Raw genomic sequence first — 71,201 nt, forward strand, 5'->3', positions numbered from 1 at the left:
AGTAAGCACTTATAAAGTCTACCCCAAGAGTTCCCAACTTCGGCAACTTCAAGACCTGGGGAAATTTAGCTTGGCCACTGGTCCACATTTATGACCGCCGCAGAACAGGGGTGGGTTCCATCACGGTGGTAGAGCATTCAAAAGTCTTCTATGTATGCTTTTTTTTGGGGGGGGGGTCCGCTGGGGTTCACCTGGGCTTCGAAGAAGCAGGATAGAAGAGGATGGTGCTGTCCAACTTGGATCTTGGAGAAGACTCCTTAGAAGACCATGCATAGCCAACGAAACAAACCAGCGGATCAGTCAACAAATCTGCGCATTGGCTCAGCACATCACCCCAGAGATGTCCTTGCCATTGACTAGTTCTCTCTCCTGGGGGAACTGGGACACCCGAAAGGAAAGACAAACAGCCAAACTCTTGAGGAAGGCAATTCTTTGGGGAGGTTTGTTCAAAAACACAACGTTGACTGGGCTCTCCCTGGACTTCCCTCCTTACCTTGGATCACCAGAAGAGAACATGTGGAGCTCAGGGTTGAACTGTGGGGTCCTTGGTTCTCTGTGAGCTCAGTGCCTTTCCTGCAGATCTTCCATGACCCCATGACGATGTTTCCTGGTTGGGAAATGAAGCATCTGCAAGGAAGCCACCAAGCTCACGGAGAACCCAGGACCCCGCACCGCCTTGAAGCCGGGAGATATGGGGCTCAGCCATGAAAGTCAGGAAAGGGGAGATGGCCTTGGTCCTCAGCTTCAGTGGTGGCTCATTTCAGCAGGAACGTACTTCCTCCTCTTCTTCCTCTCCCCCTCCTCCTCTTCTTCCTCTCTATCTCCCTCCTCTCTATCTCCCTCTCCTCTTTCCTTCTCTTCTTCTTCCTCTTCCTCCTCTCTCCCTCTTTCCTCCCCTTCCCTCCCCTCTTTCCCCCTCTTCTTCTTTTCTATCTCCCTTGCCTCTTTCCTCCTCCCCTCTTCCTCTTCTCCCTCTCCCCCTCCACTCTTTCCTTCTCTTCTTCTTCCCCTTCCTCCTCTCCTTTTTCTTTTCCTCCTCCTCCCTCCCATCCCTCTTTCCTCCTCCTCTTATCCCTCTCTCCCTCCCCTCTTTCCCCCTCCTCTTCTTCTTATCTCCCTCTCCTCTTTCCTCCTCCCCTCTTCCTCTTCCTCTTCTCTCTCTCCCCCTCCACTCTTTCCTTCTCTTCTTCTTTCCCTTCCTCCTCTCCCTTTTCCTCCTCCTCCCTCCCATCCCTCTTTCCTCCTCCTCTTATCCCTCTCTCCCTCCCCTCTTTCCCCCTCCTCTTCTTCTTCTCTATCTCCCTCTCCTCTTTCCTCCTCCCCTCTTCCTCTTCCTCTTCTCCCTCTCCCCCTCCCCTCTTTCCTTCTCTTCTTCTTCCCCTTCCTCCTCTCCCTTTTCCTCCTCCTCCCTCCTGTTCCTCTTTCCTCCTCCTCTTCTCCCTCTCTCCCTCCGCTCTTTCCTCCACCACTTCCTCCTCTCTCCCTCTTTTCTCTTCCCTCCTCCTCTTCTTCCTCCTTCCCCCTTTCCTCCTCCCTCCCGCCCTCCCTCTCTTCTGTCATTCCTCCTCCCTCCCCTCTTCCTCCTCCTCCTCCTCCTCCCGCTCTCGGTGCGCGTGAAGGCGAGGGCTGGGCGGGGGCTGCGCCCGCCTTCCTCCCCCGCCCGCCGGCCGCCCGGTCCCGTCCCGTGGCTGCTCCGAGGAGGAGGAGGAGGCGGCGGCGGCGGCGGCGGAGGCGGCGGCCGCCCTTGCGCTTCCTGCCCAGCCGGGGCTGAAGGGCGGCGGGAGGGGGCTCCGCAGCCCCGCAGCCCCGCCGCTCGCCCGCCCGCCCGCCCGCCTCCGGCCCGGCGCCGGAGCAGCAGCGCCTGCATTGCAGAAGCCGCCCCGCGCCCGCCCGGTCCTGCCCTCCGCCCGCCAGCAGAGCGGCCGCAGCAGCCTCCGCCGCCGGCCGGGAGGAAGGAAGGGAGGGAGGAAGGAGCGAGGGATGCCGGCGCGGCGCTTCCCCGCGGCAGGTAAGGCGCGCCAGCCAGCCCGGCTCAAGCCCGCGGCGGCCCTGGGGGCTCCGGGAGGACGGAGGGACCGGGGCTGGGAGGGGGCCGAGAAGGGGGGAGGCCGGGGCTCCGTCTCGCCCCGCCGCCCCCGGGCCTGCGCGCTGCGGCTGGGCTGGAGGCGGCTCCCGGCGCCCGACGCCCCCCGACCCGCTGCCGGCCTCAGCATCTTCCGCCAGCCGGCCTGCCTTCCATTCCCCCCCCCGCGGGATGCAGCAGGAGGGGCCGCTTGCCCAGGGTTGGGGGGGGGAGAGCAGGCCGGCTGGCGGAAGATGCCAGGATGCCACCCTTGGCTGTCCCCGTTTCTATGGCGACCAGGTGAGGACCAGGCCTCCTCTGGATGCAGCTGAAGTTTGGCATCAGGTTTTGGGGGGAAAGCGGGCTCCCCTGGAAGGTCGGCTTCCTTGCAACCCCCCCCCCCCAATTTATTTTGAATATGGGTCCCCTTGCTCTGACCTGGTCCAGTGACGTCATAAAGCAAGAAACTCCTGCTCCATCATCATCAGCCTCCCTCCCCTCCCCCCCCCCAGTGCAGAGATGGAGCCACAGTGCAAATGGGCCAACCTGGGATTGAGTCTTTAGAGCCCTTAAAAGACCCTAAGTGACCAAGGGGCAATTTTAGATCAAGCGGGATGATGGGTTTACACAGGGATCCCTAGGAGAAACGCTGGATTTTAAGCCATGAAGGGAAGCTGGGATCCATGGTGAGGCATTAACAGAGGGGAGGGGGGGATCTTCATCTTCCTGCAGTTTTTATTTTTAATTTTTGATGGGGGTCATTCCTAGCTCACTTCACCCCCAGTCTAATGCTTAATTTCGGCCTTGGATGCAAAGAGTTTCTCTCCCCCCCTCTCTTTTGAGAAACGTTGTGGGTGACTTTGGACAAGAATCCCACTGACCCAAATTGAGAAGCTGAGCTTGCAGTGAGATTTCAGTTCAGTTTTGCATCCCTGGGTGTCAAAGCAGTTTCTCAGCCTTATTTTCCCAGCCTGTGAAGGAAAGGTGTTCTGAAGGTGATCTCAGAGAGATAAATCATAACCCTGGGGGGTGGGGGTGGGGGAATAGCAGCCAGGGATGGGAGGTGTGTGTGTGTTTGTGTGATTTTAATATTCCCTTGCGAGGCAAAATGACCTCTAAATTCATTTTTTACTGATAAAACAAAGGTTAGGCCAGAGAGGTGAGTTTTTAATCCTTTGTTGGGAAGGTGAGAATACCTGAACTTAAATAACATATTGCAGACTGTTTAAGGCCTTGTTGTCAGTAGGTAAAGCAAATAATGCACCTTAAGACGGTAATTGTCTTTCAACTTCATATCTTAAAATAGTCTATATCATTGGGGAGATGTTTTAAGACATTATTTCTCAACCTTGGTGACTTGAAGGTGGGTGGACCTCAACTCCCAGAATAATGCTGGCTGGGGGGTTCTGGGAGTTGAGATCTAACCACCTTCAAGTCTCCAAGGTTGAGAAACTTTGGTTGAAGACCTATAATAACCCCCCCACAAATTGCAATTTCTGAGAGCGCACGAGGGGTTGAAGTGGGTCTGTAGCTCAGACGCATTAAAAAAAAAAAGATTGTTTTTAGGGAATCTCCGAGGAGCACCATTTCAACTCTTCCTGATTTGTCAACCTAAGTTCATTTTCAAGTAACAAATGCATGCATCATTTTTTGGGGGAAGAGAAATCCTGGTGTCTTGTTAGTCCTGAGTCAAAACAGTCGATGTGAGGCCTTTATTTCCCCACCAAATGCTAAGACAACCATGTTGATGCTGATGTGTGTCTGTGCTATTAAACATGGCTTCTTGGCAATAAGGAGACAGGGCCAATCTTCTGAGAGGGCTTGATTTATGCTTGTCGTATTGATTAAGCCTTCCTTCCCCAAAATATAATTGCGGGGGTTGCTAATGGTATGGAAAACCCTGTAAGATTTTGCTTCCATTTTCCTTCTTCCCTCCCAGCTGTTTTCCATTCCCCTAACAGTCAGCATTTGCAGGCTGCTAAGTACAATTTGCCCTTCCAGAGCAAAGATTCCCATTTCCATTTGTTAAAGATAGCTAAAAATATCCCTTTTGCAAATCTCGGAGTCAACCTGCCGAAATTTCCAAGTTTTTGCATGGATGTTATCTTTCCGGCTGCAAGGATACAAGGCTGGTCATCAGAAACCGAAAAGGTGATGAATCCCAGAAATATTTGCTAATGTGCTTCTCTTTTCCACGATTTGTGATCACGCTGCAGTGTGAAAAAAAAACTAAGTTTGTGCCTTTTCAAATAATGCTTACCTTAAAACCTTTGTGTGTGCGAGCATCCATCACCCTCTGCCGCTGCACTTATATAATCGCTTTGCTGGTAAATTTCAGATTATCCAAGGGTTTTTTAAGGTGTCCCCCAGTCATACTGATAAATTAGGAATTATTAACGCTGCAACCTCATGTCTGCTTAGTTGGGGATGAAATCTCCTTGAATCCCGTGTCTTGCTTACTAATGTCTGGATAATCAGTTATTTTGGAAGTATATTAGACAAGCATGGTCATTCCTAAAGAGAAAAGAAATAGGAAAGTTTCATTTTCTTGTTATAATTATTACCCTGTAAAAAAAGGACTTCCTTGGGATAGTTTGGATGAGAGCTAAAGGCATTTTGGAGAACACGGTTGCGAAGTATTTTAAATTCTCTTTAGCCTACCAGGATTCCTAATGAAACGCGTCCCTGAAATGATTGCAGAAAACGGTAGTTCAACTTGGTGAGATCTGAAGGAAGCATCACGGCTATAAATGTTTAAAGTCTTGGCCACAGGATGTGTTTCATGTCAAAGGTTTCAGTAGCGCAATCGTTAAATCCGAAGCGTGCCAGAGAGAGTTAAGTTCCTTCTTTGTAGGTAAACAGGCCACGGGAAGATATTTCGCTTCTCGCATTGATTCATGGCCAGGTTGTAAATTGATGTCCCAAAAACGGTTGTATTTTTTTCCTGAGGAATTTTAACTTTTCCGTGCCGAGACCAAAAGAAATCCAAAATGCACAAGGAAAGGTAGGATAATTTTATTCTTTTAATCATGAATCTTTTGGGGGGGGGGGTCCCTGCATATACATATTTATGGCTGTTTTATATCATCTAGGTATGCAAATAAGAGGACTAGCTATTAACATTGCATAACTGAATCTGTCTCTCTATAAAATGTAATGAACTCTGATGATGGCAGCAGTTTTCATGTCCTCTCTTGCCATTCAAGATTCTGACAAAAAAGCCTCTCTATTTTATCCTTTCCGGGGATTTTCTCTCCCTCACGTTGATTTTGGAGGAGTCAACATTTAAACCCCTTAACCTGCGTTTGCTTTAGCAGACCCTAATGCAAATAAGCTTCCGATAGCAAATGTTTTTAAGACTGGGAAAGCCAAAAATAAATAATGCTTCAATGAAAGCGCCAATAACACCCCAGCGATGCTGTCAGATAAGTTGGAGATAGGGTTTTTTTTTAAAAAAAGAAAAGAAATGGACATTATTTCTTGGAGGTTATTTATTGGAACTATTCAGTGCCTTGTTTCATTTCTTTGCATGGAAGTGCTGTAGAACGATAAAAGAAAATGTCATCTGTGCATGCACACCGTGGTTTTTCAGTTTTGACAGTTTTGAGGGTTCAATTCCCAGAATTCCCCAGCCAGGGGATTCTGGGAGTTGAAGTCCACACATCTTAAGATTACAAAGGTTGAAAAGTTATATATCCCGATAACTTCCCACATTACTTCCCCTTAAGTATTAGGTATTAGATCTTGCTAGACAGATATAAACTAAGTAGCAATCTCTATCTATCTATCTATCTATCTATCTATCTATCTATCTATCTATCTATCTATCTATCTATCTATCCATCCATCCATCCATCCATCCATCCATCCATCCATCCATCCATCATTTGTACTGATAATAAAGGGAAACTAGTATAGATCTATTTCAAGCTATTTATCTCAGCTAGCCATACTACTGAGATTCAAACCTGGGCTGTTTTTACATGTTAGGCACTTGTATTAGCCTCTAAGCCTGTGTTTCTCAACCTTGGCAACTTGAAGATGCCTGGACTTCAACTCCCAGAATTCCCCAGCCAGCGAATGCTGGCTGGGGAATTCTGGGAGTTGAAGTGCAGACATCTTCAAGTTGCCAAGGTTGAGAAACACTGCTCTAAGCCATAAGCTCTCCTCCCTTATATGTAATTTATATATTGGGTAATGTGTCTATTCCCTGTCCAGTCTCAATTAAATAGCTATGATGTAGAACACCTGAGTTCACATCCCATTCCTACTATTAACGGGTCCAGATTTTTTCCAGGCTTAGGAGAGGACCTTCTGGACAGTACGATGGACCATTCTGGAAGACTAGTTTATGGCTGAGCAGCCCCAGAGCTTTAAAGATTTTCCAGGGTGATTTAAAGTTTGCTAAACTAGCAGTTTTGGTCTTGGGAGATTCCTGAGTCAACCTTCTTGAAATCCCGCATGGCAGAATTATAAACCGCTAGTTGATATGTGACAAAGTGGATTGCAAGTATATCTGATGCTGAAAAACATTAAAATCAGGACTCCATTTTCCCCAAGGCTCCATTTTAATCAGATTTAATCAGATGTTGATCTATATTTTAAATCCTATTGACTTTAAAAGCTCCAACACAGTGTTTTCTTACTGTGGCCATGTTTAAGATGGGTGGACTTCAACTTCCAGAATACCCCAGCCAGCTGTGTTGGCTGAGGTATTCTGGGAGTTGGCTGGGGTATTCTGGGTGTTGAAGTCCACCCATCTTAAACATGGCTTCAGTTGGAAAACACTCTGCTAGTTGAATAGCTTACCCAAGTATTTTCTTTATGAAGGAAAACGATGTGTGGTGATGTCCAAGTAGTAACACATGGAAGGAAGGAGGCAGTAACATAGATTAGGGTGCCTTTTCCACCCTCCGAGAAGGGGCATTTGGAGATCATTCTGAAGCAGACTTTTTTTAAAAAAAGACATTATGTAGTTGGAGTTTAGAGTTTATTCAATTTGTAGGCCGCCCTATTCCCCAAAGGGACTCAGGGCGGCTGAACAAAAGCCAAGGGAGGGGAAATTACAAAAAGTAAGACAGAAACAATCAGACAATACGAACAATTTAAAAGCACAACAGACACAGCAAATTCGGGTAGGGGGGGGGAACTCAACCCCAGGCTTGCTGGGACAGCCAGGTCTTCACGGCCGTCCGGAAGGCCTGAAGGGTGGAGAGGGTCCGAATCTCCACGGGGAGCTCGTTCCAAAGGGCCGGGGCAGCCACAGAGAAGGCCCTCCTCCGAGTAGTTGAACCTAGACAAACCTCTGTTGCTCTTGGTACCAAAGTTTCCAATTATATTTGGATTTTCTGAGTCTCCTCGGAGGGGGGGACATCAAACGCTGAGAGTTGTTTTCTTTTGCATGCATATTTGCTGCTGGATAACCTAGATTTTCGGAGGAGTTCATAATTTCTGAACATTATTTATGAGATGATTCCAGGTGTAAAAATTGATGACGGACATTTTAGGTCGGAGAAGCTCTGCAAGGGAAGTGAAATTAATTCTTTGAAGATAAGGAATTGCTTTATGGGTTCTTTTTTTCGTTCAGGTGTCTTTTCTTTGGGACACAGTTTATTCCGGGAGCAGTATAGTTTTGTAAAGCTTTGGGAGAGTTTTATTAGTGAGTTTGTTGATGGTGATTACCAGATTTCCAGTATTTCATAGTATGTCCATAGTTCAGTGTTTCTCAACCTTAGCAACTTGAAGATGTCCGGACTGCAACTCCTAGAATTCCCCAGCCAGCGAATGCCTGTGTTTAGGACAGTGTTTCTCAACCTTGGCAACTTGAAGATGTCTGGACTTCAACTTCCAGAATTCCCCAGCCAGCGAATGCCTGTGTTTAGGACAGTGTTTCTCAACCTTGGCAACTTGAAGATGTCTGGACTTCAACTTCCAGAATTCCCCAGCCAGCGAATGCCTGTGTTTAGGACAGTGTTTCTCAACCTTGGCAACTTGAAGATGTCTGGACTTCAACTTCCAGAATTCCCCAGCCAGCGAATGCCTGTGTTTAGGACAGTGTTTCTCAACCTTGGCAACTTGAAGATGTCCGGACTTCAACTCCTAGAATTCCCCAGCCAGCGAATGCTGGCTGGGGAATTCTGGGAGTTGAAGTCCGGACATCTTCCAAGTTGCCAAGGTTGAGAAACACTGCCATAGTTACTTCAAGAAGGAGCTGACTGTGAGGGAACATCTGAAGATAAATTGTGAGTGTCACCAGGTATTTTAGCGTTGCTAGTATGTTTGCCTTGGCTCATCTGAGTTGTGCATCCCTTGGGTGTGTTTCTCGAGATTTTTCAAAACTTTCTCAACAATCTCCCAAGAAAAATGTTCGAGATGCCAGAGTCATTCACTTCTTGATTAAAGCCGCCAAATGTAGGATGACATTTTGACTCGCTTCCCACGGGCTTCAGAAGGCTTTATGTTGAAATTCTTTGGTTTTTGAAAAACCAGACTAAAAAGCCACATGCTTAGCAGATGGAGGAAGGTTGACCGGGTGACAAATACCACCATCTCGGGTCACCTTCCTTCCATAGATGGTCCATCAGGATGCATATGCTGAAAGCTGAATTCTTGTCCAGAGTTCCATGAAAAATGTAAATATTTATGGCTTTCTGAAGAGGTTGATCTCAACGACTACCAAGTCAGATTCCTCCTTGGTTTCCAGAACTTCTACAACATCTCCCCTGCCTCCATTTCTACTTTCCTTTCACACAAACAGACACACCAGAAGAAGTTCTTGGAGGCTGGCGAGGAAGAAAATGTCTTAGCAGAATGAAAGAGTTGGAAGGGGCCTTGGAGGTCGTCTAACCCACTGCTCAAGCAGGAGACCCTATGCCATTCCAGGCAAGTCGCTGTACAGTCTGTTCTTGAAAACTCCAGTATTGGAGCAGCCACGATTTCTGGAGGCAAGTCGTTTCCCTGGTTGATTGTTCTCACTGTCAGGAAATTTCTTCTAAGTTCTAGATTGGGTCTCTCTTTGATCAATTTCCACCCATTGTTTTTAGTGGTGCCTTCCGGTGCTTTGGCGAATCAGTTGACCTCTTCTTCTTTAGGTGGATTGACTAGATTTGAATGTTTGTGGATGAACGTTGAAGAGTGAAAATCAGAAGGAAGGAATTATTTGCAATTATTTCTTTTCAAAGAGGTCGTTTCTTTCTTTTCTGTTGATTTCACATTTTTTTCCTCTTGCAACAAATCTTTTTCCCCTTGCAAAAGATCCCCTTTTGGGATCTTTGCCAACAATTTAGAAATGTTTCACAAAGGTTACAAACCTGAAGACCAGCAATTTGTATGTGTGTGTGTGTGTGTGTGTGTGTGTGTGTGTGGACAGCTTAATTTTCCTTTGGTTGTTTTGCTTAGATTCTGCACTGTGCAAAAAAAAAGAGAGAGGCTTATTTGAACTCTCAGTCAATCAATCAATAATATTTATTTGGTCAATGACCAGCAGAAATTTACAAGAACACAAAGTAGAGCAAATAAATGCAATAATGTACTAACAACTAGCAATATCAATCATAGAATACAGCAGCCGCTACTCTATTACTGTGTTAATAAAGTAGTTCCCTGGGTGATAAATCTAAAACATTAATGTGTACAAAATAAAAATAAACCCCACATATCCCCTACAATTTATATTTGAACTCTAGGGGGGAAAAAAGAGGGGTGATTAACATAAAACAAATTAGTTTTACCGAATGTGAACTTTTAAGACTTGTGGACTTCAACTCCAGCTGAGGAATTCTGGGAGTTGAAGTCCACAAGTCTTAAAAGTTTCACAAGGCTGGAGATCTCTGTTCTAGGGGAAAGCTAATGCAGGTTGAGAGTTAGGATGCTGATGCACAGGTGTTCCAGCTGCAGAGAGTCTTTGTAGTTGCAGGGAATCTTATTAGATAATCCTTCTAGCTGAAACAGCCTTTCAGCATGTAAGCAGATGGCGTTTCTTGGCTTGTAGTTTTTGCCCTTCATTTTCTTTTGGTTGAATAAAAGGGTGGCATTTTAGTACAAGGGGATAAGGAGCTAGTGCATGTGGCAAAGTTAATACGTGGATGGTTATCATACGTGATACTGATTCCTCCTCCTCCTCCTCCTCCTCCTCCTCCTGCCATATCTGTCATTGGATGTTGGCAATCATGTTAGTGACCCTATTTTTATCAACAGCTGCGCAGAAAAGTGCTGTCCAAACCACTTCTCTTGCAATAGCAATAGCAATAGCCGTTAGACTTATATACCGCTTAATAGGGCTTTCAGCCCTCTCTAAGCGGTTTACAGAGTCAGCATATTGCCCCCAACAACAATCCGGGTCCTCATTTTACCCACCTCGGAAGGATGGAAGGCTGAGTCAACCCTGAGCCGCTGAGATTTGAATAGCCGAACTGCAAACTAGCAGTCAGCTGAAATAGCAGTTAGACTTATATACCGCTTCATAGGGCTTTCAGCCCTCTCTAAGCGGTTTACAGAGTCAGCATATCGTCCCCAACAACAATCCGGGTCCTCATTTCACCCACCTCGGAAGGCTGAGTCAACCCTGAGCCGGTGAGATTAGAACCGCTGAACTGCAGAACTGCAGTCAGCTGAAGTAGCCTGCAGTGCTGCATTTAACCACTGCGCCACCTCGGCAAACCCTGCCCACCTCTGATAAAGCCTCATTCAAAGGCATTGGTCATTATTAGCCTCTTGTTTAGACCTTCTGGGATGCTCATCGTTATTTATAATGGGTGAAGGCCGATTTCGTGTTCCCTGTTGTTCCCAAGTCTTAAGATCCAGTTTGGGAACCCATCCAAAGAAAAGTGATTTAGGGGACAAAGGTTTGGACTGCTCAGGTGTAACAAACATTACACAGAATGTTCTTGGATGTCTTGACGATCATCAGAAGGGGAAAACAATTGACCTTGGAAATGTGGAGTGGTACGTGGGAAAAGCCTTGGGAGACTGGCGCAACCGTCAGATAAGAGACGGCGTTGCCCACAGCTGCATAATGGGTGGAACAAAAGGCAGCTTTGCAATTCTGAACATTCACTAAAGGAACTGTTGTTAAGTTGAGGACCTACACATCAAATAAATATTATTGGCAAAACCGATGAGAGGTTAAGGATCACTCTAGAAGCAGGAGTAGATCTGCATTCCTTTTTCCCAAGTTCGGATGTTGCCTCTTCTAAGGCTACTGAAGAATAGATTTCATATCTGAATCATCATCCAAAATCCATACAGTAAATGCTGGACAGCTCCCTTTAAATGCCCCTCTGCTCCAGAGGAAAAAGCTCCATGCTTACCAAATATTTCATTATTTAGGAGGGTTTTTTAATTAAAAAAAAAAGAAGGAAAGGCACTATTTTTTTTTTGAGGGGGGAATCAATTAGTAACAAGGAACAAATCTCATACTACCCTGTAATTTCCCCTTCTTGATCTCATCCTGGCCAATAAAAGTAATGTGCTTGGAACCTCTTGTGAAGTTTTGCAAAGAAAGGAACTTAGGAAATCCCTTCTAATTGAGGAACCCCATCCAGAAAAAAAAAGAGGAAGGACATCTGAAGCAGCGGAAAGATCAAAGGAGACTTAGCATTGTTGCATTTAGGATATTCTCTCTTTACTTTAAACATCCTTTGACACCCGAGAAGGCAGGCAAAAGAGCATCTCAAGTTAAAATGTGCTCCATGTTAATTCCAACGCCCCCCCATTGACTGCAAAGGCCGTGCAGGGTTTCAGGGAAGGGCCTTCCCCAGGATTAACCCCAGACAGGATGGAAAGGATAGCCAGGAGCCGAGAGCCACACACCAGGCGTGCTTTTAAACAGAGGCCCCTTTCCCCAGAACAAACGGAAGCCTAAAGAGATAACTACGGTGGCAATTACTTTCTCTGCTGGAGCAAAGCATTTTCTGGAATATTCCATCAATAGTCATTTGCTCTTGAACGAGAGAGGAAAAAGGAGCTGTGGATGATCAATCAAGAAAGCGCACGCTTCCAAGGGGTGGGTGGGGGCGGGGAGAGCCCAACTTCCAGAGGAGTGAACGCCATGCACTTAATCAAAAGAAAATCAATACATAGCCAGAGAGGCTAAGAGTGCCGTCCCCTCAAACCTCTCCAGTCCTGGAAAATGATGGAGTTCAAATGCAAGAGCATCTGAGGGAGGGCAGGGGGGGGAAGAGAGGGAGGGAGCAGGAGGGGAAGAGAGAGGTGGGGAGAGAGGGAGAGAGGGAGGGAGAGAGAAGGAGAGAGGGGGAGAGAAGGAAAGAGGGAAAGAGGGAGGGAGAGAGAAGGAGAGGGGGAGAGAAGGAAAGAGGGAGAGAGGGAGGAAGAGAGAAGGAGAGAGGGAGGGACATAGGGAGAGAGAGTGAGATAGAGAGGGAGAGGGGGGGAAGAGGGGGGAGAGGAAAGAGAGGGAGGGAAGGAGAAAGAGATAGAGGGAGAGTGAGGGAGGGAGAGGGAATTAGAGAGGGAGAGAGTGAGGGAGAGAGAGGAAAAGGGAGAGGGAGGGAGAGGGAGAGAGGGAAAGAGAAGGAGAGAGGGAGAAAGGGAGGGAGATAGGGACAGAGAGAGGGAGAGGGAGGGAGAGGGGGAGAGGAAAGAGAGAGGGAGGGAGGGAGAAAGAGAGAGAGGGAGAGAGCAAGGGAGGGAGAGTGAATGAGAGGGAGAGAGAGGGAGAGAGAGGGAGGGAAAGGGAGAGGGAGGGAGAGGGAGAGAGAGGGAGGAAGAGAGAAGGAAGGAGAGGGAGAGAGAGGAAGAGAGGAGGAGGGAGGAGAGAGGGAGAGAGAGGGAGTATATCTCTATCTCTATCTATCTATCTATTTATATTAAAAACCCACACATCAGGAAGAATGGAGAAATCTCATTGATTTGATACCGTTCAAGAGATATTCTGCCAATAATACAGCTTGTAAAAAGAGATTGGTATGGAATTTTATTCCCTCCTGAGCTTCTGTTTCAGGTTGCCATGATCACAGTTGCCAAAGCCGACCCACAAAGGTGCCAATTGTTGTTGTCTCTTCGGCCAGCTCCCTTTTTTGGTACTCGCTCGTGATGTCAGTGGGGCTCCAGGTCACCTGGGCTCCCCTGGTGTTGACCCCCAGAGGGGAATTCGAAATAAATTTAGCAGCCTGGCAAAATAGAACTGCAAACGAAGCAACAGAAAGAAGGACTGTGAGGAAGAGAGGAAGACTAATAATTAAAGGTGTATTTCCAAAAGCTTGAAAATGGAAAAGGAAACGTTTTTACTAACCATGACCAAATAGTTCCCTGCAATTCCCACGCAAGAAGAGACGAGAGCTTAGCCTATTATTTGATTTAAGAAAAAAAGTTAGAAACAGCTAATAGTTTTGCATGGAGGCTTGCCTTGAAAAAACACAAGCCCACTTTATCCGCCCCATCTTAACATCACCGATGTTGAGAAACCCCGAAGCAGTTGGACCGATCAGCAATCTTCCCCTTCCGCCTGTCTCTTTATTCTTCTTTATCTTACAAAGTATGTCCCCCCCCAACTCCTTCATCGTTGCTTTAAATAAATAATATGCCACAACAGCTACTGCAGTGACTGTGGACTTGTTCCTAAATGCATAATGGCTTCATTGAATTCTAGCTTCCTTCAAGCTCCCGTTTTCCCCCCGCTTTTCAGTAGCCTTTTTGTCTCCCTCACTGACTACATTAGAGCCACAATAGATGGTTTATCTGAGGCATCTTTCATTAGCGCCTTTTAAATAAATTTTTTTTTAAAAAAATAAAGCATCCTGCACATTCCTTGAATCCCTTCCAGTATCTCTGCTATTTGCTTTAATGTTGTCCCTGTGTTGGGTGGTGGTGGTGGTGTACGAGAGGGAGAAGGAAGGCGAGCAAGATTCTTGCAAGATTATTTCATTGCTAGATTCTCTCTTAATTCAAGAATGGCTCCACTTTCTCTGGAGTCACCCCAGAAAGCGTTGGTCGACCTCAAGGCAATGAAAACCACGTACCAAAGACTCAAAATATTTACAAAGGAAAGCAATTTGCTTCATAGAGAAAACCCTTGACTTGTGACCTCAAAGGTCAAGAATTTCTGTGGCTAAACGTGGCTGTTTTTAAGGTGAGACATGCCCACTTTTGCAACCTGTTTTTTTTTTTGGTCACGATTGTTAAAACAAACCATTGCAGTTGCTAAGGCAGTGTTTCTCAACCTTGGCAACTTGAAGATGTCCGGACGTCAACTCCCAGAATTCCCCAGCCAGCATTTGCTGGCTGGGGAATTCTGGGAGTTGACGTCCGGACATCTTCAAGTTGCCAAGGTTGAGAAACACTGTGCTAAGGGAATCATGCGGTCGTTAAAGGAATCCACTTTCTCCCATTGACTTTGTTTGCCCAAGGCCCACTGGGAGGGTCCCAAGAGACCCCAGACCCTGCGTAGCTTTTACATGCCAGTTTCCAAGGGACCAAGTTTCGATCACATGACTGTGGGGATACTGTGATAGTCATAAATACGAGGACCAGTCCCAAGTCCCCTTTGGTCATGCTGCTGTGATTTCAAACGCTCACTAAAGACAAAGTTATTTTTATTTGTTTATTTAGTTTGTCACTCAGGCACAAGATAAAAGGAATAAGAATAAACACGAATAAGAACACAGGAAACGGGTAGAAATAAATGGGGATATTAGGACAGGGATGGTGGGCACGCTGGTGCACTTACCCAGGCCCTTTTACAATACAATCCGATTATTATTGTTAAGTCAGTTGTTGGTTATGAGTGTTGAATCCTATAATTCATTTAAATATCTCTCCAACTCTTCTCATCTCCAAAGTTTGATTGTCCCTAAAACAGTGTTTCTCAACCTTGTCAACTTGAAGATGTCTGGACTTCAACTCCCAGAATTCCCCAGCCAGCGAATGCTTCATAGAGAAAATCCTTGACTTATGACCTCAATAGGTCAAGAATTTCTGTGGCTAAACGTGAATGCTGGCTGGGGAATTCCGGGAGTTGAAGTCCAGACATCTTCAAGTTGACAAGGTTGAGAAACACTGCCCTAAAACATTATGGTAATGGATCCGCAAATACAGGTAGTTCATTTAATGACCGTTAAACGCCATTGAAAAAAGTGACTTATGACCGTTGCACCATCCCCATGGTGCATGTGATCAAAAGCATGGGAACTGACTCACATTTATGACGGGCACAGCATCCTTTCGTAACCTTCTGGCAAGCAAAGTCAAATTCACTCAACAACTGTGTTACTAAATTAATAACTGCGGCGATTCACTTAACAACTCTGGCTGGAAAGGTCGTAAAATGGGGCAAAGCTCACTTAACCAATGTCTTAGTTATCAGCATTTACTTTGGGGGTCAATTGTGGTCGTACGTTGAGGACTACCTGTACTTTCCAAACATGGATAAAATCTATAAAACCGCTACGTTAAAACCGCTACCACCATCGTCCTATTTTGAAACAGATCTTTGAACATTCAAAGGTGGGCATGTCCCAATTTCTATTGGAAATGAATACTGCAGTCAATTCTCTCCCTGAAGAGTAACTCACTTATCTTTAGGGATTTATACTTCAGGACGTGATGCAGTGCAGATTTTTTCCAGGGTGTGTGCTTTTTTCTTTTTCTTTTTCCATTTAGCAAAATATTTCTTGCCTGCCCAGGTAGTGAGCGGGGAATGGTGAACGTTTGTTTCCATGACTGGAAAGGGCATCAGGAGGATAACTCGTAACTCATGCGGGGGCCATTCTATAGCAGCCCAAATACAATATAAACACTTGGCCACAAAGAGAGTTTTGATTGTATTTTGAGTGCTCGAGAACATGTGATAACCTGAAGGTTTTGTGGATTTCAACTTCCAGAATTCATGGCTGGCTGGGGAATCCTGGAGTTAGCAATAGCAATAGCAGTTAGACTTATATATCGCTTCATAAGGCTTTCAGCCTTCTCTAAGCGGTTTACAGAGTCAGCATATCGCCCCCACAGTCTGGGTCCTCATTTTACCCACCTTGGAAGGGTGGAAGGCTGAGTCAACCTTGAGCCAGTCAGGATCGAACTCCAGACTGTGGGCAGAGTCAGCCTGCAATGCTGCATTCTAGCTACTGGGGAGGAAGGAAGGAAGGAAGGAAGGAAGGACACTAGCAATAGCACTTAGACTTATATACTGCTTTACAATAGCAATAGCAATAGCAGTAGACTTATATACCGCTTCATAGGCCTTTCAGGCCTCTCTAAGCGGTTTACAGAGAGTCAGCATATTGCCCCCAACAATCTGGGTCCTCATTTTACCCACCTCGGAAGGATGGAAGGCTGAGTCAACCCTGAGCCGGTGAGATTTGAACCGCTGACCTGCTGATCTAGCAGTAGCCTGCAGTGCTGCATTTAACCACTGCGCCACCTTGGCTCTTGGTTGAAGTCCGCAAGTCTTAAAATTGCCAAATTTGGGAGACCCCCCCCTGCTCTAGAACACCTATTTAGCTTCACGAGATACGATGAATGTGTGTGTGGCAGCTATTTTTATAGTATTATGATAAACCTAGGTTTGTTTCCACATGGACATGAAATTCATCCTCACATTCTTTGGTACCATACATTGATCGGGGCATTTGGAGACGTGTGAGTTGTAACAGGGGCCACAGAAGCTGCGTGTTTTCCTTTCCGTTCCCATCTCTTGCCCATTATTATCAGAAGAAATACGGGCGAAACAAATTCACAACTTGTTATGAAATTCGTAACAGCGTCTTTATTTTAGCTCCTTATAATTATGGAATTGTTTCCATGGTAGTTCTTTGAAGAAATTTCATTTATTGAGTGCTGATTAATAGAAGGGTTCTACTTACTCTTTTATCTCCTCGGTGTATAATATTGATTACAGTAAATCTGGTGTTACTGCAAGCTGAAAGTTGTTATCATTCATGTTTATACAAAATATCTGTCATTATTCATTTCATTTTATTGCTTTAGTGAAGGCCATGTAATTTGAATGCATAATCTGCATTTTCTATCTCTCAAGAGTCCGGGACACGTGATTATCATAAATTTAACTAATATTATTAAGCCTGATAAACCAAGTTGTTGCAATGGAACTTCTATTACCTCGTTTGTGGTTTTAAAAACACACACAATGATTGAAGATAAACTAAATTGTTCAGCCTTTTTCGCCGGGCTGTTTTTTGTTTTAAAAAGAGAAGCTTTTCCATTATGAGAACATCTGAAGTGCTCAATTAAAGCAATTTTGTTTCGCTCCTTAAAAGAATAAAATAAAAAGGGCTATTTTGCTTTTTTGCAGCACCATTACATTATATGGGAACATAAATAGCACCTCTCAATATTAATTATTTGAGCAAGGGAAGTTCTTAACAGTAGCAGTAATTCTCCTTTATGAGGTACTAAGAATTCCAAGAGAATATATCTATACGCACGCACAGATATATGAATAGATTGTGATGACTGCAGAAATCTCAGCATGTGAATATTATACCGTTTTCTTCAAAGTTTTCCCGTGCATTCATTTATCAAGGCCCTGTCAGGGCTGTCTCTCCCCAGAATGCACCCCGCAGGCAGATTCTTTTCTTTCATAATAGCCCTGAAAGGATAAGAGAAAATATTGGTATTCCCCCCCCCCCCTCTGAATGTTAGTTTTTAGACCAGTGTTTCTCAACCTTGGCCACTTGAAGATGTCTGGACTTCAACTCCCAGAATTCCCCAGCGAATGCTGGCTGGGGAATTCTGGGAGTTGAAATCCAGACATCTTCAAGTGGCCAAGGTTGAGAAACACTATCTTAGACCTTTTGTGCTTATCCTTGCCATGAAATGCAAATTGGAATTATTTCGTTATTTATTTGGCTTTTGCTGATAATAGCAGTAAACAGGCGGCACTGAAGAAGTGGGAGAATGCAGATTAACGGGATGGAATAGCCGTAGAAAAATAGAAATTGGGCAGAAAAGGAAGTGAATGAAATTTAACAGGCGTAAAGGCAGCTTTCTTTAGAATTTTCTTTTTTAACCTGGATTGCTAGCGGTACCTGTTGGATATAATCAGCAGTACCTGGATTAAACCTGTTGGCTTTAAAAGAATATTTTTCAACCTCAGTAACTAGCAGACGAGTGGACTTCAAGTCCCAGAATTCCCCGGACAGCGGGCACAAGAAGACCAAAAATAGAAAGAATTAGCTGCTGATATTCCTTACAACAGTACAAATATATTCCAACCTCCCTAAAAATATGACCCTGTTGAAGGTAGCCCTCGATTTATGATAACAATTGACCCACATATTTCTGTTGCTAAGCAAGATGATTGTTCAGGGAGCCGAGGTGGCGCAGTGGTTAGAGTGCAGTACTGCAGGCCACTTCAGCTGACTGCTATCTGCAGTTTGGCGGTTCAAATCTCACCGGCTCAAGCTTGACTCAGCCTTCCATCCTTCCGAGGTGGGTGAAATGAGGACCCAGACTGTGGGGGTGATATGCTGACTCTGTAAACCGCTTAGAGAGGGCTGAAAGCCCTATGAAGCGGTATATAAGTCTAACTGCTATTGCTATTTTCCCATTTTATGGACTTTCTTACCACAAGTTGCTAAGCGAATCACTGCAGTTCTTAAGTTAATAACCTGGTGGTTGTGTGAATCTTTGCTAGTCAGAAGGTCGCACAAGGGGGTCGGGACTGGTGTTGTAGGTAGTAGGATGAACTTGGTCTTCCTTTCTGGGCCGATACAAATCTCTGACTCCAGAATTTTATTTTTAACCCAGCTTCCTCTTTCCTTACAGATTCCTGGGGGGACACAGCTCGCTCTCACGGCTGACGGTCATCAAAATGAAGTAGCTTCTTCACCATCCGATGAAAACACCGCCGCCGAAACTTTACTTCAAGTCTGCTGAAAGTAAGTCAGTCGAGAAGTGGACGGTCCTTCTCCATTCTTCGTTTAAGAAAGCCAAGTCCGGCATTTTGGGTGCAGCCCAGATTGGCTTAGGATGAGCCACCCAGAGTCCCTTTGGGAAGATGGGCAGCTTATAAATGTGATGTATAAGTACTCAACCTACGACCATAATTGACCCACAAATTTATGTCGTTAAGTGAAAAAATTGTTAATTTGAGTTTTGCCCCATTTTTACGATTTTTCTTGCCGCGCTTGTTAAGCGAATCACTGCCGTTGTTGAGTTAGTAACACAGTCATTAAGTGAATTTAGTTTCCCCCATTGACTTTGCTTGTCTGAAGGTCACAAAAAGGGGATCACGTGACACACACACCCCGGGACATTGCAACCGTCATAAATGTGAGTCAGTTGCCAAGCATCTGAAGAAAGTCTTGTGACCACGGCGATGCCGTAATGGTCACAAGTATGAAAAATAGTTCTAAGTCACTTTTTTCAGTGCTGTTGTAACTTCATACAGTCACTAAATGTTGTAAATCAAGGGCAAGTTGTGCATAAAATAAAGTATTAAATAAAGAGCCACTTTCTGGTGGGTCGGTGGTTACGTCTTGTGAGAGATGTGCTGTCCTTATCTGTCACGTGGCCTGTGCAACCTCATGTTAATGCTTCTCTCATCCCATACGCGATACTCATCCAATGAAGGTGAAGTTCCTAGCTCTCATGATTTCAGGAGCATTATGCTTTGAAGTGGGTGATGCTTGCAAAAATCGAGGGGAGATAAGTTCCTGCAATTTGAGTAACTACAAATCCCATCCTCTGTAGCTCCCACTCCTCTACAAGATAGCAAATCTTGAAATATCTTCAGATATTAGGACGAAGCTTCCAAGGAAACAGCTAGTAGTTGAAACTTGGAGGCCTCTTGGCTTCATAAAACCCATTTCTTTGTAGGGAAGTCAGAAGGTTGTATGAGTCATCACTGACCTAATATGTCATCTTGATCTCAGCTTAATTGTGATGCAACAGTGAAAAAGCTACAATTATGTGAACGTAGACTTATCTTCTGGACTTTGTCTTCAAGGCCGTGGTGTCAACTAAGAAGAGTCCACGAGGAACAGCAATTCCCTTCCTTAAAATGAAGAGTACCAGTTTGGGAATTACCGTATTTTTCAGAGTATAAGACGCTCCGAAGTATAAGACACACCTAGCTTTGGGGGAGGAAAACAAGGGGGAAAAATCTGCCTCCCAGGAATTTGCCTCCTTGCAACAAACAGCAAACAGCACAGACAACATACATTGTTTGTAGTGTTACATTTCAGACTATACTTGTACAGATGCTGTTAAAATTGATGTGGCTTTCTGGAAGTAGAGTTATTCTCTGCTATTTAAAAGAAGGTACAATAGCACTGGGCCTCTTCAGATCAAGCATTTATTTTAAAAAGCTTCTCCGTTTTGTTAACTTGTCTAGAACAATAATCAAGCAGTCTTTAAAAAATAAGTCTAATAATTTCAACGTTCTAGAGGCATTTATAGTTTTTGACTTGCCTCCTTGCAGCAAACAGCAAACAGCCTAATTAGCACAAGAAAAAAATAATCTGCCTTTGTCTCCTGGAGCAAACAGCAAGTTTCACTTTCAGTTTCAGCCTCCCGATCATCAGCTGTTTCAGGCTGCAGGGATTGCCATAGCCTATTGCAGCCTCAGCAAGCCCCATTTTCCCCATTTGCTACAAGGAGGTAAATTGCTGGGAGGCCGAGGCCAAAGGGTTGGGGCCAGAGTATAAGACACACCCGAATTTTCACCCTCTTTTTTTGGGGGGGGGGAAAGGTGTGTCTTATACTCCGAAAAATTCAGTAGGGAATTGCATTCTCTGGTGTCCTGATGGTTGCAATCATAATCACCATCAAAAGAGATTCCTTGACTCAGCTCTGTAGGAACCTAATCCTCGCTGGTGCCCAAGGAAAGTTACGGAAGAAACCACACCAAGGAGATGAGTAGCTCCGTTGTAGAGGAGGAGGAGGAGGAGGAGGAGGAGGAGGAGGAGGAGGAGGAGGAGGAGGAGTCTGGTGATGACCATCATCACATCACGAAGGCAGTGGAAGAACATGAAACTCAGCAGCAAGAAGATGATGCCAAATCTAGGCACGGATGCACCCAAGAAATCATAATATTATAAACATGTGAGCAGGACCTGGTTTAGTGACTGTAGAAGTGTTGTGAGTTTTAAAAAATAATAACACTTTGTAATTCCATCTCTAGGTAATTCTAGCTTCCGAGAGGAGATACTATCTAAATGTATAGTATTACCTCTGCACTGTTTAGGATTAAGACTACTAGAAAATCTATTTCCTAGTCCCTTTAGGGTCTGTGAAACAAGAACTGAAGGATTCTTACCCTGGAACTTGTAATATTAGCTTCTAGTTCAACTGAAAAACGCAGGCAATAGACTGCCAGAAATAGTTGTAAGAGTTGATTGCCTGAAAAAGCCAAGGGGTGTTCAGGGAAGGAAGGACAACACAAACTTGTAAAAATAAATAAACATGCCTTGATTTCTTGACTTCCCTTGATATGATTGGCCTGTCTGTCTGTCTGTCTGTCTGTCTGTCTGACTGTCGGTCGGTCGGTCGGTCGGTCTTTCTTTCTTTCTTTCTTTCTTTCTTTCTTTCTTTCTTTCTTTTCTTTTCTTTTCTTCTTTTCTCTCTCTCTCTTTTTCTTTCTTTCTTTCCCCCAAGTTATTGTGTATAGATAGCATTGATGGAAATGTATTTTTCCGAGAGCTGGGCAGACACAAATGTTGAGATGAGGTAGAGAATTGAGAATGGACAAATATGAGTAGCAAAAATTGAGGTCCTTGACTGACCAGGCTGTGGACGATTCAAAAACAGTCTTGCATCCTCTTTAGATATTGAATTATATTTAAGCCAAGTTTGTATATCAGTGACTGCATGAGCTCTGTAGATGCCATACGCTAACTAATTACATGAGCCGAAGCATAGTTCAAACCTCCACATTGAGTTTTTGGGGATTCTGTTTCAGAAAGCTGACTTCTCACATCCTCCAGTAGGTGATTAATCTCTGGGATCTTCTTTCTCCCTCTTGGTAGATGGACGTCTTGTGACCTTCCTTCCTTCTGCTGCCCAGTTAGCAGCTGCCCTACATGATCCCATGACTCTTGATATGGATGCTGTCCTCTCAGACTTCGTTCAGTCCACGGGGGCAGAGCCTGGTCTAGCCAGAGACCTGTTGGAAGGTAAGATCTCCATAAAATACCTAACTCATGCCATTTGCACAAGGGTGTCACATCACACGTAGGAGGCCCCTTGCCCCTTCTTTGGACACACAAGTACCTTTGCACCGTTTCATTACAACATCATGGTCAGGTGAACCAATACAACACATTTGTGTGAAGTCAGGGAACGATACACTCGTTCTTCCCCCCCCCCCCCTGTATTAAGCCATCTGTAAAAGAAGGATCCGCCACCTGTTTTATGGAATAATTCTCACCCACCTCCAGCCTGATAGATTGCTGAACCCAAAGGAGGTGGCATTTGCCACACACTTGTACAAAACTATGGAGAAATTCACACGGGAGCAGTGGAAGGAGCACCGCAGAAGGTCCTTAGCTGTCCTGGGAGAAGCCATCTCTGCAGCATCCTTTTCGATAATCTGTGTTTACAAGAGAGGAATCCATGGCCAACACTACGTAACCTCACATTCCTTGTCTTGCCCAGTTCTCCTAGTTGAGCTGGATCAAGAAACAAGAGCCACACCAAACGCCAGGAAGGTCTCTCTAAGGCCATGGGTCAAGGGTGGAAACCTTGTTGGAAATGGCAACATGAATTTGCAACCTTGATTTGTTGATCCATGCAGAGTCTCTTTCAATGGTTTCATTTTTTATTAAATTAATTTAATGTTCAATTAACCAATGGAAGTCTGCAAGTGCTCCCATCACCGGAGGCTTTTGAGAAGAGGCTAGATAATCCCTTTGCCTGAAACGGTGTAGGGTTCCCTGCTTGAGCAGGGGGTTGGACTAGAAGACCTCCAAGATCCTGTTATTCTGCATTATTTTGATTTGAAATGCTTCTTCCCAGCTTTCTGGTTATCTGGGCTAAATTGTCATTTATGAGTAATGTCCTTCCTTTCTTTTTAGCTGGTGTATAACACCCTCCCCCCAAAATTAGGCTTAACTTCTATAAACAATAAGTTATAGAACCGAGTGCATGAAGCAGGCTGGAAACCAGAATAACAGCTGCCTGGCGCGCATGTGTGCGCCCAGAAGCTGAGCTTCCGGTTTCTAGCGTGCACATGTGTGCCAGTCACCTGGTCTCCCAGTTTCTGGCATGCATGCTTGCACAAAGACTAGCTGGCCACCATGCACATGCGCACCGAAAACTGGAAGCTCAGCTTCCCAACATGCGCATACAGGCCCAGAAATTGCTCTTCTGGTTTTTGGCACTCCTGCACACGCAAAGACCAACTGGCCAGTGTGTGCGTGCAGGAGTGCCAGAAACCGAAAGAGCATCGGGTGACGGACGGCGTGCCTGGAAAGATGTCTCTGCGTGTCACTTCTGGCACATGGGCCAATAGGTTCACCATCACAGTTATAGGCCACATTTTATCTTTACTGTCCCATGGAGAGTGTTGAATGCAACTTTTCAAGAGTGCCGAATAGAAAAGCATTTCCCCCCTTTCTCTCTCTCTCTCTCTCTCTCTCTCTCTCTCTCTCTCTCTCTCTCTCTCTCTCTCTCTCTCTCTCTCTGTCTCTCTGTCTCTCTGTCTCTCTGTGTTTGTGTGTGTTTGGGAAGAAATTTGGTCGGTCAAGATGGTTGTGAATCCAAACGAAGATAACTTTGAAATAATAGTGGTTTGGGGAAAAAAGCAACTTAACTGTTTGACGTCAGTTGCCTTTTTTACCGTGCCATTTCAAAGAAACGTCAGCTCGGAGGCCTGCCTCGTTCTCAGCCAATTTGCAGAGCCGCTGTTCGCGAGAGCATGTGGTTGGGGAAGGGGGAGGGGGGGATGTGGTAATTTCTGACTGTCCTTTGAAAGATTGCTAAGAGCGCCCATCCTTCTGCTGTTAATGATGCCCTTCTTCAATAGAAGGAAATTAAATGCATTCTGCTTTGATAAAAACCACTAATCATCTTCGGGTGAAAAAAAAAGGCTAAAAATTACTCATATGTCATATTTTTTCCTGGGTTTTATTTTTTTGGCAGGCAAAGGTTGATCTCTTGAAACAGCAGGATATTGTTCTATCAGCTTGACAATGCTCCTTGAATTATTGCTTGGAGATAACCGTTTTGCAGGCATAGAAATAAAGCCGCTTCTGTTGCTTTTCCATGCAGAGAAGCCAATTGTGAGATAAAATTGTATGAAAGCATTTTCTGCATTCAAATTGGTTCCCAAAAGTACCTTCTTCCTTCCTTCCTTCCTTCCTTCCTTCCTTCCTTCCTTCCTTCCTTCCTTCCTTCCTTCCTTCCTTCCTTCCTTCCTCCTCCCTCCCTCCCTCCCTCCCTCCCTCCCTCCCTCCCTCCCTCCCTCCCTCCCTTCCCTTCCCTTCCCTTCCCTTCCCTTCCCTTCCCTTCCCTTCCCTTCCCTTCCCTTCCCTTCCCTTCCCTTCCCTCCTTCTCTTCTTCCTCTTCTTCCTCAAATTTGCCTGTCTGTTGTACAATTTTTTTGGACTTAGAAAACGCGACCCTTCCTCCAGAATGGTTATGTCCTTATTTTAATTCAGTTATCCTTGTGTGCATGTTTTTTTTTAAATCAACTGATAACATTTCATTGCCACAATTTTAGCTCTTCCGTTTTTTTCCGTGTTCTGCCCTCCCAGCGCATGGATATTGCGTGTCGAGAATAGACTGGGGAGAGAAAAGGCGGTTTAGATGCGAACAATTAAGGCAGGATGATATAATGAATACTTTAGCGGTTTATTTATTAACAGTGCGTTGAAAAATAATAAGGGTCTGATGTGATAATTCACCAGCATTCAAGAGGAAGAATTAAAAGGGTGGTGGTGGGGGGGGAGGTTGGTCTAAGACTATAACAATGTAAAGGCAATGAACCAGTTATAAATTGAAGTTATATATTGTACGTTAGAACCCAATTTCCAGTGAATGAAATAAATGCGGCTTGTTCAAACATACATCATGCTTTATTATCTCTCTCTTCTGGAAAACGGCCTCCTTGCAGAGATATGTTTAATAAAATATGCCTTTCTTTGAATTAAGCATTTTATATTCCTAGTCAAACATTGATCACTGAGCTCATTCAAAATTCTCAGTGAATTCTATTATTTGGCCATTTTAAATATTTTACAGTGTTATGAACCAACGTATACTACCTCTGGCACAGCTAGTGCTCTAAATATTTGGGAGTTATTTAAAGCTGGATTATAATGAAATATACCATGATGTTTTGTTGGGTTGGCTAATTAACTGCATCAGCATTTATGCCTTCTGTTGATCCAGGTATCTAATTGCTAGAGATAAGAAAGCGAAGAGGTCATTTCCTTCCTGGAGGGCCACAACATGGATAAACCATGACCCGTCCAGAAACTAGGATTATTACAGCTTCTCTTTATTGAAAAGGATTTAGACTCACAAAGTTGAATGGGCAGTTTTGGGGTTCACTTTCCTTTTAAAGTGATTCAGATTGTTGGGCCATCATTACTCAGTTCCATAGATAAATCATGTGAAATAGGGATTTCTCTATTTTTTTTCCTCCCTCCCACCGTTTAGTTCAGGGGGTCTCCAAAGTAGGTAACTTCAAGATTTGCAGACTCCTAGAATTCCTCAGCTGAAGTCCACAAGTCTTAAAATTGCCAAGGTTGGAGACTTCTGGTTTAGTTCACTGGCTCACCCGTGATGATTCCGAGGAGAGCAAAATCACTGGATGTGTGCTCCATTTTAATCACTTTTTACGTTCTTCTGTGTGGCGCTGTTAGACAGACAAACATGTTTCCCAGCACCAGAACGTTCTCCACAGAGTTGGGTCTTCACATTACGTGTCCCAAAACAAGGATAATTTGAGCCTGGGCCTTTGAGTCTTGAGCAGTGTTTCTCAACCTTGGCAACTTGAAGATGTCCGGACTTCAACTCCTAGAATTCCCCAGCCAGCGAATGCTGGCTGGGGAATTCTGGGAGTTGAAGTCCGGACATCTTCAAGTTGCCAAGGTTGAGAAACACTGGTCTTGAGTGAGGACTCTTATGTTGATATGTCCAATAATCCATTGGTTTGTTTTCTTGGCTGTCCGTGGTATTCTCAGGCGTCTTCTCCAAATGTATCAATCTTCTCCCCATCCTGCTTCTCCAAAGCCCAACTTCGGCTTCCAAGAGGGTCCCAGGCTGACTTCCGCCAATGTTTACTTTGATACCTTTTACTTCGGTTTAATGGATCTGGTCTACTTCACAGACATCAGCCTGGCCATCAGCATGCCTGTGAAAGTCAACCCTGCCTCCCTTTCTCTGTACCCTTTTAGGCAAAAACTGGGATTTCACTGCTGCTTTGAATGACTATGAACAGCTCAGGCAGGTACATACAGCCAACCTGCCCCAGGTGTTCAACGAAGGAAGGTATCCCAAACAGCAGCCGCAGCCAAAGCCGGATAAAGAACCTACCCAACAGGTGAACAAGAGTGAGCGGCTCTCCTTTCCTAGACAGGAGGACATCTCCCAAGGTAAAGTGGGTTTCCGCCGTGGGTTCGGCATGGGCTACCTCTGAAAAGCACGCCAGCGCCTCAGCTGATCCGTATATTATCCAACTGACATATTGCTATAGTCCCGCTTAGTCTTAAAAACCATCTTTTTATTCCAAAGGCTGTGAATTAGGTTCATTCACAGCCTGTAATGAGTCCCAAATAGTTGGAAAGAGTCCTACAGTAGCACTGATGATGTTACCTACTTGGCTAATGAAATGTCTGCAAGAAAACATCCAAGCTCAGAGATCATCAAGGATGTCCTCCTCCTCCTCTTTCTCCTCCTCCTCCTCCTCTTCCTCCTCCTCCTCATCCTCCTCCTTCCTCCTCCTCCTAGGCAAACCTCAAATCCCTTCTAGCAACTTGATGATGTTCATATTGGCTAATGAAATGTCTGCAAGGAAATCACCCGAGCTCAGAGAGCACCAAGGACCCCACAGTCCTCCTCTTCCTCCTCCCCTCCTCCTCCTCCTCCTCTTCCACCCTGTATTCACTCAATTACATATTACACAAATCCTATCGGCAACAGGAAACTAAAAAAAAACAAAACACACCTTTCCTCTCACGTGATTTAAAAAGCTGGCGAAGAATTGGAATATCCTAGAGCAGTGTTTCTCAACCTTGGCAACTTGAAGATGTCCGGACTTCAACTCCCAGAATTCCCCAGCCAGCGAATGCAGATTTCATTAGCTAACTAGGTAACATCATCAGTGCTAGAAGGGATTGAGGTTTGCAAAGAGGAGGAGGAGGAGGAGGAGGAGGAGGAAGAGGAGGGGAGGAGGAAGAAGAGGACTGTGGGGTCCTTGGTGCTCTCTGAGCTCAGTTGTTTTCTTGCAGATGTTTCATAACCCAACTAGGGATCATAATCAGTGCTAGAAGAGAGTGAGGTTTGCAGAGAAAAGAAGGAAGAGGAGGAGGAGGGGAAGAAGAAGAAGATATGGAAAGAGGAGGAGGATTTGGGGGTCCTTCATGTTCTCTGAGCTCAGTTGTTTTTTTGCAGATGTTTCATAACCCAACTAGGGATCATAATCAGTGCTAGAAGAGAGTGAGGTTTGCAGAGAAAAGAAGGAAGAGGAGGAGGAGGGGAAGAAGAAGATATGGAAAGAGGAGGAGGATTTTGGGGTCCTTTATGTTCTCTGAGCTTGGTTGTTTTCTTGCAGATGTTCAGTGACCCAAGTAGGGCGCATCTCATGTCCCCTTCTCCTTTTTCTTTTTGTTCTCTTGCTTAGAGAAGAGGCTTTCTAGAGGAATCTCTCACGCCAGCTCCGCCATTGTCTCCCTCGCCCGCTCTCACGTGGCCACCGAGTGTAACAATGACCACTTCTCTCTGGAGATGCCCATCTACACCTTTCAACTTCCCGACCTCAGCGTTTACAGTGAAGACTTCAGGAGCTTCATCGAGCGGGACCTGATTGAGCAGGCCACCATGATTGCTCTGGAACAAGCGGGTGAGATGGCCTCCAAGATGGGCTCCTGGCTGCTTCGAGGGGTTCTTGGAGCCCCCCCCCCCCGTTAAAGCCCAGGCTTGCTGAAATGGGGGGGCTTAAATCAGGAATGAAAGCTAGAGGCCCCCTTAGCAATAGCAATAGCAGTTAGACTTATATACCGCTTCATAGGGCTTTCAGCCCTCTCTAAGCGGTTTACAGAGTCAGCATATTGCCCCCAACAACAATCCGGGTCCTCATTTCACCCACCTCGGAAGGATGGAAGGCTGAGTCAACCCTGAGCCGGTGAGATTTGAACAGCCGAACTGCAGATAGCAGTCAGCTGAAGTGGCCTGCAGTACTGCACCCTAACCACTGCGCCACCTCGGCTCCTATTTCTTAGACATATATACAGAATCAGCCTCTTGCCCCTTCCTTCCTTCCTTCCTTCCTTCCTTCCTTCCTTCCTTCCTTCCTTCCTTCCTTCCTTCCCACTTATTTAGCAATAGCAATAGCAGTTAGACTTATATACCGCTTCATAGGCCTTTCAGCCCTCTCTAAGCGGTTTACAGAGTCAGCATATCCCCCCCCCCCCACAGTCTGGGTCCTCATTTCACCCACCTCGGAAGGATGGAAGGCTGAGTCAACCTTGAGCCGGTGAGATTAGAACCACCGAACTGCAGATAGCAGTCAGCTGTAGTGGCCTGCAGTGCTGCACCCTAACCACTGCGCCACCTCGGCCTTGGATGTGTCGGTCTCTGAAAGGTTTCAAAGGATGAGGAAAATGCCTGATTAAAACGATCAGAGAGAGAGACGAAGCTCTTGCCGTTCAAGTGGAGGCCAAAGAAAAGGCTGTTTTAATCTAATAAGACAGCAACGTGTGGGAGGGTTTGGATAAACCTTTCCAGAATCATGAATAATGGAGGACTATGGAGAGAAAGACGGTCTGCTTTTTTCTCCCCTCTTACATAATAATCTTGGAGATGTCCCCAGGAATCTGAAAGCAGATGTTTCTTTCCCCACCCAAGGAAACTTCTATAGTCCGATGAAGACCTGGCGGAGGTTTTTACAGGTGACTGGGCATCCTGTGGGCCGCGGGAATAAACCTAATTATCTGCCTGGAATCCTGGGCTGCTTCTGCCTCTTAAAGCCGCCTTCGGAGCAACAGGCCTTTAAGGCAGACGAGCAGCGCAGCCTTTTGTCCCAAAGGTGTTTTTTTCCAAGAGGCCACTGGCCTTTATTTTGGTTTTTATTTATTCCTTTAATTTGTCGAACATGTACTAGATAACAGGGTATAAGTACAGACATGGAGATGAACAAAGGAAATGAGGACAAATAAACGGGGACGGTGGGCGCGATGGTGCGCTTATGCACGCACTCCCCCTTTTTAAGACCTCTTAGGAATGGGGTGAGGTCCACAGTGGACAGTTTAAGGCAGTGTTTCTCAACCTTGGCAACTTGAAGATGTCCGGACGTCAACTCCCAGAATTCCCCAGCCAGCGAATGCTGGCTGGGGAATTCTGGGAGTTGACGTCCGGACATCTTCAAGTTGCCAAGGTTGAGAAACACTGGTTTAAGGTTAAAGTTACCGGGGTTTGAGGATGTAACAACGGAGTTAGGTAGAGCATTCCAGGCGTTGACCACTCTGTTGCTGAAGTCGCGTTTTCTGCAATCGAGTTTGGAGCGGTTTCTCTTGAATTTTTATCGACTGTTTGCTGAGTCAACCTTGAGCCGGTGAGATTAGAACCGCCGAACTGCAGATAACAGTCAGCTGAAGTAGCCTGCAGTACTGCACTCTACCCACTGCATCACTTTGGCTTCCCCTTTGACTTTTGGGACTCAGAAGGTCCCAAGAGGAGACCACGTGATTCCCCGGGACCTAGCAAAGGTCATAAATACGACCCAGCTTCTGAATTTTGATCACGTCATCCTGTGGGATGCTACGATGGCCGTGTGAAAAAAAAAATGGTCCTGAATCCCTTTTCCAAGGGGCCGTTTTAACTTGGAGCAGTCGCTAAATGGACTGTTGTAAGCCAAGGATGACCTCCGATGAGCTTTTGGCACTTCAGCTCCTGCACGAAGCAGGTGACGGGCTGTTACTTCCCAAGAAAGGCGTTGCTAAAAAATGAGAACATGCTATCTCTAATTTTATCGCTCCCAAAGGCAGCCCAGCACACTTAAAAAGATGCTTCCCGAGCGAACTCCTAATTTAGATTTAATCAGAGTCGTTGGGCGAGGAAGCGTGCGCCAGCTGCTGCTCATTGAACGCGCGTGGAGATTATCAAGGGCTTTTCACAAATTCGGCTATTAGTGCCGAGATTTACCAGTGATACATTTGCAGAAAACCCCAGTTGTTGTCGGATTAAAAGGCCAAAAGTCTGGTTGTGATTGTAGCTCCTGAATTGCTGAATGGAATGATGCCATTTCCAAGTGGATTAAGCAACTAGGAATCAAATCATTAGCCTAGGCGTGACGTGAAGAAGCGTTGGTGCTCTCTGAGCTTGGATGTTTTCTTGCAGATGTTTCATTACCCAACTAGGGAGCATCATCAATGCACTGATGGCATCTAATTGGGTAATGAAAAGTCTGTAAGGAAACTACAGCAAACCCAGAGCACCACATTCATCCCTTAGCTACAAATATTTTCCTCTATTAGTGGTAATTAGTGAAGTTTCTCAATGAGTAACTGGAAGCTGAACTCAACGATCAACCTGAGGGTAGAGTTTATACTGGCCAATCTCTTCTCCAAGTGTCTCTCTTCTCTCCTTCCTTCCCTCCCCCCAATGGATCCCTCATTACCTTCTCCGAGATTCCTTCACACCTTCATTGTACTGTTGGTTGATGTTTCCTAGGTCGCCTCAACTGGTGGTCAACTGCATGTACCAGCTGCAAGCGTCTTCTTCCCTTGGCCACAACTGGGGATGGAAACTGCCTCTTGCACGCTGCTTCTTTGGGTAAGTGTCTAAGTGGCTTTGGATACAAGAATGTCAGTTGAATGTCAACCGCAACTGGTTCTTCTTCAGCGTTTACATCCATCACAGTGCGTATAGTTTTCCCAGGCTGCGGTTTTCCCGGTTGAAATGGATGGCTGTGAAAGTTGGACCATAAGGAAGGCTGAGCGCCGAAGAATGGAGGCCTTTGAACTCTGGTGCTGGAGAAGAAGACTCCTGCATTGAGTCCCTTGGACTGCAAGGCCATCCATCCGGTCAGTCCTAGAGGAGATCAACCCTAAATGCTCTTTAGAAGGCCAGATCCTGAAACTCAAATTCTTGAGTTAAGGAGAAGGAAGGACTCCCTGGAGAAGAGCCTCATGCTGGGAACGATGGAGGGCAAAAGAAGAAGGGGACGGCAGAGAAGGAGGTGGCTGGATGGAGTCACTGAAGCAGTGAGCTTAAATGGACTCCAGAGGATGGTAGAGGACAGGAAGGCCTGGAGCAACGTTGTCCATTGGGTCGCAGTGGGTCGGACACGACTTCGCAACTAACAACAACAACTTCCTCCTTTCAAAGAGAAAAACCTGGCCTGCATCAATATTAAACATCTTTTCCTTTCCATTTTTACTGATTTCACCTTACAACTATTCTGTTATTGGAGTGACTCTTACTATATTCTCATGTTTTATTTGGCTAAATCAATGTGGAAGAGACGGATTTGTCCTGAGCCTGTGCAGTTGGTCAAGGATTTATGCCGATTCCAGGACAGTCAAATATTAGAACGAAACAGCTGGCTATTTTAGTTATTTCTCCTTCAGCCCTCTGGCATGTCCTTGAAATTCAATATTGCCATATCCAGCTTTCTCTGGGTTTCTTTAGTTGATTAGGGACAGTTTTTATATTTGTGTGTATATTGGATTTTAGCATTTTTATTGGATTGTTTTTAACCTGCTGTGAACCACTCCGACTCTCTTAGATAATATGGACGGCTGTACAAATTGAATAAAGAATAATATGGCTTTGATAGATTTTATCTGAAAGGCTTTCACATAATCAGAAGGGCCTTCGCACCAAAGGAACCAGGCCTGTTATTTATCTTACCGGCTGCTTTCATATATTTTTTTTCTATTTTGGTTTCTTTCTGGGGAGGGGGTGTTCTTTTTGAAGACTCCCAAAGTTTCTTTCCGCCCCTATGGATCTCTCGTTCTTTAGATCCGGGATGGCGAATCTATGGCACACGGAGCCCTCTCTGTGGTTACCTGCATTGTCGCCAGCTGGTATTTGAGGGCACCGGAGCACTGGAAAACGGCCTGAAAATGGCTCAAGAAATGTCCAAAACCCAGCCTGTTTTTGGAGCATTTTTGGTCCTTTTGGAGGCTGTTTCAGGCATTTTCCGGGCTGTTTTCAGGCCAAAAATGGTGGGGAAATGGTCAGAAAATGTATTGTATTTATTGTATTTGTATTTATTTGTCTTGTATGCCGCCCACTCCCGAAGGACTCCGGGCGGCTCACAATAGACAAGGGAAGGGGGAAGACTAGACAAAGACAACACTTTAAAAACAAAACCACAACATTCACAATTTCTGCGGGGCTGGCCCCAAAATGACCTGAAAAGGCACCAAAAAAATGCCCCAAAACCAGACTGTTTTCCCGAGCTGTTTTTCGGGCCCAAAACAGCCCCCCAAATAGCCAAAAAAACAGGCATGTGTGCGCTGGCCAGGTCTTCAGGTTTCCAGCGGGCACACGTACACACAAATGCCTATGTGTTCTGCTTTGGGCACTTGGTGCTGAAAAGGTTTTGCCATCCCTGCTTTAGATACACAATCCTGCCTTTCTCTTGCTTGTAGGGATGTGGGGGTTTCACGACCGAGACCTCGTATTACGCAAAGCCCTTTACACCATGATGAGGAGTGGGGCCGAGAGGGAAGCTCTGAAGAGAAGGTGGCGGTGGCAGCAGACGCAGCAAAACAAAGAGGTTGGTGTGATGGGAGCTTCCGGGAATCTTATCTTCTGAAAGGGCTTCATGGGATCCTCTTCTTGAGTTTGGGTTGGGTGGAAGTGGGGATGGAGAGAAAAAGGCCTCCCGTGCTTTGTCTCCCTTGGACCACAGAGGTTCTCAACGATCTTTCAGAGAAATCTGGAAGGCGTTGCTGAATTGCGTGGTCTTTCCCAACATTAAAGCATGTTCTTTCCACTCATCCTTTGGTACCCAAGTTCTTCTTTTCTTCTCTTGTTTAGTTTTTAGTTGACTTTATTGTCATTACTGGCCCCTTGTGCAATGAAATTAATTGTGATCTTCAGTGTGCAGTGACAGTTCGGATTGTGGTTGTTAAGGAATGATGTGCAGTTTTTAGGCACAATATCAGGGGGTGGCTGGTTTCCTCCTTGACTCATGGGAAGCTGGCAGCGAAGATCACAAGGGGTGATGATGTGACTGTGGGAAGCTGTGACCATTGGAACTGTCTGCCTGTTGCCAAGTGCCCCGATCATGATCTCCTGTGACTGTGGGGACACTGTGACAGCCACAACTTCCAAGGACCGGCCATAAGTCTTCTTGTTGAGCCCTGTTGTAACTTCGAATGGTTGCTAAGTCACTAAGTGAGGACTACCTGTATAGTCAAAAGCCCTTCCCTGTCTTTCATGGTTGGCAAAGCATGATGATACCCCTGATGACAACAATTGGACCTACCCCTTGGCTCCGTAGTGCCCTGGGGTCTCTGGCCTGCTGGCAAAGCCATCTCTTCATGCTTTTTGAAAGAATGTCGGGGGGGGGGGGGACACGACGGACCTTATTATTTCTGCAAGGAGGATGTTCCACATATATCTTCAATTCCTCTCAGCTTAAAAAAGAAAGCATCTTGTGGCCTCCTTTCCTTCTTCAAAGAAACAGTGGGAGGGAAGGAAGTCCACAGGTGGCCACTCTGCCTACTCTCTGGGTGTAAATGGGATTTTTGGCACAAAATCTGATTTGGGGAATCCCTTGAAGTTCTGGAGGTTGGAGTAGGACAATGTTTTCCAACCAATGGCGACTTTGAGATGGGTGGGGGAACGTTGGGAGTTGAAGCCCACCCATCTTAAAGATGCTTGGAGAAACCTGAGATAGGATAGAACCTTCCTCTAACTGGCCCCTCTTCTTCTCCCAAGAAATATCCTCCCGCCGCCCCTGCTTGAAGGCATCTCTGTTGTCTTGTTTGGGCTTCTTCTTCCTCCAACTATCTTTCCTTTCTCTCTTAGTCCGGACTGGTTTATACGGAGGAAGAGTGGGAGAAGGAGTGGAATGAGCTTCTCAAGTTGGCCTCCAGTGAACCCCGCACTCACATCAGCAAAAACGGAGGTAGCGGCGGTGGGTGAGTGGATATTTGCCCACTGATTTTGAGGGGGTGGGTGGGGGGAGAGGCCAGCCAGGGGTACATGAGCCAAGGTGGCGCAGTGGTTAAATGCAGCACTGCAGGCTGACTGCTAGATCAGCAGTTCAGCGGTTCAAATCTCACTGGCTCAGGGTTGACTCAGCCTTCCATCCTTCCGAGGTGGGTAAAATGAGGACCCAGATTGTTGTTGGGGGCAATATGCTGACTCTGTAAACCGCTTAGAGAGGGCTGAAAGCCCTATTAAGCGGTATATAAGTCTAACGGCTATTGCTATTGCTATTTAAAATATAATAGGAAAAGGGTGCTTTGTAGGAAGTCAATACAAGAATAACAACAGCAGAGTTGGAAGGGACCTTGGAGGTCTTCTAGTCCAACCCCCTGCCTAGGCAGGAAACCCTATACGGTTTCAGACAAATGGCTATTCAACATCTTCTTAAAGACTTCCAGTGTTTGGGCATTCACAACTTCTGGAGACAAGCTGTTCCAAGTCACAACTAGAGATTCTCTTCTAGCATAAAAAATACTTTTAAATAAATCAAACCACGGACCCCCTGGGGAAATTGCAGGCTTTCCATGGGGATAATCAGAAATCATGAGGACCAGAGGTGGGTTGCTACTGGTTTGCACCGGTTCGGGCCAACTGGTAGTGGACATTGGGACTGGGTTTGCTGAAGTGGTAGGGACAGCCGGCTGGCCACGCCCCTGAACCGGTTCCCCAGTGTGTTGCTGACATCTTTTTTACTCATTTTATAATGTTCTGCGCATGCACAGAACAATGAACAGGCAATCGCGTATGCGCAAGTAACACGCTGCGGGCATGCGTGCGAGCGAACTGGCGAAGCGAACCGGCAGCTGGCAGCAACCTACCCCTGATGAGGACAGATTGGTCTGCCCAGATCAGCTGAACTTCCAACTCACATATACGATCTTTTCTATCTTGTTTCGTATTATAATTTATGCTCCCCTCCCCTTCCTCTTCCCCTCTGTCCTCCGTCTCTCCCCCTTGCCCTCCCCTCCCCTCCCCTCCCTTCCCCTTCTTCCTTCCTTCCTCCTCCCCCTTCCCTTCCCCTGCCTTTCTTTTCTCTCTTTCTCTCTTTCTTTCTTCTTCTCTTTCTCCTTCTCCTCCCCTCTTCATCCACACTGCTTCTGTTTTCCGCTTGTTCTCACCACTTCTCTCAGCCTCATTCTGTCTTCCTCCAAGAGTTGAGGCCTCCTGCTTTTGTGTCTCTCTGCATCCTTGCCAATTAGAGATGTGCTGAAAAGTCTTTGCTGGGATGTGTGTTCGTTTGTTTTGCTCTGCTTCAAAGGGGCTGCTTCTGACAGCTTCCTTCTCTGGAAGCCAGAGCTTCACCTGTGTGGTTAGAACATTTTGAAACGTCTATCATAGTCACAGTTCTCCAAGGGGAACTCAGACTATCTTAAGTTGGAATGGGCTGGTCATCAGCAACTCTTCACCCCAGATCTCACACAAACCGAAGGAGCCGCCTCTTTATCAAGGGGGTGAAGAGATTCCCCCAAAGCAGAAGAAAGCAAAGAAAGCAAAGTAAAGAAAAAGGAGGAGTGGAAAGGGGAGAGAGGAGAAGGAGAGAGGAAGGGGAAGTAGAGAAGGATGACAGAGGGAAGAAAGGAGATAGGGAAGAGGAGGAGAGAAAGGAGGAGTGGAAAGGGGAGAGAGGAGAAGGAGAGAGGAAGGGGAAGTAGAGAAGGATGACAGAGGGAAGAAAGGAGGTAGGGAAGAGGAGAAGAGAAAGGAGGAGTGGAAAGAGGAGAGAGGAGAAGGAGAGAGGAAGGGGAAGTAGAGAAGAGAAGGACGACAGAGGGAAGAAAGGTGGTAGGGAAGAGGAGGAGAGAAAGGAGGAGTGGAAAAGGGAGAGAGGAGAAGGAGAGAGGAAGGGGAAGTAGAGAAGAGAAGGACGACAGAGGGAAGAAAGGTGGTAGGGAAGAGGAGGAGAGAAAGGAGGAGTGGAAAGAGGAGAGAGGAGAAGGAGAGAGGAAGGGGAAGTAGAAAAGAGAACGATGACAGAGGGAAGAAAGGAAGTAGGGAAGAGGAGGAGAGAAAGGAGGAGTGGAAAGGGGAGAGAGGAGAAGAAGGGAGGAAGGGGAAGTAGAGAAGAGAAGGATGACAGAGGGAAGAGGAGGAGAGAAAGGACAAAGGTTGAGAAACACTGCCTCAAAGAGATCAACCAGAAACAGCGAAGGCTGGTGAAGATCGGCATCACCTTCCATTGGAAATTGGATGGGGAGAAGAGGGGTGCACCCGAATTTGCCAAAGTTCAACCCCACAGGAATCCTGGCTCTCAGATTTTGGACATGTTGTATAAGTTAGCCTATTTGAAACATCTTGCTTCCAAAACGGTTGACCTATGATGCCCCGTTTTGACCAGGGGTTAAATCCAGCAGGTATCGATGAGTTCTGGAGAACCGGTAGCGGAAATTTTGAGTAGTTTGGAGAACCAGCAGATGCCACCTCTGGCTGGTGGGGAGGGAATGGAGATATTGCAGTATCCTTCCCCTCAGGGGCTGCCCCAAAGAAGAGGGAGTCAAGCCGTTTTCCAAAGTCCCTGAGGGCAGGTCAAGAAGCAATGGGTGGAAACTAACCGAGGAGAGAAGCAATTAACCAGTGAGAACAATTAACCAGTGGACCAACTGGCCACCAGAAGTTGTGAATGCTCCCAACACTGGAAGTTTTAAAGATGTTGGATAGCCATTTGTCTGAAGTGGTATAGGGTTTTCTGCCTAGGTAGGGGGTTGGACTAGAAGACCTCCAAGGTCCCTTCCAACTCTTCTCTTCTCTTCTTTCTGGGGAAGAGAACTTTTTCAAAGCCAACCTACCCAATTCTTTCATAATAACATTGCGGAGGAAAAATTTCCATCCCTTCCTTTAAATTATAGATGGGCTCGTTTCCTTTGGTGACAAAACGGGCTTTCAACCCAAGATACGATTGCTTCAAAGCGGTCTCTGTTTTAAAAGGAAGAAAACAAAATGACAGGTTTTGAAGGGTTCTAGGTTGCCAGCCGCCTCTCTTAGATCTTTTGTCTTGTTTTGGTTTTAATGAGCAAATGGGCGCCTTAAAAAAGATGTCAACATCGCCAACTTCCAGAGTTCTGTAGAGGTTTCTACGTCTACTTGCCACTTCTGGTGCCCTGGAAAGGATGATGGGTAGTTCACGGAAGGTGGCTGCGCGTGGCGGTTCTTAGATTCCAGACAGAAATATGTCTCAAGGGGTCTCCAAGCCCCCTTTGATATTCTTACCTGTCAACTTTATAGACAAAATTTACCTGCACAGAATTTATGTACTAAAAATGTACGATGTTATCTAACAGATAACCTGCAATTTGGGCTAAACAGGGCTTTGTGGTTTCGTTAACTTGCAAGGCGTAAGACTGTAACTTAATCCAAGATATGGAAAAATGGAGAGGGAACATGAAACATACTTACACTGGGAAACTGTTGAGATTTAAAGACAGAATCACAAATTGGGGGCGTGTAAGGATGTATAATTATATAAATATAATGATAAGAATAGCTGGGAATTGTAACCAGGTCTACATCTCATCCAAAATTAGGCCTGGTGTATGTGTGTGTTCGGTTTAAAAGCACAATGACTATATGTGTATACTTTTCCGTCCTATTTTTTAAACAAAGAAGGAGGAAGATATGTTAAAATTTAATATGTATATTGAAAAGGAATTATAAATACCATCAACATAAAATGGAGCTTGCTCAGAAGCTGAAATACACCAAGTAAATGAAATGAAGAGTGGGAAGCAGGGGAGAGAGGTAAGGGAGGAAGAAAGGGATAGGAGAGAGGGCGGGGGGGGGGAAGAGGAGGAGAAAAAGGAGGAGTGGAAAGGGGAGAGAGGAGAAGGAGAGAGGAAGGGGAAGTAGAGAAGGACGACAGAGGGAAGAAAGGAGGTAGGGAAGAGGAGGAGAGAAAGGAGGAGTGGAAAGGGGAGAGAGGAGTGGAAAGGGGAGAGAGGAGAGGAGAGAGGAAGGGGAAGTAGAGAAGGATGACAGAGGGAAGAAAGGAGGTAGGGAAGAGGAGAAGAGAAAGGAGGAGTGGAAAGAGGAGAGAGGAGAAGGAGAGAGGAAGGGGAAGTAGAGAAGAGAAGGAGGACAGAGGGAAGAAAGGAGGTAGGGAGGGGGAGGAGAGAGGGAGAAGAAAGTGATGGATAAGATACAAATATGGTGTATGGAGAGCAGAAGAGCCAATAATTGTTTTTTGGGAGTTGATGGTAAGATGAATTACATGTTCACATTTAATAATACAACACGATATTGGCTATGTAATAGTATACATGTGATTATATGCTATGAAAATGAAAAATAAAAAAACTTTATATACAAAAAAAGACTGTAACTTATTATCTCACCCAAGCGATGAAGAGCATGCAGCTATTTGCATGCTAAGTAGCTGTAAACTAGGGTTCCATGTGGCCCCATAAAGTCTCAGCGGTGGCCTTCACAGCCCTCTCGGGTATTGCTATGAAATTGTATTAGGGTTTTTCCCCCCCTCCAGGCAGACAAAAGGGGAAATGAATAAGTGCAGGGCGTCCGTTTCATTCACTGTAAGTGGAACTTCCATCCCATTTACATTCCGTGCTGGGAGAACCGGCTAGTTTTGGAGTCCAGCTCAAGGTCCTTTGGCGAAGAAGGTCTTCCTAGTGTTGTGTCTCTTTCGTAGAGTGGAGAATTCTGAAGACCCCGTCTACGAGAGCCTGGAGGAGTTCCACGTTTTTGTCCTGGCCCATATATTAAGGCGACCGATTGTTGTCGTGGCAGATACGATGCTACGGGATTCAGGAGGAGAAGGTAAATTTCCACGGCTGTTTTGACCTTGAATGGGAAGCCCAAGGTTTCTCAACCTTGGCCATTTTAAATTTGTGGTCTTCAACGCCTTCCTTCCTTCCTTCCCTCCCTCCCTCCCTCCCTCATTTCTCCTTCCTTCCTCTCCCTCCCTCCCTCCCTCTCCCTCTCTATTCCTTCCTGCCCCTCTCCCTCTCTTTCTCCCTATTCCTTCCTTCCCCTCTCTATTTCTTCCCTCCTTCCCCTCCCTTTCCCTCTCTATTCCTTCCTGCCCCTCTCCCTCTCTTTCTCTCTATTCCTTCCTTCCTTCCTTCCTTCCTTCCTTCTCCCTCTCTATTTCTTCCCTTCTTTCCCTCCCCCTCTTTCTATTCCTTCCTTCCTTCCTTCTCCCTCTCCATTTCTTCCCTTCTTCCTCTCCCCCTCTTTCTATTCCTTCCTTCCTTCCCCTCCCTTTCCCTCTCTATTCCTTCCTGCCTCTCTCCCTCTCTTTCTCTCTATTCCTTCCTTCCTTCCTTCCTTCCTTCTCCCTCTCTATTTCTTCCCTTCTTTCCCTCCCCCTCTTTCTATTCCTTCCTTCCTTCCCCTCCCTCTCCCTCTCTATTCCTTCCTGCCCCTCTCCCTCTCTTTCTCTCTATTCCTTCCTTCCCCCCCTCTCTTTTTCTCTGTATTCCTTCCTTCTGTTCCATCTCTTTTCTCTTCCTTCTCCCTCCCTCCCTCCAGATGCTTTTGGAGTCCTTACAATGCACTTTGGAGTCTGTAATCTGACACTGAGATATTTATAAAATATTCTGTATTTGTTATCTTCATTTGGTTGCTTCACCGTGGGTTGATTGGCATCTGCCAGTGATACAGAAAGAACGGCCCCTAACACAAGTGCCTTGAAAGAAGGAAGACCCCCCCGGGGACTGTGCCCATTGCTTATCTTGTAGTGCAGCAACTTCTTGTGTGTCTTTCACAGCCTTTGCGCCCATCCCCTTTGGTGGGATTTACTTGCCCCTGGAAGTCATGCCCAACCGATGCCATTGCTCTCCCCTGGTCCTCGCCTATGACCAAGCTCATTTCTCGGCCCTTGTCTCAATGGAGCAGAAAGATCAGCAGAAGGAGCAAGGTATGTCCGGCTTGAAATCAAAGCGACTTGTCACAAAGAAGGGATGACACAACCACCTTTTAGCCCAGAACTGAGATTTAGCCAAGAATGAATCTGCGACGTGTCATATTGGAAGATGGTTAGATAGGAACCTCTGAAAGCTGCATGTGCCCACGTCACCCTGCATTGGGCTGATGGATTCCCCGCATAATATAGAAGTCACAATCCCAGGTCAATTCTAAATTGAAGTTTCCGAATGGTAAAATAGAAGCAATCCTTCCCCTTATCTTTCTCTTTAGGTGCTCTAGGCATTTTGCCTTTTATCAACAGTAAAAATGTCTCCGCTGTGTCTATAGTTTTTAATGAGGTTTGTTTCCCCTGAATTCTCTTGAATATTCTCCAAGAGAGACTTGAAAACCAAGAGTAAAATGAACTCAGGAGAAAATGAAATTATGCAGGTTATTATGGAGTTACTGAGACGATACCTGTGCCTCGAGGAAGGAAAAGACTAGTTATCAGTCAAGGGAGCCCTCGATTACATGCACAGGCTTGTGAAAAACAAGATAATCCTCTTTTTTTTTTGGCTGGGGAAAAAATAAAGTCTTGTGGCTTTGGATTAAAATGTGATAAAAGACTAAAAACCCCGGTTTAAACTGGTAGTAGAATAACAGCACTTCATCTGCTCTTAGAAACACACAATACTGCTTTTAGAAACACGCAAGCAACTTAGAAGTGAGGAGAAATTTCCTGACAGTGAGGACAATTAACCAGCGGAACAGAAGTTGCCTCCAGAAGTTGTGAATGCCCCAACATTGGAAGTCTTTGAGAAGATGTTGGATAGCCATTTGTCTGAAACAGTGTAGGGTTTCCTGCCTAGGCAGGGGGTTGGACTAGAAGACCTCCAAGGTCCCTTCCAACTCTGCTATTGTATTGTATTATTATTGTATTACTGTATTTTTGAGGCTTTTGGAAGGGGATAAACTCCCCATGGGGAGATCCTTAACACATGTGTTCCTCAACCTTCCCCTCTCCTTCTTCATTCCTCAATACGCTTGGAAAATGCAGTCAGCCTGAATTTGATAGGGAAGAGACAACATCAGTCAACTGCCATCCTTAAAAATCAAAGGAAGGCATAAGAAGAAAAATAATAGCAGTAAGATCAAAGGAACCTTATCCCCCTGGTAAATTTCTCTGACAGGAAAGGTGGTAAACAAAGCATATGATGAAGGGAACTGATCCACACCTCTTCCAGACATTTGGGGGAGTGGGAGGGGGGAAAGGAGAAGGAAATTGGCAGAGTTGACTTTCTCCAAAGGGAGCCTGTGTTTCGTTTTCTGATCTGAAGTCCTCCTGTGGCTTCTTTCAATATTAAATGAACCTTCACTTCTGCATGAGGTTTTCATGTGAAGCAGATGATGGATGTTGAGCCTTCTCATCTCCACCCACCTCCCCCAAACCTTGTAGCATCCCTCGCAGGAAAAATCAGAATTTAAGGCTTTCAGGAAGGCCCGAGAAATCTCACATTTTCTCTCTGGACCTGCCTTTATCGATCCGATGACGCTGAACGTCCCTGTGGTGCAGAGGTGGGTTCGGTCCATTTCGGCCGAATAGGTAGTAACTCCGTGTCCGCACCGCTTCTATGATTGGTGCCGCCATCTAGATTTTCTGTTCTGCACATGCGCAGAACAATCTTCATTTTTAATTTTAATAATTTTAATAATTTTAATAATTTTAATAATTTTAATGATTTTAATGATTTTAATGATTTTAATGATTTTAATGATTTTAACGATTTTAACGATTTTAACGATTTTAATAATTTTAATAATTTTAATAATTTTAATAATTTTATTTTAATAATTTTATTTTAATAATTTAATTGTAATAATTTTAATAATTTAATTTTAATAGTTTTAGTTTTAGTTTTAGTTTTAATTATTTTCATTTTCATTTTCACTTTCATTTTCATTTCATTTTTATTTGTTTTTTAATGTTGTGCACATGAGCAGATAGATTTAAATGAAAATGTGCACATGTGCGCACGGAAATTTTGTTTACTACCGAACCGGTCGTAATGGCATCCAGAAAGCCCCCCCCCCCCCTGCCGTGGTGGGATTTTACATCCTCCCACCGGTGTTTTCTTTCAAGGGGCTTTTCCTGGGAAAAGCAGAAGTGGCTTTCTCGATTTCTAAAGCCTGCTGGTGACGGTGAATAAGGGCCAGGCCGAAATCCTTTTTCATCGTGGATCGGTGGCCAATGTATTCCTAGAAGCCTTTTTATTCCACGCGTTGTCAGTTCAAAGACACAAGTCCTTCTTTCTGCCCTGGGCCTGGCTTCCCGTGATGGGAGAAACCCCGGGGCTCCTCTCCCAGAGCTGCTCAAAGCCTCCTTTGATTTCCCCAGAACAAGGAGACGCTCTGAGTGGGAAGGGAAGCTGTGGCGGTGGGTGGCTGCCTACTTAGCCACAACGCGGAATTAGCTGATCCTTTTTCTGCCAGGTTGTAGGAGATGGTCGGAAAGAATCGGGAGAGAGATGGCAATTGTCATCTTGTATGTATGTATTTACAGTTGTATTGGTCAAGGGATTGAGGAGCAGTGGCAGCCCAACTTCTCTAGGGGAAAATGGATATTTGTTCGAATCAGAGCCATCGGGGATTCCAAAGATAGAGCCATTTTGGATGAGCTAATACTGTATCATCAGTAAAAATTCTAGAGAAGGTCTTCTTTAAAACATTCCAGATTAAAAGAGGGAGGGAGGGATGTATATATAGATAGATAGATAGATAGATAGATAGATAGATAGATAGATAGATAGATAGATAGATAGATAGATAGATAGATTAGATAGATAGATAGATAGATAGATAGATAGATAGATATAGATATAGATATAGATATAGATATGATCGATAGATATAGATATAGATGATATAGATATAGATATAGATATAGATATAGATATAGATATAGATATAGATATAGATATAGATATAGATATAGATATAGATATAGATATAGATATAGATATAGATGATATAGATGATATAGATATAGATATAGATATAGATATAGAAAATAAATTTGCTCCTGGAAGCACGAAGCCTGAAGATGATGAATGAGACTTCGTCGAAACGTCGCAAAGACACCTCCATTTTTACGCGGGAGAAAACCTGAATAACCAAAGACCCCCCCCCCCCCACACACACACAGTGTCACAACCCCTAGTATGTCCAAATATGGGAGGAAGCCTACTGCTTCCATTCTCTGTCTATCGGCTCGTCACAAGAGACCATCCAGACAGAAACCCAATATTTTTACTGTTGCCTTTGTTACATTTGTGTTGTATTTGAGAAGGAGAGAAGAAAGAAGGGAAGGAAGGAGGGAAGGAAGAGGAGGAGAGAAGAAAGGAGGGAAGGAAGGAGGGAATGTAGGAGAGAAGGAAGGGGGGAAGGGAGGAGGAAAGGAAGGAGAGAAGGAGAGAAGAAAGGAGGGAAGGAAGGAGGGAAGGAAGGAGGGAGGAGAGAAGGAGAGAAGAAAGGAGGGAGGGAAGGGGGAAGGAGGGAGGGAAGGAAGGAGGGAAGGAAGGAGAGTAGGAGAGAAGAAACGAGGGAAGGAAAGAGGGAGGGAGGGAAGAAGAAGTAGGGCCGTTGTAAGATAAGATGGATCTATGGGATGGTAAGAAAGCAATCTTCAAGTATATTGTCAACTGTAGGGAAAAATTGTTATAAATACATATTATTAATACACAGTTATGAGATCATATAATTGTGAATGTATATATGAAATTGATAAAATAAAAAATTAATTAAAAAAAAATAGATTAGATGCTGCTTCATTGGCACCTGTAATTAATTTCTCCAAAGATCCACAGCTTCTCTGCTGCTTTTATTCCAAAGGTTTTTTAAAGGAGGGCCGGTCGCTGCCATACGGAGCGGGTGCCACCTAGCGACCCAGGGACAATATAACAAGCCGTTTGATTCTCCCCCTTCATCGCTGTGTTTATTGATCTAGGCGGGATGTACATTTCCTGTATACTTTTTGTGTTAGCATTAGTGACATTTTCTAATGCATGTGAAATACTTGGAACATTAAAGGTCTGTAGAGATCCTCCATCACATCCAGGTTGTCCCAAAGATGCTTTTTTCAAGAGGCAACTGGGTTTTTTTTAAAGATGTTTCTCTTCTCACCCAAGAAGCTTCTTCCGCAACTGACTGGATGGTGGGGAATGGAAGGATTTGAATTCCTTGCAGGCAGCTGGTCATTTGCATCCTTTTAGAGGGTCCTTGAAGGGCTTGGAGGTTTTATCCATGTCCTCAGGGTCATCTTGAGTGGTGCGAATGGTTCCTGTAGTCTGCAGTTTTTCCCTCTGGAAATCCGTTCCTCCTCCCACCCCATTCCAAGGGTCTTCATCCCAAATTGTGTAGCTAAAGGTCTGTAGAGATTCTCAGCCCTCCAAGTCACGGTTCTCCCCAAGGTGCTTTTTCAGGAGGCAACTGGATTATCTTGTTTTTACTTTTGAAAACGTTTCGCTTCTCATCCAAGAAGCTTCTTCCGCTCTGACTGGATGGTGGGGAATGGAAGGATTTAAATTCCTTGCAGGCAGCTGGTCATTTGCATCCTTTTAGAGGGTCGTTGAGGCTACTTGGAGGTTTTATCCATGTCCTCAGGGTCATCTTGAGTGGTGCGAATGGTTCCTGCAGTCTGCAATTTTCCCTCTGGAAATCCGTTCCTCCTCCCACCCCATTCCAAGGGTCTTCATCCCAAATTGTACGGCTAAAGATCTGTGGAGATTCTCCATCATGTCCCAAAGGTGCTTTTTTCAGGAGGCAAATGGACTTTCTTGGTTTTTCTTTGAAGAAGAATAGAATGTATCTTTTTTTTTTTAAAAAAAGATTTTTATTAACAAACATGTAAAATACACACACACACACAATTTAGATGTACACCACATTTACACAATACAATACAAACAGGAACTTCCTGTTCTTTCTAATAGCAATTATCAATCGATACCGCTCACCTTATATTATTTCCCCTTCTATTGTATTTCATTTGGATTTCACCATTCTTAACCCTCTTATTTTACTCATAACTATTATTTTTTGAGTTTTGTTATATTCCTTCATTGATTCTTGTTTCTTCCCTCCATCCACCTATACCCTTTATCCCACATCTGGTAGAATTCTGATTCTTCTTTCCCCTGGATTTCTTTAGTTAGTTTGTCCATTTCGACACAGTCTATAACCTTTCTTATTATTTCATCTTCGCTTGGAATTAATTTGTTTTTCCATTTCTGGGCAAAGGCAATCCTTGCCGCTGTAATTATATGTAGTATTAAATACTTGAATTTCTTTTTTGTGTTTCGCAGACATTATTCCTAATAAAAAAAACTTCAGGTTTCCATTCTATTTTAACCCGTTATTGCCTCCAGCCAATTTTTGATCCTTTTCCAAAAAATTTTAGCCTCCTCACAGGTCCACTATAAATGGTAATATGTTCCGTGTATTCATTCGCATTTCCAACATTTGTATCTTTATTACAGTCATAGGCCAGCAATAGACGTCACTTTTTACAACATATTAAAAAATAAAAATAGTACTGACATTAACAGTGGATAATAACACCCACTATTAACTTTTTTCCCTCTTTAAAGACGTTTCACTTCTCATCCAAGAGGTTTCTTCAGCTCTGACAGAATAGAGGGGAAGGGAAGGATTTAAATGTACATTTTTTTGTGCGTTTACGTATATCTACACTGTACATATATGCAAATGTACAGAGGTTCCTTGTGCTGCCTGAAAAAGGCGTGGCACGACAAAACCGCGGTCCACTAAAGCGCGCCCGATTAAAGTGCGTACGTGACGTCATCAGCAGTGCGACAAATAAAATTAAAAATAAATTAAATTAAAATAAAAATAAAATTAAAGCAAGCCGATTCACATAAAGTAAGGGTTAGGTTTAGGTTTAGGGTTAGGGTTAGGGTTATGTTAAGCGTTAGGGTTAGGTTTAGGGTTAGGTTTAGATTTACACGTTAATTTTAAGTTTACCACTCACAGCGTGCTGTTTTCGTCTCGCTGTGATGACGTCACGTACGTGCTTTCGTCGAGCGCGCTTTAGTCTACCGCGGTTTTGTGGTGGAACCGAAAAAGGACCTTTGTGGCTTTGAAAGTTCGAAACCCTTGTGCAAGGCACATTGCTAAAGGATGTTAAGATGCAACTCAGACCTTGAGGCTTCAGTGCTCCTTGCCAAAATAACTTTAAAAAAAAAAATCTGTAAAGATTGCTGAGAATTTATTAGAACAAAAATGGGTGCAGCTTGTTTACTTTTCTGCTTGTGGCCGAAAAGGCCGTTTATCAAAATATCTAGACTGGCGTGGCTGTTGTGCCACTAGGCATGTAGTTTCCCCCCCCCCCCTCCTCTCTCGTTCTTCAGCCATTTCTTCTTTTTCCCCCAAGTCGTCTTCCTTCCTGATCTTTTCTTCTTTCCTTTTAGCGGTGATCCCTCTGACCGATTCTGAACATAAGTTGCTGCCTATGCACTTTGCGGTTGACCCAGGCAAAGACTGGGAATGGGGCACGGATGACGGTGATAACATCAAATTGGCCAAGTAAGGTTCTTTTTTAGTCTCTATAAAGATTTCGAAAACGGTCCCTGTGTGTGTCCAGGATGTTTGGTTGGCTTTGTGGGGATTGCAAACCCGAGGGAACAATTGGAGCTTTAGTGCTCTTGTAACACAATCATGAGCCGAGGTGGCGCAGTGGTTAGAGTGCAGTACTGCAGGCTACTTCTGCCGGCTGCCGGCTGCCTGCAATTTGGCAGTTTGAATCTCGCCAGGCTCCAGGTTGACTCGTCCTTCCGAGGTGGGTCAAATGAGGACCCAGATTGTTGGGGGAGCAAGAGGCTGATTCTATAAACCGCTTAGAGAGGGCTGTAAAAGCACTATGAAGTGGTATATAAGTCTAAGGGCTATTGCTACCTACCTTCCTTCCTTCCTTCCTTCCTTCCCTCCCTCCTTCCTTCCTTCCTTCCTTCCTTCCTTCCCTCCCTCCCTCCCTCCCTCCTCCCTCTCGTATCTTTGGAGAGCCAGAGATGAAGGACATTCCTCCATCCTGGTCCTCCTTGACCTCTCAGCGGCTTTCGATACCATCGACCATGGTATCCTTCTGCGACGACTGCGGGAGGTGGGAGTGGGAGGCACCGTGCTACGGTGGTTCTCCTCCTACCTCTCGGACAGGTCGCAGTCGGTGTTAGTGGGAGGGGAGAGATCGTCCCCAAGGCCCCTAAATTATGGGGTGCCGCAGGGTTCGGTCTTATCCCCCCTACTATTCAACATCTACATGAAACCGCTGGGAGAGATCATCCGCAGGCACGGGATTAGATACCATCAATATGCGGACGATACTCAACTGTATCTGTCCGCCCCGTGCCAAATCAATGAAGCGGTTGACGTGATGGGCCGGGGTCTTGAGGCCGTTATGGACTGGATGAGGGTTAACAAGCTTGTGCTCAACCCAGAAAAGACCGAGTGGCTGTTGTGTTTCCCTCCCAAAGATTTGGCAAACATTCCAACACTCAGGCTGGGGGGTCAAATTCTACACCCCTCAGAGAGGGTGCGCAACTTGGGAGTCCTCCTGGATCCACAGCTGTCATTCGACCACCATTTAACGGCTGTGACCAGGGGGGCATTCGCCCAGGTACGCCTGGTGCGCCAGTTGCGACCCTACCTGGACCGGGAGGCCCTCACAACAGTCACTCGGGCCCTTGTGGCCTCTAGGCTGGAATACTGCAATGTGCTCTACATGGGGCTGCCCTTGAGGAGCATCCGGCGACTTCAGCTAGTGCAGAACGCAGCCGCGCGAGTGATTGCGGGTGCCCCCCGATTCACCCGCATAACACCTATCCTCCGCGAGCTGCGCTGGCTACCTGTCGATCTCCGGATGCGCTTCAAGGTGCTATTAATCATCCATAAAGCCCTACATGGCAGTGGATCTGGATACTTGAGAGACCGCCTTCTGCCAATTACCTCCCTACGACCTATAAGATCCCATAGATTAGGCCTCCTCCGCATTCCATCGGCCAGCCAGTGTCGGCTGGCAACTACAAGGAGGAGGGCCTTCTCAGCAGTAGCCCCGACCCTTTGGAACGAGCTCCCCGTGGAGATTCGTACCCTCTCCACCGTCCAGGCCTTCCGCATAGCCTTGAAGAACTGGCTCGCCCGTCAGGCCTGGGGATAAGAATTGCTACCCCGCCCGAATGATGAATGAATGTTGCTTACTATTTTTATTATATGTTGTTGTCTTAATATTGTATTCCCCTCTCCCTGGTTTTCTGTGAGCCGCCCTGAGTCCCCTCAGGGAAAAGGGCGGCCTACAAATGCTAATAAACCTAAACCTAAACCTCCCTCCCTCCCTCCCAGTGGTTAGAATGCAGTATTGTAGGCTAACACTGCCCCACTGTCAGCAGTTTGATCCTGACTGGCTCAAGGTTGACTCAGCCTTCCATCCTTCCGAGGTGAATAAAATGAGGACCTAGATTGTTGGGGGGCAAGAGGCTGACTCTATAAACCGCTTAGAGAGGGCTGTAAAAGCACTATGAAGTGATATATAAGTCTAAGGCCTATTGCTACCTTCCTTCCTTCCTTCCCTCCCTCCCTCCCTCCCTCCCTCCCTCCCTCCCTCCCAGTGGTTAGAATGCAGTATTGTAGGCTAACGCTGCCCCACTGTCAGCAGTTTGATCCTGACTGGCTCAAGGTTGACTCAGCCTTCCATCCTTCCGAGGTGGGTGAAATGAGGACCCAGATTATTGGGGGGCAAGAGGCTGACTCTGTAAACCGCTTAGGGCTGTAAAAGCACCGTGAAGCGGTATATAAGTCTAAGTCCCTATTGCTATCACAGCCAGATTGGGCCTCACCAGAGGAGACACAAATGGGGTCCATTTTTCAATCCTCGTGGGGGAGCCTCCTTTTTTCTTGCCTTCCTGGTCCTATCCTTACTTTTAAGATTGCGGTTTGGAGAGATCATTTCGCAGCGTGAACACCTACGGGGATTCCTTCTGTGTAACCTGTATGACACGGTGTGGCATTTCTCTCTCTCTCCCCCCGCTCTCTCTTTTGTGTTCCCAGTTTGATTCTGTCCCTGGAGGCAAAACTTAACCTTCTGCACAGTTACATGAACGTAACCTGGATCCGGATGCCGTCAGAAACACGGGTATCGTTTCTCCTTTGCCTGTTGGGTTGAGAGAGAAGGAAGGTCTCATGGCTCGGCTTGAGTATCCGCTCAGAAACTGGTAACCCAGGGCTGGGCATTAACACAAGGGGAAAAAGACAGCCAGGGATAACACCCGCACAGCACTACAGGAAGAAGTCTAGGAAGCTTCTAGGAATCGCTCACAGTTTTCAGTTGTATAGATGATTTGGACTGTGCTTGTAGCACCAGCCGTATTTCAGATCAGGGGCATGGTGCCTAACCTGATTAAATCAGTCTGTAACTGTATAAAGTGCTAACATCTAATTCCTTCCACTGCAACATCCCTTATCCCAGATGCCAATGGCTGAAAAAGCTTGGTGAAAATTTTTAGAACACGTTGAATGAAAAACCACATAATTTCCTCTCCCCCTCCAATATTAAGCCAGCCGTCCCTATGGCAGGGGTGAAATCCAGCAGGTTCTGACAGGTTCTGGAGAACCGGTAGCGGAAAATTTGAGTAGTTTGGAGAACCGGCGAATGCCACCTCTGGCTGGCTCCAGAAAGGGCTGGGAATGGAGATTTTGTAGTATCCTTCCCCTGGAGTGGGGAGGGAATGGGGATGTTGCAGTATCCTTCCCCTGGAGTGGGGAGGGAATGGGGATTTTGCAGTATCCTTCCCCTGGAGTGGGGAGGGAATGGGGATTTTGCAGTATCCTTCCCCTGGAGTGGGGAGGGAATGGGGATTTTGCAGTATCCTTCCCCTGGAGTGGGGAGGGAATGGGGATTTTACAGTATCCTTCCCCTGGAGTGGGGAGGGAATGGGGATTTTGCAGTATCCTTCCCCTGGAGTGGGGAGGGAATGGGGATTTTACAGTATCCTTCCCCTGGAGTGGGGAGGGAAGGGGGATGTTGCAGTATCCTTTCCCTGCCACGCCCACCAAGCCACGCCCACAGAACCGGTAGTTTAAAAAAATGAATTTCACCACTGCCCTGTAGTATTTCATCCGGATGTGCTGTTAACCAGATGTTACACACAACAACCCATGGGCTTAAAGATGAATTGGTTTTTCAGAAGCGAAGGGTTTGGACAAACTGCCTTCAAATGTACCCAATGCTTCTTTGTGTACAATCACTCCCCATTTCTAATGGTTGTCCTGCTTTCCCTCCCAGGCGCCGTTGGCTCAACCGGAGTCTCCTACGGCCTCAGCCGGAGAAGATGTCCAGTCGCTGGCAGACTCCATGGATTCAGACAGGGACTCCATCTGTAGTAATTCCAACGGCAATAACGGCAAAAATGGGAAGGAGAAAGAGAAGCAGAGGAAAGACAAGGAGAAGAACCGAGGGGATTCGGTGGCTAACAAACTTGGAAGCCTCAGCAAGACTCTGGGCATCAAGCTGAAGAAGAACATGGGTGGCCTTGGTGGGCTGGTCCATGGGAAGATCAACCGAGCCAACGCCGGGAACGGCAAAAACGGGGAGACGGCGGAGAAGGCTAAAGAGAAGAAGTCGAAGTCGCGTAAAGGAAGCAAAGAGGAATCGGGCCGCTCCGCGAGCACGTCCCCCTCGGAGAAGACCACCCCGTCACCCACGGAGAAGGCGAGTATCTCCCCTGCAGAAAAAGCCAACTCAAAATCTCCGTCCGAGAAGCCGCCGGACTCCTGGAAATACAGCACGGACGTGAAGCTGAGCCTCAACATCTTGAGAGCCGCCATGCAAGGAGAGCGGAAGTTCATATTTGCCGGCCTTCTCCTGACCAGCCATCGGCACCAGTTCCACGAGGAGATGATCGGCCACTACTTGAGCAGCGCCCAAGAGCGCTTCAGCGCCGAGCAAGAGCAGAAGAGGAAAGAGGCGGAGAAGAAGGCGGCGGCGGCGGCTCTCAGCGGCTCCTCGTCTCGAAAACTGGACCAAGAAGGGTTTTCCAAGGAGAAGTTGGACTCGTCTCCTCAGGGGAGGGCATCACCAGTGTTGCCTCAAAGCCATACCACTCAGCTGGTTTTAAAGTTCAAAGACCGCTCCAGCCCCACGCCAGCTTCCTTTTCGTCGCCCAGCAACGGTGCCAAGAAGAGTGGGCCCGTCCCAGTGTCTGCCCATTATAGCCATACGCCCCCCGTCCAAAGGCAGAGCGTCATCCACTTGCACGACTTCAACGCCAAGCCATCCAGCTTCCAAGACGACGCCTACAAGCCCGTGGTGGGCACCCTCAAAAGCTGCGCCACCTACCCTCAGCAAAACCGCTCGTTGTCCTCGCAGAGTTACAGCCCGGCCCGGATAGCCGACATCCGCACCATCAACACGGTGGAATCCTTGGCCTACGCTCTGCCCGCGGAGCCCAAGTCCCAAACGTACACCAATGGGTTCAACAACAGCAACGACGTTAGAGACAGCTTAGAGTACGTGGACGAAGACGCGCCGCAGACCTGGTTGAACAATGAGAAGAACCGCAACCGGACTGGAGTTTGCCCTCTGTACGCCATCCAGCAGAACCGCTGCAAGACGGAGAATTGCTCCTTTTACGGCCGTCCCGAAACCAAGAACTTCTGTTCCTGCTGTTACAAGGAGGAACTCAAACGCCGCGAGCGGGAGAGTAAAAGGTCCCGGCATTGAAGACCGTGGAGCTCTCGCCGAATAAATATTTATTTCCTTCTTTTTCTTACTTAGGACATACTGTATGTGGTAAGGGACTGGAAGAGGAAGGACTAGAGGGGGAGGGGATTCTAGAAAGCGCTAGCTTTTTAATTTTTTTTCCAGGGATGGTGGGGACGAGAAAAGAGAGAGCGAGGATCCTCGGGGAATCAAGAGTTGGTGGGTTCCCATTTCGTTGGGTGTCTTTTTCTACATTCGCTGGTAATCGGAGGGGGAATCTTTACTTCTTTGTCAGTGCTGTATCCGTGTGGTCAAAACTTTACTAAATGGTGCCTGAATTCACACTGACATCACTCAGGTAGTAGAAAGATTAGGGGAAAAGTCATAAAAATAGAAGATGTGTAAGATGTGGTAAGTGTACAAATGTGTCTGCCTCCTGCGGGAGGTCCGAGGCGGGGAACTCCGGCCCATTTTATGACGTGTGGACTTCAGATCCGCGCGTCGACAAACTGAACTCTGGGAGTTGGAGTCCACACGTCGCAGAAGGGCCACACAGTTCCCATGTTGTAGATCATCATCTCCACAGAAGAAACGTCATGCCCCATCGCTCTTCCTCCCTCTCCGTTTTTCTTTTTAAAGGAAGCGAGCATCGTTAAGGCGTGTTTAGCACATATTAACTCACTCACACCCTTGCGACACAACTGTGGTTTTTATAACCCCCTTTCCCCTACCTACAGACCCACAAATGAAAGCATGGGCCTGTGACAACAGCTTTCCTCACCCCCAGCAGAACCGTATTCGTTCATTCATTCCTCTTAGTCAGTGGTCTTCAACCTTGGCAACTTTAAGACCTGTGGACTTCAACTCCCAGAGTTCCTCAGCCAGCTATGCTGGCTGAGGAACTCTGGGAGTTGAAGTCCACAGGTCTTAAAGTTGCCAAGATTGGAGACCACTGTTCTAAGTGATGTCCGGTTTTGGGCTACAACAATTGCTCAAGATGAAAAGATTTACCCTTCCATTGCACATCCTTGCTGGCTGATATTAAAATATTAACCCTCATACTAAAAACAAGCACTTTACAGTTTAGGATCAGGATACTGCAGACCCTGATGTGGTCAGCTTGTAGTCTTGCCCTCCAGGCTGAAACATTTTAGGACTTCTGTTATTGCCACGTTATTTAGTTAGATTCTCCCCCACCCCCCGGGATGTTAGTTCATTCCAAATTTTCTGTAGCCTGCCACCCAGATCCTTCCCTTTCCAGAAAAGTTGACAAAAAATGGTCTGTATTCATTTGCACTGATGTTAAATTATGGACACCTATTTTTTGAAAAGCAAGCTGTGGGTTTTCTCGGGGTGCGTTTTTTTCTACCTGTTGTCAAATGTGGCCCCCTCGACATTTGAATTCAGAAAAAGAACGAGCAGCTGGATTTATTTCAGCAATTACTTCAAAAACTCCGAGATTGTGGATTATGGAAGCAGCTGGATAACTTTTCTAGAGGTACCGAATTGTTTCTGTCACAGGTTGTATAGCAATAGCAATAGCAGTTAGACTTATATACCGCTTCATAGGGCTTTCTGTCCTCTCTAAGCGGTTTACAGAGTCAGCATATTACCCCCAACAATCCGGGTCCTCATTTCACCCACCTCGGAAGGATGGAAGGCTGAGTCAACCTTGAGCCGGTGAGATTAGAACCGCTGAACTGCAGATAACAGTCAGTTGAAGTGGCCTGCAGTACTGCACCCTAACCACTGCGCAACCTCGCCTCACCTTGTATAAATGGACCAGCCTGATTAATTCTTTTACAGATGGATAGCTTTTCTGCAGCCAGCAACGATTAAATAGTAAAACCTATCAAAAATATAAATCAGAGTTAAAATCAGCCATAAGAATTAGCAGAGGACAATAAAGGGAAATCTCATTTGCGGCAAAATAAGGACAGATGGCACCCTTGCTGCCAATCCAAGTTCTTGAGAACATCATCTTCCAAACTGCCAGCTGCCTGAATACCCTTGTCCAGAATTTGGTCTTGCAAAGAAACAGAGAAAGTTTTGCAGTAGATTCCAAATTGATACCATATCTGAACATTTAGCCCTTGTCAACATCTTGGTCAGTGGCCATCTCCATCATCTGAAGATGTTAAGCCTTCGGAAGTGGCCTCTCTAGTCTTGGAGCAGGCAGACCGAATAAGGGAAGAACATTTTAAAATGTCCAGGCGTAGCGGATGAAATAGTCAAAACAGTCAGAGAAGCTATTCTAGTTTCCACACCAATCTTTTCTTGCTCAAATAACTTTTCTTGAGTTCAGATAGACTCCTCATCTGTATGCATGATCTTTCAGAAAAAGCCATTCCACCTATAACAAGTGTTTCTCAACCTTGGCAACTTGAAGATGTCTGGACTTCAACTCCCAGAATTCCCCCAGCCAGCAAAAGCTGGCTGGGGGAATTCTGGGAGTTGAAGTCCAGACATCTTCAAGTTGCCAAGGTTGAGAAACACTGACCTGTAAGGAAGAATAGTCGTGGTATCTCCCTCACTTCTGGTTCAAGTTAGATTTAATCAGGAAGATCTGAGGGAAAAAGTGGCAGGAACCACTTTGATCTTCTCCCTACTTTTCAAAGCCAGTGGTTTGTTATAAAAACCACGATGCAATCCATAATTGGATTCCTTCCTATTCTGTTGCATTTTTGTCTTGTACGCATCTTCTTCATTGGCAGACCTAAGCTGTTAGGGCATAAGAATGTAGCACATTCTTATACAGAGCAATACAACCTAACTCTTAGGAGAATTTTTGTCTACATCTGTCCTAAGTTAACATCTCAGCCTCATCCACGGCCGTCCCTCTTGATTCCATTCCATCCATAAAAAGGGGAGGGAAACCATTTGTCCTTAACTTGAAAGCACCTTCAAACATCCACGTGATTTTTGAAAAGCTCATTCAAGATCCTTACACCCAGGTGTAAGAATTCCTCTCCTGACCACGCATCATTTTATATTTGGTTCTTCTGCCTCCCTAAATATAAAACAATGGTGCCTACTCCCCATAGTTATTCACTAGTGCGTTCCACCCACCTTGTTGTCAGTCTTCTCTGGAGGGCCAATTGCTGATGCATTCATGCCGGCCTAGAAAAGGAATGAGAAAGTTTCCTCGGCATCTTGGAAAGAAGTATTTTAATTTCGGAAGGTTGAATAATACTTGACTACAACCGGGTTTTTTTGTGTGTGTCTTTTGGAAAGGTGTGGCAGTTCTCAGTTAAGACCAACTTTTCCCCATAAATGGCGTTGGGTTATCACATCTATGGGCCCACCCACAAGGAGAGTACCAGGATGTGTATAGAAACTCTGATTCCTAGTTTATTCCTAGTCTTTCCTAGTCCTAATCAGAGGGAGGGAGAGAGAGAGAGAGAGATGACTCTATATTAATACTAATTGGCTTTTTTTGGTCAATGTTTCCTCTAAGATCTGGGAGGACGAACGTGTTGGAGAATGTCTTTTCCATGTCTTTTGTGCTTCCACTTTGGGACCAAGATATTCAGCTGAGGTGGGGCTGGGATGTCTGAGCCTTGAACTTGGTGTCCAGTTCATCCCTAGGAGTCCCCCTCCCAGGGCTGAAGAAGGCTGTGGGGTCTTGATGTTCCTCTTTGGTTGTGGTGATTGCTGATTCATTTCTTTGGCCAAAGAAACTATGGTACCTGATGGAGCAACCTGTGATTGTATTTCATAATCTGTGTGTGTGTGTGTGAGAGAGAGAGAGAGAGAGAGACAGACAGACATAAAAATTGGACACTGTTTTTAAGGGAGGGTGAACTAAGCAAATATTTATTATTACTGATACATTAGGTGAAGAAACAGCCTTCACTATTCCCACAATACTTCTGTAGGTGAACCTAAAGTTTGAAGTTTTAATAGATTTGTATGCCGCCCAATCCCGAAGGACTCGGGGTGGCTTACATAAAAAACAGTTTAAAAGACAAATACTAAAAAAGTTAAAATACAAAACAGTGGATTAAGAAGGGATACAATATACACTCGATGTTAATGGGGCTGAAGCTCAATCAGAGATCAGCAGCCCCAGGCCTGCCGGAACAGCCAGGTCTTAACAGACTTTCGGAAGGCCGAGAGAGTGGGGAGGGTCTGGATCTCAGGGGGTAGATCGTTTCAGAGGGCCGGGGCAGCTACAGAGAAGGCTCTCCCCCGAGGAGCCGCCAGACGACACTGCGTAGTCGACGGTACTCAGAGAAGGCCCACCATGTGCGATCTTATTGGGCGCTGGGAGGTATGTGGCAGGAGGCGGTCACAAAGATATCCAGATCCTAGGCCATGTAGGGCTTTAAAGGTGATAACCAGCACCTTGAAGCGTGTTCGGAGACCAATAGGGAGCCAGTGCAACTCACAGAGGATAAGTGTAACATGGGTGTATCTAGGTACACCCAGTATCGCTCGCATGGCTGCATTCTGGACCAATTGTAGTCTCCGAAGTTGTTTTTCTCAAGAGGCAACTGGTCTTTCTTTGACTTTCCTTGAAGATGTTTCTCTTCTCGTCCAAGAAGCTTCTCCAGTTCTGAAGGAAAAACCAAGAAAAACCCCATTGGCTATTTAAAAAGCACCTTTGGGACAACCATGACCTGGATGGCTAAGAATCTCTGTAGACATTCTGTAGGTGAAGTTAGGTAGTTATTTAAAAAATTGTCAGTAGGATGCTGTTTGTTTCTTCTTTTTTTCAAAGACATCTTTCCGCCACAAATGATGTCTTTTCAGAATGATGTAGAAAAACAGGTGCACAAAGAAGCAACATATAAGATATGTTACCAGTCTTAAGGCATGAAATAATTGATTCTCTGCCCTGGAGCAAAATGGTTCTACTTGAATCATTCCACTGTTTCTCTTCTTCACGATTTGATTTGAAGCCTAATCCTTAAATTATTGCAAAGACTATAATTACTATGGAGTAGAGCTATGCAAAGGCAGATCCTTGAAATAGCAAGAAGTCAATAATTAGTGGAGAGAGAGAGAGAAAGGAAAGAAAGAAAGAAAGAAAGAAAGAAAGAAAAATAAATAAAAGTTTTGAGTCCCTCACAGTATTACCACTACTTACGGTTACAGGAAGAAAAGTAGAAATACGTGAATATATGAAAAGTTGCTGGAATTAGAACTTTTATGAAAAATTATGTGGATATTTTTTTAAAAGACTCAAAACTATAAATTGTTAACTGTTTTCCATGTAGAATTAACGTTCTGTTCCTGAAGGATTGTATTTTATTGAAGCCAAACCAGATTTTACCAGAAAATTTCTCTCTCTCCCTCTCTCTCTCTCTTTGTAAGTGTGAATATATGTGCATACAAAGACACAAACATACCCACAATCTGTTATGCTACTACTGTTTTATTCCATTTGTGTTGTACAAGTTTGTGAGTTGGGTCAGGGGTGGGACAAATGGATATTGTAGACAATTCAGTGTGTTAAGGGCTAGGGGTATTTCTGGAAGTGAAATTCTAAGTGAAGAATGTAGTTGTGCAAAAAAAAACCAAACCCAATGTAGATGTCGGAATTGGGGGTGGGTTATTTCCGGAGGCTGTTGTGCAAAAACAGAGGATTTTCTACACAAGCCCTGCTGAAATGCACAGGCGTCACTCAAGGACAACTTCATACACACCTGTCATTTCAGGGGCACTTGTGCAAGAATATTTTTTCTGGTGGATTATCCTCTTTATTCGGTGTGTCAGACCTTGGAACAGTGGTTGAATGTACTTAGTGTTGCTAACTGTTCTGGGCAAAGCAATGTTTTTACAGATGAATTTTTTTTAAAAAAAGATTTATGTTTAAAATATACATAAATAATAGGGGGAAGTTGCATCGAAGAAAGTAGGCGGTTTTCTGGACAGGTTTGAGCCATTCTACTAATATTATTAAAAGACAAAAATTATGCAAAAAGTTTAGCCTGCCTTCTACAGAGCAAAAGAGCTAAGGGAAGGTTTGTAAGCAAACGATACCTATCACTTTGTAATAACTCACTTAAAACAAGTACTTCAAAGGGCTAATGAATGAATAAAACATGATCCTCTCGTGTTTACAGAGAAGTTGTGTTGTGTGCGTGGTAGATGTTTTCCAGCACATCTACTGGGAGTCTGGCAGCAGGTCATTAGAAGCAAAAGTTGAACTGGGAAGCAAGGTTTTTCTCCAAGGCTGGTGCCCTTCTCCACCTTCAGTTAATTACTCATTGTTCTTCTTGCAAAATAAACAATAACAGCAACAATTAATAATGGCTACGTCCTTGGACAACACGTCATGCTTTCACTTGCAATGCCTCTGCAATTTCCCCCATCGTTCCTAACTGAAATATCTAAAACGGGAGGAAAGCATGCAGGGGATTTGCAAGATGACCAATGAAAGACAATGTGTTTGGACCTCCCCATGACATTGTGGAAAGGCGACAGAGCTATTGTGTACGTGTTGTGTAGCAATAGCTCGGGTAACCCTGTGTGCAAATTCATCTAACTCAATATGGATTCTTTTCTAACTCAGCTTGTTTCAACCTCGGCAACTTGAAAACGCGTGGATTTCAACTCCACAAATTCCCACGTTGCCAAAGTGGAGGAACCTTGTTCTAACTCAACCGGCAGTCTCTTTCTCCAGATTAAATCATGTCCTTGACCAGGATCAGCTCAGGTCTGTCTCGTTTCCTGGGAAGCGACTCTTGTCAGCAGAGAAGATAACTGGAGAAAAAAAATTCAAATTCTACAGGAAAATATTATGCAGTTACGTGCACATGCCAATCGAAATGAAAGTCAGTCTCTACCTTTGAAAAAAAACCAACCTGTTGTTAAATGTCATATGAGGGATGAAGCCCCCCCAAAATTTTGAAAAGCACTGTAAGCAGTGATGGGGAGATTCCAGAATTTCTTATTGCACATTGAAGAAGGGAAAGAAAGTGCGCCTAAAAGTTTTGGGGAAATGCAGAGTGAGATGTTGGCTGTGAGCTCAGCTTCCTAAGTGTCTCTTTAATTGTTGAGTTGAAAGCAAGTAGCAACATCCCAACTTCTCTTCAGGGCAAATGCTGTATATTGCTGATTAAAGATCTTTGTGAAAATGCACACAGCTACAAAATATTCAACGAGGACCAGAATATATAAATGGGAATAAATCTAAATCTACTCTTTAAAAAATCCAAAATCATATTGTTTAGAATGTCAGATCCAAATCAGGAGTGACGCGTGTTCATGACAATGGCAGTAGAAGAATATGCCTCTTTTTTAAATCAATAGCAATATAGCAGTTAGACTTATATACCGCTTCATAGGGCTTTCAGCCCTCTCTAAGCGGTTTACAGAGTCAGCATATCGCCCGCACAGTCTGGGTCCTCATTTCACCCATCTCGGAAGGATGGAAGGCTGAGTCAACCTTGAGCCGGTGAGATTAGAACCGCTGAACTGCAGATCACAGTCAGCTGAAGTGGCCTGCAGTACTGCACCCTAACCACTGCGCCATCTTGGTTCTTTGTAAATCACCCGTATACATTCACTTCTGTTGTTCTCAAAGAGTCTATTGCAGTGTTTCTCAACCTTGGCAACCTGAAGATGTCCGGACTTCAACTCCCAGAATTCCCCAGCCAGCGAATGCGAATGCTGGCTGGGGAATTCTGGGAGTTGAAGTCCGGATATCTTCAAGTTGCCAAGGTTGAGAAACACTGGTCTATTGTGAAGGTCTAAAGAAATGGGTTGGTGATATTCTCCTTCATTCTGAGGGAAAATGCTTGATCTTGGGACCAGCAATGAACCAGCAATGAAAAAATGATAGCTGTCCATCATTCCAAATGGCTTTTCACCCTTGAGGAGGTTTGAATCTCTTGCAATGTTTAGGTTTGAAGGCCTGGCAAAATTTACAGAATTCTTGCAGAATAGAACGTGGCCTGGAATCCAAATTACTTCAGTCAATCGTCTTTGCACACTTGCTTTTTCCTGTACACACGGTGGTTCTTTTTTTAAAAAACCAAGGAAAAAAATAATGATGATATACTGGTTTTTTTTTTTTAAAAAAAAACAAGAATCCCTTAAAGGAAGGTGTTTGTAAATGTTTTGTTTGTAGACATAAGAGGCTGTATTGTGTTGGAATTTTACAAGCCAAGTTTAAATTATAATATAGAAAATTATTTTTATATTATTTTCAAAATATGCTATGAAGCAATATTTTGCGCCTTTTATTATTATAGAGTCGTCGTCAATTTAGTAAGTTGGTGTGGGAACTGTGGTAGTAATAACCTTGTGAAGGAAGCTTTGTAAGTGTTATGAAACAATTTGAATGCATTTTGTCTGTGTTTGCCTACCGAAGGTTGCAATACAGAACGGTTTTTATTGAAAAGCTGCACGTGGTGGTTTTTATATCCTCCTTTCCCTCTTACCTATTTTTTAGAAACCTCGTTTTCAAACTCTTAAAGTTTAGCCATTAAAAGGGACGGGCAATTCTGAATGCAGGTTTGACGTGATGCAGCAAATGAAAATAGGAGAATTATCCATGAAACCCGTCATTGCATCTCATTCCAATATTTGCCACCCACTTCAACTCCCAGAATTCTCCAGCCAGAACCCATTTGGGGTTCAACCTATTTTCCCGAGCGCCAGCAGGCAGGACAAGAAGCAATGGGGGGAAATTAATCAAGGAGAGAAGCAACCTGAAATGAAAGAGGAATTTGCTAACAGTGAGGACAATTAACCAGTGGGACGGCTTTCCTCCAGAAGTTGTGGTTGCTCCAAAACTGGAAGTTTTAAAGAAGAGATTGGACAACACTTTGTCTGGAATGGTATGTGGTCTCCTGCTTGAGCAAGGGTTGGACTAGAAGACCTCCAAGGTCCCTTCAAGCTTTATTATTCTGCTCTGTTCTGTACTATTGAACATATAGCAGGTCTGGTGGAAGAATGACACAATTGCTCCCCCAAAGAAGCTGCTTTCTCTAGGGTGGGGGTAGAATTCCAAGATAACATTCATCTGGTTTTCCCCATGGGTAAAAGTCATAATTCTGATCTCTGATGGACTGGAAGATACAGAACACCAGAATAACTTGCAGCTGCCCTCAAGGCGACTGTGTACTGACTCAGTAGTGAATCAAGGAAACCACAACCCACACACTACCTGTACATTGAGTTATTGTGTTCTCGATACCCCTGGGCCTCCTCTAGGGGATCTTTCAATGCCTTTCCCTCTGCAACCAGAGAGAAAGACAGATCTAATCTGACATACTTCAACACAGGTAATGGCCTCGTGTCTCCAATGGAATTAAAATCTTGGATCACGCCGCCTTGAGATGTACGTTTTGCAAAGAATTTTGGCGTCCTTGGTGCTCTCTGAGCTGGGTGGTTTTCTTGCAGATGTTTTATGACCCAACCAGGGAACATGATCGGTTGTAGGAGGGAGTGGAGTTTGCTCTCTTGTTTACGTACAATATATCCTCACTCCTTTCTGCACTGATGATGCCCCCTCGTTGGGTCACGAAGCATTGGCAAGGAAACCACCAAATTCAGAGACCACCAAGGACCCCAATGTTCAACCCTGAACTGCAAATATTCTCTTATACCAATACAAAGAATTTTGCCATTCCTGACTAAGGTAACCCTTAATAGATAGCAGTAGGATTTAGACTTATATACCGCTTCACTGTGCCTTACAGCCGTCTCTTAAGTGGATTGCAGAGTTAGCAGATGAGTTCCTGTCTATTTTGATCAATGGATTGAATTGAATTTATTATTATATTTCTATGCCGCCCTTTTCCCCGAAGGGGACTCAATGGTATTTATTTAGGATTGTTTTTTTTTTTAAAAAAAAGCACCTGAAGTCGCTTTTAGAATAGCTAAATTCTACACTTCACAATATTGAGGCCCAGGTCTGTTTTAATTTCCCCTGGCCTTCCCTCATTAACCATGGACCTCTGATGCTTTGTGAAGATCCCAGAACTTGAGACGTTTGAAAGGATCTTGAGTAACAGAGATCTCCGGTTAAGGATCTCCAGAGCTGCTGACGCTGCTCAAGTAACTGGGCCAGGGCTCTGATCTGGTGCTGGAGGAAGAGGAGGAATTAGAAACTCATCACGGCCCTTCAGAAGACCAGCTCTTGGTCTGTGAGAAGGGGAAGTGAGAGGCCTCCAAGTGGCTGCTGCTTCCGTTCCCACAGCATTTCATCAGCTCGGAGCCCAAGAGATAAACTGATCATTTCCCAATTCGGCCGCCTTCTCTGCTCAAGGTTAAAATGAAGGAAAGGATTGTGGAGGTGCTTCGTGTTAGCTGAATCTACCCTTGAGGAATCTTGGCCCCCTTGCGATCTATGAACTTCTCCCCCCCTTTTTTTTGTGTGTGGCTTCCCATCCGGAGGTGGTAAAAATGACCTTCGAAGCTTCCATCTGAGTCAATAAAAGCCCAGGCTGTTATGAAAGAGACTTACTGAAAAGCTGTGATGCAACAAGGGATATTTTGGACAGCGCTTCAACGCTCTTGCTTCATCTTCTTGGCCAATGTGGTGAGTTGCCACGGCTACCTTTGGGAAGCGTTCCCATCCTTCTGCAGAGAAGTCTACCCATCTGGCCTGGAGGACCTACCCTGATGGCCCCATGGAAGAAGCAGGTTCTCTTAACCATCTAGAGCTGGTTCTCTGCTCTCTCATCCTTTGGGAGCTGACTGAACCATCCCACCTCCCAGCTCCGTCCAGGGAGTGGAGAAACCGCTTTTCTCAAACAGAGATAGATCCAACTTCAACAGAGTGAAGCGAGAGCTACTGGTTGAAGGAGTTAACTGGCTGGTGCGTGGAATAGTCCCTCCAGGGTTCTGAGCTAAGTTGTTATTAAAATGGTGCCAGAAGACTTTCCCATCCATTGTAGACAAAGGCACCACGAATTAGCAACTAAGCCTACAATCAAATGACTCATCCAGAGTGCTGACAGCAACCTTTAGTGTACTCTTCAATGTTGCTCAACTTTGGCCATTTTAAAGGGATGCGGACTTCAATTTTAAGCAGGGTGGACTTCAACTCCCAGAGTTCCTCACAGTTGAAGTCCACCCTGTTGAGAAACGCTGCCTTTACCCTTGCTTTGGGATGGATTCCTGCAACTAAAGACAATACATTTGTAAAGAAAAGACAAGTGCAGATGAAGAAGATATTTCTCCTAGGGACTGTTCTGAATTTGCCTTAACATGGACCAGGGAGGTTTTTTTCCCCCAGCTGCTGGAAATTTATTTATTTATTTATTTATTATTTATTTATTAATTAGACTTATATACCGCTTCATAGGGCTTTCAACCCTCTCTAAGCGGTTTACAGAGTCAGCATATCGCCCCCCACAGTCTGGGTCCTCATTTCACTCACCTCGGAAGGATGGAAGGCTGAGTCAACCTTGAGCCAGTGAGATCTGAACCGCTGAACTGCAGATAACTGTCAGCTGAAGTGGCCTGCAGTACTGCAGCCTAACCACTGCGCCACCTCGGCTCCTTAAATCCAACATTTGAGAGATCTCCTGGGCTGTTTGTTTGCTTATTTATTTATTAAATATATATTGCCACCTATTTGCCGATGGCGACTCAAGGCAGCTTACAGAATATAAAAACCACATCTAAAAACAGTAAAACTAATAATAAGTCAAATAAATTAATGTAATAAAATGAATTAATGTAATAAAACCACCATCCTGCCCCAGCGACAGCTGATCACATGAGCCATCCAATGGGCTCCATCCCGCTCTACATTCCCCAGGCCTGCTGGTCTTCAGCGCCTTCTGGAAGAGAATTAGCAATAGCAATAGCAGTTAGACTTATATACCCCTTCATAGGGCTTTCAGCCCTCTCTAAGCGGTTTACAGAATCAGCATATCACCCCCAACAACAATCCGGGTCCTCATTTTACCCACCTCGGAAGGATGGAAGGCTGAGTCAACCCTGAGCCGGTGAGATTTGAACCGCTGAACTGCTGATCTAGCAGTCAGCTGAAGTAGCCTGCAGTGCTGCATTTAACCACTGCACCACCTCGGCTCTTAGAGTGGGGGCCGTTCTAATCTCTGGGGGAATGAGGTTCCAGAGAGAGGGAGCCACCACCAAGAAGGCCCTTCTACTGGGTCCCACCAGGTGTATCTCCCTCGGGGATGGGACCCACAACATTCCCTGCCTCCCCATGCTCTGCTAACACAGGGTCCTTCCAGCGGGGAATGAAAGTGAAGCATTGAGGTGGGGAATACTTGCTCAGAAAGCACTTGTGGAAAGCAAACAGGGACAATGGAGACCCAGATTTAACACTGGGGGAAAATCCATCAATATCAGTGGTTCCTATCTCTGTGGCATGAAGCTTCTGGGGAAGTCCTCAGATCTGCACATGGTTTGCCACAGCCAGCTGACTGGACATGTGCTCCAAACAGTGGTGGGTTTCAAAAAAATTTCGAACCTACTCTGTGGGTGTGGCCTCCTTTGTGGGAGTGGCTTGCCAGCCATGTGTTCTCTCTCTCCCTCTCTCTCTCTCTCTCTCTCTTTCCTTCCTTTTGTTTCTCTGTCCCTTTTTCCTTTTTTCCTCATCTCTCTCTCCCTTTTTCTTTCTTTTTTCTTTTTTTCTTTCTTTCTTCCTTTCTTTCTCTTTCTCTCTCTGTGTGAGTCTGTGTGTGTGTGTGTGTGTGTCAGTGGTGGGTTTCAAAAAATTTTGGAACCTCTTCTGTAAGTGTGGCCTGCTTTCTGGTGGAACCTCTTCTAACCGGTTCAGTAGATTTGACGAACCGGTTCTACCGAACTGGTGCGAACTGGTAGGAAACCCACCTCTGGCTCCAAACCAACATCTGAGCATCTATGTTGGGGGGGGGCAAGCAGACCCCCTGACCTATTTGCCCCATGAAGGAGGCTCCAACCATGCTAGAAGGCTAGAAATTCTTGAAACCGGGAACTGTATTAATAGCCCAGATGTCCCGAGAGGCAGGATTTAAGGGGGAGAGAAGAGATGACCTCTTGGAGTCCCCCAGGTGCACCAGAGTGAGAAGTAATCTCTCAGCCTGCAACCTGATGCTTGCATAAGCCCGTCTTTGGCTGCAGCTCAAGTTCTCCAGCCCGGCATGGTCCTTCTAGCTGGCATATAGTCAATTTCCAGGTCATCGTTCTGCTGCCCAGCTAATTTTTTCCCCCAACCCCATATCCCAATTTATCCGCAGCTATATTCCATTTATTTCCACAGTTGGCTGGCAGACTAAATTAGAGGATAGTTGTTGGGCTCCCCCGGAGTTTTCCAGGCGAGAAGGCTTTCTAAACTCCATTTCTGAGCCTCGGTTATGACATAGCAAGTGGGTGTGTTCCAGTTGTCTCAAAGTACACAAATGACTCAAGGAGGCTTCCTGCAGAGTTGGGAAACTTCCCCCAGACAGAACTTTCCTTGACTCATCGTCATGCAAAGCGGGTGCCAAGTCAAGGCTTACTTATATAAAGAGTTTGAAAGAAAGAGGAGGCAGATTCAGAGGCTGCAATTAACCCATGAATTGGATCCAAGCTGGCTTGGGTTGAATCTTTCTCAATTTTGCACGAAACCTTTGAAATCCATAGAGAAGCAGGGAGAAGGTTCTTGCATTTGCAACTGAGGACCTTTGAGGTGGCTGCTGATCAGAAGTTGCAGTGAGATCTCCCTCCAGCTTCTGGGTCAGAAGTTGCAATGAGATCTCCTTTCAGCTTCTGGACCAGAAGTTGCAATGAAATCTCCTTTCAGCTTCTGGACCAGAAGTTGCAATGAAATCTCCTTTCAGCTTCTGGACCAGAAGTTGCAATGAGATCTCCTTTCAGCTTCAGGACCAGAAGTTGCAATGAAATCTCCTTTCAGCTTCTGGACCAGAAGTTGCAATGAAATCTCCTTTCAGCTTCTGGACCAGAAGTTGCAATGAAATCTCCTTTCAGCTTCTGGGTCAGAAGTTGCAATGAGATCTCCTTTCAGCTTCTGGACCAGAAGTTGCAATGAAATCTCCTTTCAGCTTCTGGGTCAGAAGTTGCAATGAGATCTCCTTTCAGCTTCTGGACCAGAAGTTGCAATGAAATCTCCTTTCAGCTTCTGGGTCAGAAGTTGCAATGAGATCTCCTTTCAGCTTCTGGACCAGAAGTTGCAATGAGATCTCCTTTCAGCTTCTGGGTCAGAAGTTGCAATGAAATCTCCTTTCAGCTTCTGGATCAGAAGTTGCAATGAAATCTCCTTTCAGCTTCTGGACCAGAAGTTGCAATGAAATCTCCCTTCAGCTTCTGGACCAGAAGTTGCAATGAAATCTCCCTTCAGCTTCTGGACCAGAAGTTGCAATGAAATCTCCCTTCAGCTTCTGGACCAGAAGTTGCAATGAAATCTCCTTTCAGCTTCTGGATCAGAAGTTGCAATGAAATCTCCTTTCAGCTTCTGGACCAGAAGTTGCAATGAAATCTCCCTTCAGCTTCTGGACCAGAAGTTGCAATGAAATCTCCCTTCAGCTTCTGGACCAGAAGTTGCAATGAAATCTCCCTTCAGCTTCTGGACCAGAAGTTGCAATGAAATCTCCTTTCAGCTTCTGGATCAGAAGTTGCAATGAAATCTCCTTTCAGCTTCTGGACCAGAAGTTGCAATGAAATCTCCCTTCAGCTTCTGGACCAGAAGTTGCAATGAAATCTCCCTTCAGCTTCTGGACCAGAAGTTGCAATGAAATCTCCCTTCAGCTTCTGGATCAGAAGTTGCAATGAGATCTCCCTTCAGCTTCTGGACCAGAAGTTGCAATGAAATCTCCTTTCAGCTTCTGGACCAGAAATTGCAATGAAATCTCCCTTCAGCTTCTGGACCAGAAGTTGCAATGAAATCTCCTTTCAGCTTCTGGACCAGAAATTGCAATGAGATCTCCCTTCAGCTTCTGGACCAGAAGTTGCAATGAAATCTCCTTTCAGCTTCTGGATCAGAAGTTGCAATGAGATCTCCCTTCAGCTTCTGGAACAGAAGTTGCAATGAAATCTCCCTTCAGCTTCTGGACCAGAAATTGCAGTGAAATCTCCCTTCAGCTTCTAGAAGTGCCTTCTTCATCATAAGAAAGAAAAGAGGAAGTCCAGTTTATCCCCAGAGGAATTCCATATGCATCAAACAGTGGGATAACGGAGCAAATCATTTTGGAGGTGAGGGTGGGATGATATAGATAAGAGAGTTGGGGGTGTAAAGACACCTTGAATTACCAATAAAGGAGAACATTTGCATCTTGGGATTGAAATGAGGGGTCGTGGGTGCTCTCTGAGCTTGGTTGTTTTCTTGCAGACATTTTATGACACAACTAGGCAACACGACTAGCCCTGATGATGTTACCTAATTGGGTAATGAAATGCCTGCAAGGAAACATCCAAGCTCAGAGAGCACCAAAGACCCCACAGCTTGAATACTTCGAGTGGAGGAGCTGTAAGTTAGACATTCCCAATGGCGAAGGGTTTAGAGCAGAGGTCTCCAAACTTGGCAACTTTCTTGAGGACTTCAACTCCCAGAATTCTCCAGCCAGCGTAGCTGTCATGGTTCCAAATAGCATCTAAAAGTTTTGTTAAGTTTGCTACATAGCATCTCACTTCGTACAATCCACCCTTCCCATTTTCCCACCATAGAAAATGCATAGTAGAATAATAGAAAGTGTGGCTGGCCAAAGACCCAGAAGAAAAGAGGGCTACAGGCCTGACACTACCTGGCTGGAGAATTCTGGGAACTGAAGTCCACAAGTCTTAAAGTTGGCGAGTTTGAAGACCTCTGATTTAGAGACTAGCTGGAAATGTCATCTTCCAAACAAAAGAAAAGAGGCTTTCTGCATCTAGCTCAGCAGATGGCGATGTTAGTCTCATTACAGGGAGATGGGAAAATGAAAACCAACCCCCTGTGTGCCTTCTACCGCATAAGTCTGCTGTTTTTTAAAAATATATATATATATTCCAGCCAGAAATAATATGGAGTGACTCCTCTGGATAATTTAGTCACTTAATTTAGATGTGACTCTGCCTTCCAGGATGGGCCTCACACCCCTGCGTCCGAGTTGCTGCTTTGCAACAGGGTTTCTTCCTGCTCTTGGTATAAAACGGTCTCTGCATTTTAAACACTATGATTTATAGCACTTTATTGTTCTTCCAGACGGCCTGAGATGATTTCATTTGTGTAGCTTCTTCTCTTTGTCCGGAGGATCTTCTTCTACCGAGCTGCTCTTGATGATCAGTCTGTTTATTTCATGACTTGCTATTTTCTTTTTTTAGCTACGGCTTTTGTAGCCCTGAAGTTGAACCCAGGAGTTATTCAATCTCCTCAATTGCAATTCGTGGGGTTCATAGAGACCCCTCCTCGATCGCGTTTTTCCAGCAGATCACCTATACAAGCCTCCAGCTGCAGCTGTCTGTCTGGAGATTCTAGAAATCCGGGGTCCACCCCCATGAAGATGTTCTTCTCCAGAGGAGATGTTCGGGATCCCACACCACAACCAAGTTTCACCAAAAATCCCAGGGCATTTTGTCCTGACAAAACAGGAGCCCAGCATGGTTGTTTCCCTCCCAGCTTCTGCCTCTTGACAGGTTATTTGACACATATAATTAGAAGGAGAGATGTTGTGAGTTCCTGTAAACACACACTGAAAATCACTATGATTTCAGGTCCAAAAGGGGAAAGGTAGGTTTGAAAAATTATATAAATACCTTGAGAATTTACGGTGGGAAAAGAAAAGGGTAAGAAATGTGGAGAAGGCAAGGAAAATTCCACCGTGCACCATCACTTCGCGATGGTTAAACTGAGAATAGCAACCATTTCGTTTGAAAAGAAACACCACCAGCCCTGATTTTCGTGTGACAGGAGGCTGGCTGAATGCAAAGACTGAGACAGATGTGTGTCAGACAAAACCTCCTTCTCTTTCCTGACCGGCCAGTTTCCCCTTTGTATTTTCCATGTTAGACAAGGGAGGGTGGAAGGAAGAAGACCAGACAACAGACGACCTTTTCAACCAAAAACTTTCTCTTCAAGACGAAGCTCCTGGAAAAAAAAAGGAGCCTTCAGACCTTTCGCCCAAGTGAAAGAGTGCAGCATCTGTCCACTGTTTTCTCCCCCGCCCTTCTCTGCATCTCTCCCCCTCCCAGTCACCCCTTTCCGTCTCTCCCCAAAACAAAGAATTCTAATCAAAGAGAAAGTGGCTGCATCTAGACCCAAGAACCAGAGACAAGGAGTGTTGATATCATCAGGATCCTGCACAACACCTGTCCACGGTTAGGTGGCAGCGCCTAATTGACCTCGGCTGATTCCCCCAAATTAAGCAGTGTTAGATCTGCTGAGTGGTAGACTAGACTGGGAAGATGGATAAGAGAAGCCCTTCCATTCTGCTGCCTAGAGTCAACATGGGTGGGGACCCTGGAAACTTCAGAAGTTCAATTTGACTCGCAGGTGTCTATGGTGGAGCTTCTAACACAGCTTTGGAAGATGGGCTATTCTTAGGTCAAGAGAAGGCAGGCATTGTGGCTGTGTGCAAAGGCATTGTTCATTCACTGGGATGTGAATCATGAGCTGGTGGCAGGCAGAGGGTTTTTTTTTAGGTAGATCCTAGCCATGAGTCTCCCATAAATAAACTGGCAAAAAGAGAAGGGGCCATTGCATTCACATGACCAAGAAGTAGATTTTGGTTGGAAAACCCTGGGGAAAAATATCCAGAGAGGAGGAATTGGTTAACAGGGAGAGACTATAGCAATAGTCCATTTCAGTTCATTGATTCAGGAGTTCATAGCAATAGCAATAGCAGTTAGACTTACATACCGCTTCATAGGGCTTTCAGCCCTCTCTAAGCGGTTTACAGAGTCAGCATATCACCCCCAACAATCCTGGTCCTCATTTCACCCACCTCGGAAGGCTGGAAGGCTGAGTCAACCCTGAGCCGGTGAGATTTGAACCGCTGAACTGCAGATAGCAGTCAGCTGAAGTGGCCTGCAGTACTGCACTCTACCCACTGCGCCACCTCGGCTCTACCTTGGGAGGTTGTGATCTCTCCTTGAAGGAGGTGCTGAAGCAGAGGCCAGATGGCCATCTGTCAATCATGTTGGATCCCTGCAGGGGGTTGGGCAAGAAGATATCCAATGACCTTGATGTTCTCCAATTCGCTTTCAATCCAAAAGACGAAGTTGAGTGACAAGTCTCGCTGGATTCTTTCACATCCAACGGCTGCCCAAGTCAAGCACGCGCCACAGGAAGCACTAAGCTCTGATTCCGAACAACGCAAGTCTCAACGCCCCAACGAAAAAGACAATTTTGGATACCTTCCCAGCTTCTACAAAGGGGGCTGGGAAGACCTAGTTCCTGTTTCTCCCACTCCCTACTGCAAACCGAACGCGACAGAAAAGGCATTCATGCTCATGTGACTGAATTTCTAAACCCCTTCCTTTCCCACCTCAGGGAGCATCATATGGAGACCACCCCAAAGAAGGACCACCAAGTGAGCCCTTTCATCTTTGATACAAGCAGGACTCACAGCCACCTTTCTCAATTGAAAATGAGCTAAATATGGGCAGGGGAGATGAATCAAAAGGATGAGAAGGAGGGAGCTGAGTCCTACACAGCTTTGAGATATGGGGGTGGGGAAGGGGTGGCAAAACTATCCCTTTGACCTTTACAATTGACCGGAGTTAACTGTTCTCATGACATGTGGAACTCCTGTGATGTCCAACAGGAACATGTTGTTGGATGACCTTGGTCAACCTCTCCAACTCACCTCTCTCTCCGAGAACCTCGCCTTGAGTGGGAAGCCATGTTCCATCTTTCCAGATCTTCTGCAGCTCTTCTCTTTGGAAGTGCAGAAATGGAGTCCTAAAGGACGCAAATGTATTTATGGAAAGGATACCTCATTAGAAGTATGCCATTTCAGTGGTGGCGGTTGCATTCCTGCAGAATTGCATATTCCTGGTGGCCCCTTTCAAAACTTGTGTCCTTCTGCACAACATCTAAGGAAACACTGAATCCATGTTGCGTTTTTAATTTAATAAGAAACCTGGAATTGCGCACGTGGCCTTTGAGAAAAGGGTGGGAAACAGTTGGGGAGATCAGAACGAACTGACTCCTGTTCCTTGGAGGAGAGTCCAGCTACGGGGAAAGTCCCAGAAATAGAATGAGAAAATGGAACTTCAGTCTGCCTCATTCTTGTTTCTGTTCCACTTGGACTCTTTCGGTATGTAGAGAGCATTTTTGTGCAAAATGTATTTGTGGCAAGAGGGAAAGAGAGGAAGGGGAGGAGTTTC

At 45.4% G+C, this 71,201-nt stretch overlaps 1 protein-coding gene across 1 annotated transcript; it reads left to right on the forward strand.

The window, feature by feature from the left end:
- The first annotated feature begins 1,906 nt into the window (after nucleotides 1–1,906).
- Nucleotides 1,907–52,820, forward strand: OTUD7A (OTU deubiquitinase 7A). The gene is made up of 13 exons (XM_032232477.1): nucleotides 1,907–2,008; nucleotides 18,803–18,915; nucleotides 22,006–22,152; nucleotides 26,380–26,577; nucleotides 27,825–28,043; nucleotides 30,872–30,973; nucleotides 32,800–32,927; nucleotides 34,187–34,299; nucleotides 39,006–39,133; nucleotides 40,086–40,235; nucleotides 46,708–46,822; nucleotides 49,337–49,421; nucleotides 50,571–52,820. Exons 2-13 carry the CDS (start codon nucleotides 18,873–18,875, stop codon nucleotides 52,005–52,007), a joined length of 2,865 nt encoding a protein of 954 aa, XP_032088368.1. The 5' UTR covers nucleotides 1,907–2,008; nucleotides 18,803–18,872; the 3' UTR covers nucleotides 52,008–52,820.
- Nucleotides 52,821–71,201: the final 18,381 nt, after the last annotated feature.

This window comes from Thamnophis elegans, chromosome 16, assembly GCF_009769535.1.
Source record: "Thamnophis elegans isolate rThaEle1 chromosome 16, rThaEle1.pri, whole genome shotgun sequence".
Taxonomy (NCBI): Eukaryota; Metazoa; Chordata; class Lepidosauria; order Squamata; family Colubridae; genus Thamnophis; species Thamnophis elegans.

What these genes read in the sequence shown, in the direction of transcription:
- OTUD7A (XM_032232477.1), top strand. Translation starts at nt 18,873, where the DNA reads ATGAAAACACCGCCGCCGAAACTTTACTTCAAGTCTGCTGAAA. An exon ending in TTACTTCAAGTCTGCTGAAA is followed by an intron (nt 18,916 to 22,005) that starts GTAAGTCAGTCG and finishes CCCTCTTGGTAG; the next exon opens with ATGGACGTCTTGTGACCTTC. An exon ending in GATTGCTCTGGAACAAGCGG is followed by an intron (nt 28,044 to 30,871) that starts GTGAGATGGCCT and finishes GATGTTTCCTAG; the next exon opens with GTCGCCTCAACTGGTGGTCA.